The 71,024-nt window shown below is 53.9% G+C and overlaps 1 protein-coding gene across 5 annotated transcripts; it reads right to left on the bottom strand.

The window, feature by feature from the left end:
* Positions 1 to 19,956: 19,956 nt before the first annotated feature.
* LPIN1 (lipin 1) lies at positions 19,957 to 58,107 on the bottom strand. 5 transcript variants are annotated; one of them, XM_040992837.1, is made up of 21 exons: positions 57,904 to 58,095; positions 55,729 to 55,824; positions 54,900 to 55,207; positions 53,367 to 53,492; positions 51,895 to 51,972; positions 51,367 to 51,471; positions 49,596 to 49,725; positions 48,415 to 48,727; positions 47,454 to 47,547; positions 46,807 to 46,994; positions 46,019 to 46,112; positions 45,363 to 45,432; positions 42,238 to 42,330; positions 39,566 to 39,645; positions 36,750 to 36,876; positions 35,521 to 35,669; positions 34,973 to 35,059; positions 29,448 to 29,600; positions 25,940 to 26,054; positions 25,087 to 25,190; positions 19,957 to 22,213 (listed from the first exon to the last, which is right to left on the bottom strand). In XM_040992837.1, the coding sequence occupies exons 1-21, from the start codon at positions 58,093 to 58,095 to the stop codon at positions 22,054 to 22,056; spliced, it is 2,862 nt and encodes a 953-aa protein (XP_040848771.1). In that variant the 3' UTR covers positions 19,957 to 22,053. The 5 variants fall into 5 exon arrangements, with proteins under 5 accessions (XP_040848771.1, XP_040848774.1, XP_040848772.1 ...); XM_040992840.1 differs by lacking the exon at positions 51,895 to 51,972 and having other exon boundaries at positions 57,904 to 58,104; XM_040992838.1 differs by lacking the exon at positions 51,895 to 51,972 and having other exon boundaries at positions 51,367 to 51,468.
* Positions 58,108 to 71,024: the final 12,917 nt, after the last annotated feature.

Below are 71,024 nucleotides of genomic sequence, written 5' to 3'. Positions count from 1 at the left end.
AGGACATGGAGAATCAGTGCAGCTGACTGGCGCTAGAGTCATGGCTTCCAACCACAGCTCACACTCCCAAAAGCCACCTTCCAAGGCCCCTCCACCACACGTCACACCAAATCACCCCTGCTGACGTCCTGGTTGGTCTACACCTCCCACCACCTCCACCATCCATCTACAAGCTCCTAAAGGTCTGTGGCTTGTTGACTGTGTAGCCATTAGCTGGACATCAGCTTAGCACATGTTCGGTGTACGTGGCCTGCAGAAAATGTCAGACAGGCAAATGTAACAATGAAGATATTTGTCAGAGATGTTCCCGTATCGCTGGGGGGCTGCGGGCGGAGGCCGAGGAAAGAGATCTCAAACTGAACACATGCTGGGTCAGAAGGTGTATATGTCACCATCATTAATCTGCAGGACAATTAGAAATACTAGCCCTGCTTTACAGATGAAGAAACTGGATCGTGGGAACATTAAATAACACACAGAAAGCCTTTGTCCTGGTATGTCCCAGGGCTGGCAGCAGAGACTGAATGGAGCAAAAGCAGATTAAACAGAGTGACTTCTAGGGAATCCTTCCAAGCTATATGCACATTTTTGTGAAGTTTCCTTCTCTCTGAGTCGTAGAAAACTGAAGGTGATGTAATTCTTTTACATGGAAAACCAAGTGAATTTAGGTGCTTGGAGGTAAAACCAATTATTCCTTGTTGGCCATCCACTCGTTTTGTGTTTATTTACAGATTGTTCTCCATGTTTGTGTGGTCTTTGAATTCTTCACTAAGGTGAGTTTACTTATTAATTGATGTGTTAAATCATGTTCATATGTTTGAATATTAAAACTTTCTGCACCAAAATAAGCCTTCTGTTAGTCCCATATTCCCACAAAATTTTGAATGTGCAATTTTAAAAGTTCATGGAAAATCAAATTACAAGATAAGCTTACTTTGGTGCAAAATATTTTGAAATCCATGCACAATTTTCCTAACAGTGCACATTTTGAGACTAGTGCTGTGGCACAGTAGATAAAGCCGCTACCTGTGACACCGGCACCCGGTATGAGTACTAACTTGAGTCCTGGCTGCTCCACTTCCCATCCAGCTCCCTGCTAACACATCTGGGAAGGCAGTGGAAGACAGCCCAAGTACTTGGCCCCTGGACCCACCCAGGAGAAGCAGATGAAGCTCCTGGCTTCAGTCTGGCCAGCCTTGGCTGCTGTAGCCAAATGGAAGAGTAAACCAGTAGGTGGAAGATCTCTTTGTCTCTCCATCTCTAACTCTGCCTTTCATATAAATAAATCTTTTTTTCAAAATTAATGTACATTTCCACGAACATCTTAAGGTACACTTACATTTCTGTGAGCTGTGATTTTTTTTTACCTTTTATTCTAAATATCAGAATTCAAAACGAAATATGCTGGTTCTTTCTGATTGATTATACACAAACACACATCACTGTAAGTATTCTATCATCAAGCTCTCTGTCAAGGTAAAATAAACTTGGTTAAAACTTAAAAGTTGCACAAATTTTAAGGGGTGATTTACAACTCACTTTTTCAATGTCCACTAAGGACTTAGCAGGGAGGGACTGTAGTGGAACAGCCAGCAGGGACAGCACAGCAGCCCAGTCACTTCCATTCCAAATGCCTGCTGTGCTTACTGCTTGCCATCCCCAACAAATCCAAAGGACACGAGCCTCGCTCCTCAATCCGCATGGCTGAACACAGACGGGTACACAGCCAGGGCTAACTGAAATGAGCCAGCCTGAGCTGAACTGAAACAGCACTAAGCCTCTCACATCCATCCAGCGCACCTGCCCTCCCAACGCCGGACCCCATGCACGGACGTCCAGGGACACCACTCTGAGAACTCCGGGGAACTCAGTGAGGGAGTCTGCAGCTCTTCATGCAGGAGCAATGACAGGTGCAGTCAGCAGGCCCTGAACGCCCGGGGAAGTCTCAGTACCTCACACCCACTCGCCACACACAACAGCCAGAAGCATCTATTACCGGACAGGGTTCAGGTATCAGCTCTCAACTCACATCCTAGCTACCCGATAAGACACTTTTCTGAGTTTCAGCTTATCACCTGTGATGGCTCACTCTGGATGGACCTGGCTGGATGGGATGCTTAGACGTTGGTCAAACGTCAGGCTAGATGTTGCTGTGGACACACCATCAACAGTGCTGGGGCAGAGGACAGCAGGTGACCTCTATACTAGAGCCTCAGTTTTCTACTTTTTGAGGGAGCTTTCAACAAACAGACACAGCTCAGTGTGTGGCCACCCCACTTCCCATAGTCTCTGCATCTTTAGCCAAATAAATAGGATATGTAATACAACCTTCCAGTGGTTATTTGACTGAGATGATGGGGTACAAATCTGTAATCCACATGAAATGTTACACAACTGAAAAGAATTAAAGCCCATTTACTAAAATGTCAGATCTTTTGAGGACTAATTCACCAACACGGCAAAGGTCATTAGTGAGTCGGTGGCTGGACTAGCATTTGGATGTTCACCATCATGCACAGACCCTCAGGCTAGCACATCTGATTAAATGCAGACCCGTGCTGTTACCGGACCCTCGGATGCAAATTCAATTGTGCATCTGGGAGGTCAGCAGCCCAGGCGGGTAGAGTGGCAGCTATGAAACAGCTGCCTCAACTTCTATTTCATGAGTATCTCCAAAGGCCGTGACATGGGAAACAGCAGGATATTAAGTTAATTCCAAGGTCATGTTGTAGCCTATCCAGGAAATTCACCTGTAATTTATTTCCCATTATAAAAAAGTTCAGCCTTAGAGTCTAGCCCCGGAGAGATTATACCGTGAGCCCAAATATGGGAATGTACTTCAAAAACTAAATGGGAAAATACAGTTAAAATCCAAGCTTATGTTGATTTAGGGGAAAAAACACATCCTTACAAATTTTCTTAATTTTCCATAAAATTTTAGAATACCACACATATGCACAGTTTTCAAAAGTTTTGTGCCAAAATCCACCTTTTAATCCCATTTTCCATGAATTCTTGAAGTAGTTTCATAAGTGGAGAACGATCCCAAAAATGGACGCTGCTACGTTTTTCCTCCATTTTTTAAGTTCCGCATAGGAAATGAAGTCCAGAAAGAGTGAAGTCTGACGAGCCCTCTTTCCAGTCTAAGTCACTGGGGAGTTTCTTCTAAAACTGTAAATTCAACAGGAAGACACGAGCTTCCAGGAGGCTCCTGATGACACTGGGGATCAGCTCACCCCACACATCGCGCTCTTCCAACAAGCCTGAGCAACTGAGGCCTCTGTTTTTCAATTGAGGTTTCCATTTTCCTCTTAAAATTAATCTTCACATTTCTGGCTTGCTGGGCATTCCTGGCACTGCCCTGCTGAGCCAAGTGGTGGACCTGTCTACACTCCCTCCTGACAGCTGAGCAGGCCACACTTAATCTTAGCTTTTTGCTTCCTGATCATCAATACTTTTTTCTGTCTATTTTCATTTTTGTATTTAGCTGTTTATTGTATTGAAGCATAATTTTTACTGAATTTGGCAGATTTTAGGATAGTCCAAACTGGCTTTTAACTTTAACAAGGCATATGTCAACAGTTGAGGTGCAGAACAGTTTTAGGAGGGGTGTGCAGAGAAATCTTCAATACCTCCATGAGGAGTAACTAATCTTTTTTTTTTTAATCATTTTTTTATTTTGACAATTTTTACATAGTTAACTAGGGTAAGAAGGTTCAAGGGCTACAGGAAAGTGGATAATACTAGTATGTTTTCCATATTGTTATCTTCATGTTTAAAGGGGGGTATTTAAGGGAGAAGGCCCACCCAATTTCCCACCCTCCCCAGGTCCCGGATGTAGGGCATGCTCTGAGGTTCTTGCTCAAGTGGTTTTGATACTGCAACAGTTATGAATTGCTGTCAATCTTGCCACTCCAAGCACTATGAGGTCTTTGAAAAATCCACTGATTGACATAGTCCATCATAGCTGAGATGGTTGATTGACCTGTTCTGTCTTCTCTCTTTTCTTCGTTAGGGTTCTGAGTCCAGCATTTAGATTAGGAAGAACTCCAAAGAAACTTCTTGTATGTGCTAACAAGTACAGGGCCTGGCACCGTCCATTGCCCCAATCAGCTGTTGGTTGCAATTGCTGGGTTGGTTCTGTTTTCACTCCCGACTTCCACTGGAACCAATGGGTGTTGCAGTCCAGCCTGGTTCTGCCCAGCAAATACTTGGCCCTCACATAAACCAGTGGGTGCTGCAGCCTAGTTGGAGCGACCCACAATAACCCCCACCAGGCCCGCCCCCTACCCTAGTTTGCCAGTAAGTGTGGCAGTAATCCAGTCTGTCCCACACCCCATTCCACCTCAGCTGCTATCTTAGTTTTATGTCCTCCCGTGGAAGTGGTAACCCAAGAGGGATGAGCCCACTATTTCCCTCCCAGGCCTCCCCCACTCCCAGATTCCAGCTGATGCTGTGGCTAAGCCCAAACAACCCTCGCCCATTTTAATTTTGTTCGCACCAGTAGGAATAATCAGCCCAGCCCGGCTTTTCCCTGATCTAGGCCGCATGAGGCGCACAGGTGTGGTACCTCTGCCTAGTCTGGTCTGCCCCCATCCCAGCCTATGCTCTCCTGCGGAAGAAGCTGTCCAGCAAAGGAACCCTCCCTTATTCCCCTGCCGGCTCTGCCCACTTCCTTTCTTGTTCTCAGGCTGGTTGGGTGCTGCGGTCCCTTCCGGTACAGGCAACCTCATCTTGGCATTCCGTATTGTGCACGAGTCTTTGTTGCGACTGAACCTGGGTCGACCCACACTGGTGCCTGGATTTTCCAGTGGATGACGCGGACAGATCCAGCCTGGTCTTGCCCCCACGTCTGCCAATTGTATGCCAGTGTGTAACTTTCCATGGCCTTTTCTGGGCTGTTTCCTATGTTTCTTGCGCTTACCTGCCGGGTCTGTGTCCTGCTAGAGGAGTTGCCCAGGCTCCTCCATCAGAACCCCTCCCAATGCCAGGTTTCATGCTTACCAGTGGGTCCATGAGCCAACCCTACTCAGTCCACCTCCTGTCATAGCAGGAACTGTGGCTTTTCCTGACTGGCCTTCAACCCAGTCTGGTTCTTGCTGTTGGATGTTCCAGCCCAGCCATGGTTTGTCCATACCCACACATGGCTCACACATGGCTCAGTAGGGGTTTGAGACCTTACCTAGTCCATCCCACATCTGCCCTAGTCCTCCAGGATACCAGGGGGTGTTGGGGTCCGGCCCGGTTCGGTGCATCCAATCCCAGTCCACACTTGTGCCAAGGCAGACTACAACTGTTCCCAGATCAGAACGCAGCCCCCCTTCCAGGCCACGCACCTCTTGGTAGGAACCTCAGCCCAGCTTGGGTTGTCCCCTTAGCTCCCCAACCGGACCTGTTCCCAGCCATAGATCACTTGCCTGCCAGTGGATGCTCTGACTCAGCATGGCACAGCCCCTCCCCTGTCCCAAACTCTGCCTTAGACACTGTGGCTTAGCGTCCCTGGCTTCCGCAGACCAGTAGGTACAAGAGCCTAGCTCGGCATGACCTCTGCTCCCTCCTGGTTTCTAGTTTTACTTGTGGGTTAAGGTTTGCTCAGTCGTGCCTGATCTACTCTGTTCCATTATCAGGTGACACATTAGCCAGCTGTTGGAGCTACTTTTGCAGGACAAGCCCCAAGCCATAGCTTCTGCATGGACTTGTATTTGGTGGTCAGCATTATTAGTGATTACAAGTTTTACAAAGCACAATGGGTTCAACCTGAAGCTAATTAAGCAGCGACTCAAAGAACCAAATCCCCAAAGCTCCCCGGCCGGGCTGCCAGCAGGCAGAGCCTGGCACCAAATGGCGCACTGGCCGCCGGGGAACAGCTCACCATGTGCACATGGCGGCTGTCTGGGATCCAGGCATGAGACACCCCATCCTGACACCCACCAGCTGCTGGGAGGCTGCTGGAGGTTTAAATTCCCAGGCCCAAAGAGGAGTAACTAATCTTTACGTCCTACCTAGTAAGGTATATGTGAGTCCATGCCGACCATTTCCTGTCTGGTTCTGAGCTTTCCTTGTTGTTCTCTATCTATTTTAATTTTTTTGTTGTTTTGTTTTGTTTTGTTTGGGGGGGGCTCCGGGGCGACCCTGACAGTTATTGCAGGAGAGGGTGGGGATCCAAAGTTGGAACTAAGCAAGGACCAGAGAAAACTTCTCTCCCTAGTCCCGAAGGGAGTTTACTGTTCTTCTGTTTCTGCAGACCACTCAGGGCTCCTGGCTGTTGTTCCAATGACCTTGGACCTGCAAGGAGGGATTTGGACTTCTTCCATCCCACATGGGAGATTCAAATGGGAGTGGATGACCTCAGAGCTCTCGGTCTCCAAAGGCACTCCAATTCCCCGTGGTCTACTTGGTAGTTGGGATGTAGTCCTTGGTGAGGATTCGGGAGTCTCCAGGGTTGGGATACAAGCCTCCTCCTGTCCACCTGCCCTACTCTGGGATCTCCCCTGCTCTGTGCATATGACCTCCTGTTAAGAGGTTGTCAGGATCACTCTTGATTCCCCCTGTATATCTTTGTAGTTTTACTATTGCCTAATGCTGATTCGAGCCTGTTGTCTATAAGTTATCTGTTATGTTCTTGGTAGGTTATACTTCACGTCTTCCTCACACATTCTGGGGAGATGGAAGATTTCTCTGCTCTCCTGCCCCATTACGGAGAAGCATAGGGTCTTAAAAGTGCATTAGGGTTTACAGTTCTTTGGATCATCAATATTTCTTACAATTTATCCCCTACTTCCTGATTTAATTCATGGGTTCCCTCACCCAAATGCCTTCTTTATTTTCAAGTGTAACTCGAACATACTAAACACCTCCCAGACAGGCACTACAGCATGCTCACTCCAGGGACTCTCAAAACCGGCCATCAGGTGGGATAACCCGAGGGTTGTCCTGGGAGAAGTCCGCTGATGAACACAGCCCCTTGGAACAGAGAAGTGGAACAGGAGGCTGACGAAGCCATCTGTCTTCTTACTTGTTGGTTCACTTCTCTCCTCTTCACCCACCTCTACTTCTCCCCATCTTTTTTATTGATCTTTTCTTCTTTTTCCTTGTTTTGTTGGCTTGATTTTTCATCATTTTTTCATCTATTTATTCTTTTGAGTTCTTTGAGATACAGAGACAGAACTCCCATCCACCTACTGCCTTACTTCCCAAATGCCTTCGTCGGCTGGAGCTGGACCAGGCTGAAGCCACAGCCAGTAATGTGGCCCAGGTCTTCCTCTTGGGTGGCAGAAATCTAGCCAACTGACTCATCAATGCTGCCTTCCAGGGCCTGCGTTAGCAGGAAGCTGGAGTCAGAAACAAAACCAGGGGCCCAGCATGGTAGCCTAGTAGATAAAGTCCTTGCCTTGCATGCAATGGAATCCCATATCAGCACTGGTTTGTATCCCAGCGGCCACACTTCCCATCCAGTTCCCTGCTTGTGGTGTGGGAAAGCAGTCAAAAATGGCCCAAAACCTTGGGACCCTGCACCCACCTGGGAGACCCAAAAGAGGCTCCAGGATCCTGGTTTCAGATTGGCGCAGCTCTGGCTGTTGTGACCACTTAGGGAGTGAATCAACAGACAGAAGATCTTCCTCTCTGCCTCTCCTTCTCTCTATATATCTTACTTTCCAATAAAAATAAACCTTTAAAAAAAAAAAAACAAAACAAAACTAGGCTATCCAATGTGTAGTCAGGCATCGTAACCAGTGTCCTTAACACTATGCCCAATGCCTGCCCCAGACACAACTGGCCACGCACACCTTCCTGCTCCCGAGACAATCTTCTGCCACCCTCTTAGCCGCTTATTCCAATGCTCACTTTTGTAATTCCCACTAACATGTACACACTACAGCTTACTGATTGTTTACCTTTGGACAAAACCTTCAGCTTTCTGAGACACAGAAAGTCCTGGGTTTCACAGGCATGCTCTTCCCAGAACAGTACAGAAATCCGGCCGCCCCGGCCCCTCACAAGCTGCCGTCCGGGGGGTCTCTCCATCCTTCTCCGTGACTGGAGGCCCTGTTTCCAAGCCCCAATGCATTCTTCTTTTCCTCATTCTCTGTTTCTTTCTTGCTCTCCCTTCTGGTATCCATTTCTCATCTCACCAGTGCAAGACACGACACTAGTTTTCTTCTGTTTCTTGATTATCCAATCATCATCATAATAATATTAATCCCCCAGATTGCATTTGCTTGCTTCCACTTCCACTGGAGACTTCCCTCCAGTGCATGGTACCACTCAAGGTCTACTCGGATGTGAGAGACACATTGAGTAGTCTGGGAAAAATGGGAGGGGCACATGTTTGAATGTAAAGGAGTGCTTGCACTTGTGTCTGGGGAGATGTGGGACTAGGTTTGTCTTTGCCCCTGAAATCCCTATTTATATACCCAGTGGTCCACCATCACCACCTGAGCCCCGACCACACCTGCCTACAGCAACCCTGTCAGATCGCCACTGTGTTATTTGTTAATCATATGGAATATAAACTCCTGGGGACAGGGATTTTGTTTTATTGACTGCTTTTTTCACTAATCTCAAATTCCAGAACTGTTCTTGGCAAGCAGAAACTACCTAGATACTTACTAAGCAGGTGACTGAAAGTGATGCAATACTTTTACTGCACTTGTGACTTTTCACAGCTTAAGTTAGACAGGCAAGAGACTGGACGGCAAGAAGCACAGGCCATACTTTTAGTGTCCCACATCCTAGCACACGCGCATACCCACGGCCCACCCTCCGTCCCTGTCTATCAAGGGTAAGATGATTCCACTAGTTGACAGCCTGTTTCCTGCAGCTCGGGGCTGCACCCCTCTTACACCCTGGCTTCTGCTCACAAGAGATCACAATGTGTTGCCTGACTCCACCCTAACATGAAGCTGTGAGCCCCACAGGGACAGACACCTCAGACTCACTCCACTGCCTCAACCACGCTTTGCACAAAGTTCCCACAGAGCATATATTCTGTCTGTACAGTCAAATGGAAACCTCCCAGTCAACTGACACAATTCCACTAACTGAAAAATGCAGACTTCAGAGTGGTGGTGGGACAGGCATCTCAGACAAGCAGCAGAGCTGGGAGCTGGAGTGGAAGAGAAAGAGCAGCCAGATTGGAGACTGGAGACCTACTCAGTCCCTGCTCACATCATTGGCTGGCTCAGCCAACCTCTTCTCCCAGGCTCTCAGAAGTGACAGATTTGAGTAAGCTACTGAAAGTCTCTCCAGCGAGTGGGCATTTGAGGCAGTAGTTAAACCCTGCTCAGAAGGCCCACAACCATGCCAGAGTAGATGCTTCAAGTCCCAGCTTCTCTGCTTCCAACCCAGCTTCCTGCAAAGGCAAACCCTGGGAAGAGGGGAACAATGGCTGAAATACTGCTGTCCCTTCCGGCCACACGGAGACCTGGATGGTGTCGTAGGCTCCCAACTCGAGCCTAGCCCGGGCCTGCCTGTCACAGGCATTTTGGAAATCAACCCACAGATGAAACAGCTCTGTTTCTCTGTCTGCCTTTCAAATGAAAATTTTTCAAAGATTCTTCAGATTCTAGACAACTAGTAAACCTCATTAAGAAATAATTTCCTGACACAACTGAAATTTAGTAGAGAATCAGTATGATCACGTGCTTTTTACATCAAAGAAAATGTAAGGCTTTGTTTCAGGGTTCTTTTGACGCTAAACCCACGTGAGCAGCAGCAAACAGAATCCGAGCCCACTGACACGTTTCCCAAGCACTGCATCCATACAACCTGTCTCAGGACAGCGGTGCGCCAGTGCCTTCCCCACACTGACAGCCTGTTAGCACAGCGGTGGCACATCCCAGTGGCTGACATGTCCCCCGACGGAACCCTGCTGCCCAGGAGCAATTCTGCTGATCACCTCCAGCCCCAGCTCCTGCAGACCGCTCCGCTCCCTCAGGCTGCTATACCCCAAGCAGGGCCCAGCTCCTCTGTGCCACTCCAAACTCTGACGCATGCAGGATATGGGATGAGGTGGATAACAAAAAGTGCACATAGAAGAGCATCTAAAACTGAGGTGACACTCCCCTTGACCCTCAGGGCTGCTGGCTCGCTCTCGGGGAGGCCTGGGTCCTCCTGCCTTCCTCTCCCACCTGAAGTGCACCTGTTGTCTGTGCCGCCACTGCCTGGAGGAGCCAGGTAACCCCAGCCGCTGACCCAGAAATCCCTGAGATCTCGGTTCACCACCCAGAACCTCCTCACTGATACAGTCTATTTTGCGAGAAGCAGGCTTCCTTCCACACGTGGCTCTGCCTTTAGAGACGGTCACCTCTAGTTGACAGGCAGGGAGTGTGAAAAAGGCATACCTGGTTTTTTTAACCACTTTAGCCCAGAAATGAGAAGACATGGAAGAACACAGAATTGTTTAGGTGACAGCCAACACCCCAGCCACATCCTGTCCCTGTCCCTCTGGCTATCCCCAACCATCATCTCCCCGACCCCAGATGTTAAATATCAGGAGTGTCACTGCTGACTGTGAGCCATAGTTTTGTGCTGTTACTCTACTGGAGTCCATCAGCGACACCCAAGGGATGGATGGTAGAGAAGGAGCACAGCGTCCTCAGTGCTGCTCCAGCAGCTCACGTCCTGGGGTGGCCAGTCGGTGCCCCGCACCCACACAGCTGGCATCTCACGCTGGAGTGGCCAGTCAATGTCACGCACCCAGCACAGCTGCCAGCTCACGCTCTGGGGTGGCCAGTCGGTGCCACGCACCCAGAACAGCTGCCAGCTTACACTCTGGGGTGGCCAGTCGGTGCCACGCACCCACACAGCTGGCATCTCACGCTCTGGGGTGGCCAATCAGTGCCATGCACCCAGCACAGCTGCCAGCTCACTCTCTGGGGTGGCCAGTCGGTGCCACGCACCCAGCACAGCTGCCAGCTCATGCCCTAGCGAGGCCAGTCAGTGTCACGCACCTGGCAAAGCTGCCAGCTCACGCTCTGGGGTGGCCAGTGGGTGCCCCGCACCCAGCAAAGCTGCCAGCTCATGCCCTAGCGAGGCCAGTCGGTGCCACACACCCGGTAAAGCTGCCAGTTCATGCCCTAGGGTGGCCAGTGGGTGCCCTGCACCCGGTAAAGCTGCCATCTCATACTCTGGGGGGGCCAGCCGGTGCCCCACGTGGCACAGCTGCCAGCTCACCAGAAGCAGGTGTCTGCATCCTGGAGTTCTCAGGACACAGGCTTCAATCTCCCAGCCAAGCACAGCTGGGCCCTGACAAGCCATTTCTGGGTCGAGAGGCCAAGCTCTGCAGGGTGATAGCAGCAGGGCCTGGTTTGCATTTGCTCCTGGTCAAAACAGGAAGTGCTTACCCCTTGTTTTTAAAACATGTGAGTTTTTTTAAAAAGCCAATGCACTGTGAAGCCCACAGTGACTCAACCCTGAGTAATACATAGAGTCTCCCTGTGGCCGGTTCCCGCTCCATGTCCCCACCCTATCACCAGCCCAGCCAGGACAGCTCGTGCACGCAGCTCTGCAGGCTGGCTCATGTAGTGAGCTGGCACACTACGTGGTACTGCCCCACAGTACCTCCACTGCCCTGATGGCCTCCCATATGACTGTCCCTATAGGTGTGGACAGTGACCACCTTTGGAAACAGCGGGACAGTGTCTGACGACTCTGTGACCTGGCTGGATTTGGAGGCCTGCATACTGGCTCTGCCTTCATCAGAATGGCCTTGGCAAGTCTCTGCACTCTGCATTTTCAGAAGATTCCTCCATGAAATGGAGTTACTCATCATCAAAAGTGACTTGATAACAACCTCAATACTGCAACTTCCCTCTGGGTCATGGCTTACAGTTTCTGATGCAGAGAGAGCTTTGTGTGGGCCAGTGTGGAGGACACAGCGGCTGTGCTCTCAGAGAGCGCTGAGGCTTACGCCAGGGAGAGGAAGTGACAGGTGGCAACCATAGACAAGCAAGGATATTCAGGGTGCATCCCTGCAGAATCCACCTACAGGCCAGGGCAGAGAAGTCCCCAGAAGCCTTGCTTTAAGGAGCAGATCAGCTGTAGTGCCCAACAGTTAGAACCAGAAAGGGTGCAGGCCAGTCAGGAAAGGCCATTGTTCCTGCTAGGATAAGAGGTGCACTAAGTCAGGCTGGGCCAGGGACCCAGAGGTGTGCGTCAGGAGAGGTTTTGATGGAGGAGATTGGGGAACTCCTCGATTGGGATGCAGTTCCTTCAGGTGAGCACAAGAACCAAGATAGGGGGCCCAGTGCAGTAACCCAGCAACTAAAGTCCTTGCCTTGCACATATCAGGATCCCATATGGACGTCAGTTCCAATCCCAGAGGCCCCACTTCCCATCCAGCTCCCTGCCTGTGGTATGGGAAAGCAGTAGAGGACAGCCCAGTCTTGGAACCCTGCACCAGCACAGGAGACCTAGAAGGGGCTCCTGGCTCCTGGCTCCTGGCTTCAGACTGGTTCAGTGCCAGCCATTATGGTCACATGGGGAGTGAATCAGTTGACGGAAGATCTCTCTCTCTCTCTGACTCTCCTCTTCTCTGTATATCTGATTTTCCAACAAAAATAAATCTTTAAAAAATTAAAGAGCCAAGACAGGGAGGAGCTTGGTCTTAAGCAGTTCAGCCCAGGGTGCATCACTGTAGGATCCACCAACAGGATGGTTACCGCACCCAGCGGCACACATATAGCTCAGGTCTGGGGTGGGGGGGGCAAGACAGGCAGGCCAGTTCATATCACCTGCTGGCAGATCTGAGAACCAGAAAGGAGTATGGGATAAGCCAAGTCGTGACACAACACCAACCAGTTAACATTAGGGCCGGACTAGGGGCTGACCAGCTGGGCTAGGCTGTAACCCCCACCAGCACGAGCTGGAACTGAGGGTGGCCCGGGCCGGGCCAAGCTACAGCACTCATTGGCAAATGCCAAGGTGAGGCAGGCCATGTCAGACTGGACTGTAGCGCCCAACCAGCACATGTGAAACCCAGGAAGGGAGGGAGTGAACCCAGCAGGGGAGCTGCGTGTGGCTCCCTTCTGGGCCACTACTCCCACTGGTGAGCCTGAGAGCTGGGACAGGGGGTAGACCAGGCTAAGTAGGGCTACAACACCCGTTGGCCTGCATGTGAGCTGGGTGAGGGGGAAAGCCAGGCTGGGTTGACTGTACCCACTGGTGCATGCATAAGCCAGGGTGGGTGCAAGATGGCTGGGCTTTGCCATAGCATCAGCTGGCAGATGCTGGCACTGGGGGAAAATTCTTGTCGAACTAAACTGCAGAACTACCTGAACAGTGCAAGATCTGGGAGTGCGACAGGAAACTGAGGACACCTCCCTCTTGGGTTATCACTCCCAATGGTGAACATGAGAACCAGGGCTGGGGTAGGCAAGGCTAGACAGAGAGTGGCACCTGCCAGCACCGGTGGACTGGATAGTGAGGTTGGTTGGGTTGAACTAGGCTTCCATGCCCATTGACATGTATCAGAGCTGAAAGGGATGTGGGTCAGTCTGGACCAGTCTGCTGTATGAGCAAGCATTGGAACCAGGGTGGGGGTAGACCTGGTAGGGGTGATTGCTGGTCACTCTGACTAGGCCACAGCTCCCACTGGTGTTCACAGCCGAGTGTGTGGTGGGCAGAATCGGGCTGGGCTGTAGCACCCATTGGTTTGCATGAGAAGGGGCTGGAGACAGAACTTACCTAGTAATTTTAACTATAACAGTGTGTGCATAGGCTTATGTGGGTGACGGACTGAGCCAGACCCTGTGCTGGCAAGCACGCACAAGAATCAGGTCTGGGATCACCTCAGATGAAGTTTCTTTGGGGATTTCCCCAACTGAATTGCTGGACTCAGAACCCCAACCATGAAGACAAGTGCAGGTTCCTTGGTCTGATCATGGAGTGCATGTGTCAGAGCTGGGCCTCCCCAGTGGCTTAGAGGAAGAGGTGGACAGCATATGGAGGACATGGCAGCACATCAGAGCCTGCAGAGGACACTTGGTACCACAACAGAGGAAAGAACAAATTAACTACCCAGTCAAACTTTGGCGATAAAAATATATAGGCAGAGACTCTAAGGTGGACTATGTCAGCCAGCAGATCCTGGAGGGATTCCATCATGCTTGTGGTGGCAAGATCAACAGCAATTCAGAACTACAGAACTACTGAACTATCAAAACCACTTGAGCAGGACCCTTGGATGGCACTGGGTGACAGTCCTCCATTCCAGGGTACAAAGATGGCTGGGAGTGCTCGCTTCGGCAGCACATATAGTACAAAAGGTGGTTGGGAGGGCGGTGTGGCTTCTCCCCTTGTCTCCCTCCTTCTCCCAGTTATAGGAAGACAAAAAAAGAATGTGGTAACAATGGTCCCACTCACTTTCCTCTAACCCTTGACCCCTGACATCTTAATCAACTATGTAAAAATCATCAAAAATATTTAAAAAAAAAAAAAGGAGCAGGTCAACAAACTCAGCAGCCAGTTATAAGCAAGGTGCCTGCGGGAAGGTGCGCTTTATCCACAGCATGGCGAGTACCTCCCACAGATGCATAAAAGCACCTGTTACGCGGCTCACCCTTCCCTACATTGTATTTTGACACCCCTTATATTACCCTCTATAACTTAATTCAATTTCCATACATTAGCTGATGGTTCCATACACCCAAAAACATTGGTGACTACGAAATGCTGCTTCCTCTGAGGCCAAGGCCATGGTCCTTTCTTCCTCCTCCTCCTTGCCAGCGATGTCCAGGGTATGTCAGAACTCCCTACTCCACAGCCTGGTGTCACAGGGTTGGGGAGTGAGTGTGCAGGTGAGCCAGAAGCCACCCAAAGTCGCCCTCATCTCACAGTGTTACACTAAGACTCCTTCCCCACCTGTTCTCCAGGGAACTCCATGATGCAGTACGCACCTTACGGATATGGATGCTGCTCGGCTACCCAACCCCCATTCCTGAACAGAAGCTGCCTGTATGGATATAAAGGGTGCAGAACACTTCCCCAGTCCTTAGAGAAGGCTGTCTCCCATCCCAGGGTCCCCCGGATCCATGCATGGCTTCCCACCTGACCATCCCCCACTTGCTCTCAAACCAAGCAACTCCATATGAGAAAACATTCTTCGGAAACAGCGCCACCCTCGTCCTTGGCAAGACCTACGTTAGGGGAGAGTTGTCAGCACCTGCACAGGTGTGGGAGCCACTCCTGCCTCCCCAAGGAAGGGGGGTTGCTGTGTCCTGGGCAGCATTGGTCGTCCTCACACGGCATCAACCTGCAGGACCCTCGTGCACCAGCAGCCTGCCCTGCTGAAACTACTCAGCAGCCTATACAACCAGAGGGAAGGAATTCGCCAGCTGTGGAGACATGGAGGCATCTGACCTCAGATCGCAGCCACTTCCAATACACTATGCCAGGGGGCCTGTGACTTTGAGAATTTGAGCTGGCCCACTGGTGCCCACTTGGCTCAGTGAAAGCTCCCATCACAGGAGAGGAATGGTGATAAGCCTCCCAAACCAAGCCCCAAGGCAAGGGATGGCTCAAGCAACCAAAAGGTCCTTTAGCATCCAAACCAGGGCGCCACGGCACACAGAGCAGAGCTGACGGAGGCCAGAACAATGCAGCCTGGGCAGCAGGCACAACTCACCAATGCCCTGGCCAGCCATGCTTCTGTCCTCCAAGACCAGTGACAAGCAGGGACCCATTCCTGCTGTGACAATCTCTAACAGTACCTCAGCAATCAAACATAAATGCAGAACAGGAAGTTTCCTATATTGTACTTTGTCACTGAAAACAAGAATGATGAGCTTAACGGTCAGGCTTAATGCTCACAAGTTGGAAGAATTAAGGTAAATGAAACAGGAAGCACCAATCCATCTGCCCTGAACTCAGCACCTGCAGCGTTCCACAGCCACAGTATATCAACGCTGCCCAGCGTTCCACAGCCACAGTATATCAATGCTGCCCAGCGTTCCAGAGCCACGGTGTATCGATGCTGCCTGAACTCAGCACCTGCAGCGTTCCACAGCCACAACATATCAGCGGCTTTCACCAGGCATAACCCAAAACTCCTTCAATGCTGTCTTTATCTGCACTCACTATTAAATGCAGCTGGTAGTATGTGGTCATTTCAATATTACTTTCGGTTTCATACTATGTAAGACTACTATTTGAAGATTGTACGTTCTTAAGGATATATAAAAGTAAGTGAATCTAACACCAATGTTTTTTTTTCTTTTTTTTTTTATAAGATTTATTTTTTTATTTTTTCTTCATTGGAAAGGCGGATATACAGAGAGGAGAGACAGAGAGGAAGATCTTCCGTCCGATGATTCACTCCCCAAGTGAGCCGCAACGGGCCGATACTATGCCGATCCGAAGCCAGGAGCCTCTTCCGGGTCTCCCACGCGGGTGCAGGTTCCCAAAGCTTTGGGCCATCCTCGACTGCTTTCCCAGGCCACAAGCAGGGAGCTGGAAGGGAAGCGGGGCTGCCGGGATTAGAACCGGCGCCCATATGGGATCCCGGGCATGCAAGGCGAGGACCTTTAACCACTTGCGCCACCGTGCCGGGCCCAACACCAATGTTTTAAAGATAACCGAACGTATTTGAATTTGTAGAGAAATGCAACATAGTGCATGCTCCTATTTGTCCATGTAACACGTGCTCATTAATCCTAAGAAAGATATCAATAATTGGGTCCCCTGAGCTGACTGCTGCAGGAAGGTCAGTGCAAACCATTTTACTGTGCCAGAAGTTAACCCGATCGCCAGCACCCTGCGTGCCTTTGTGTGCCACGTGAAAGGAGAACCCCAAGTGTGACCTAAAATCCAGTCTTTCTGCCAAAGAGGGGCCATCAGCCTAACTCAACCTGCAAGCCCGGTTTATTCTTGGGATCTCCTGAAATATGAATCAAGAAGACAAAGAACAAAAGTGACACTGCGGAGCCCCGGGGAGAGGAACAGGCAGAGTGCTTCTCCCCAGTCTGGCTCCGTTGAGCCTCGCGGAAAAGGATGTTTTAACCATCAGAGCAGAAAGAGGACTAGCTGCCCCTCCATCCACACTGCCTTGTTGCACACTGAATGCGACTTGTTCGGATTCCAGGCGGAGAAAGCTGCAGAAGCCACGGTTCCTTTCCAGAGTGAAACTCAAAACCACAACCTCCGGTGCACAAAAGACAGAATGAGTCACAGGAAGAGGCCACTTGCTTGCAAAACTCATTAAAGGCAACGTCGGGCTGAATGGACTTCCTGCACCAATGAAAAGATGGCTGGCACGAGGACAGGCACCTCGAGGCGCTGGGGTTGGAGAGGGAAGCAGCCATCAGCAACGTGGGCACAGCTCAAGTCAGCGCCGCCTCGCACACACCGCCCGGGCCGGCTGCCCCGCCTGGAGTGCCCTCTGGCCTGCTCAGGCTCCCAGGACCCAGCAGCTCTGCATCAAAGGATCACGGCGCACCTGATGACTCAGGCAGGAGGCAGGCAGTCGTCCTGGGTCCCCAAGCTCCTTTGCAGGAGGGTGACTGAAGCCAGAGGATCCACCATGGCTTCCCGAGGGCTCAGTCTGAGGCAAGCAGACCTGTCCACACGTGAGCAGAACCCAGGGCTTACACCACATCCAAGGTCGGTGTCTGACCACAAACAAGCCTGAAACCCCCCACTATCTCACACACACACACACACACACACATACACACACACCACCTACTGCCCAGTCTAATTCTGTAGGTGAGGATCCAAGAACATTTTTTTATTTATGTTTGAGAGACACACAGAGCAAGCTCCCTTGTGCTGGCTCACTTCCACATGTCCACAGCAGGCAGGTGGCTAGCCAGGTACAAGCTGGCAGCTGGGAACTCCATTGAGATCTCCCATGTGGGTTGCAGAGACCCAACTCCATGAACCATCACCTGCCTGCTGCCACCCAGGGCCCAAGGGTGGGAAGCTGCTTCAGGATGAGGTAGGAGAAACGGGTGTCTCAGCCACCAGGCTATTCACTCACTCCAGCAATCTGTTTTTTCCACCAGCACCCTGAGGCTGGAGCTGCCAGGCCGGGAGGCTCCATGTGCTTTTCAGATCTGAACAACAAGAGCCACATTCTGTTCCTTTCTCCAAGCCAGCAATTTCGAAATTTGGGTTGTACCAACTGGAGACTCTTTGGTGCCAAAAACAGGCCCCTGTAAGAATTCCCTCCTCTCTCCCCAAGTCCAAACTAACTGCACCTGATGGCTCTCCAAGTCCAGGACTGCCCAGAAAGAGAGGCCTTTGTCAGAGCAGTCTTGTTTTTTTTTAAAAAAAAAAAAAAAAAAGCTGTGCTGTCAAACCAAAAGCAATGGTGCCCTCCAGTGGTCATCGGGCCCATAGCTGCACCCGTCGGGTTTTCTGGTTTCCTCTGGGCCCATGCTTGGCTTGCGAAGTGACATGGCCTCCTGTCAAGGTTGTAGACAATGGAAAGGGCCAGAAGCAACAAGCAGAAATCCTAGAGGCTTTCCCCTGACCTCCTAAGAGAGGGAACACAGTGCCGTTCTCACCATCTGGAGACAGAACACACACAACTGGGAAGGCCACTGAGTGAGGGTCCAGGGGATGCTGGAACCACTGGATGGGACTGAGTACTTGCTCCAGGCAGGACTCTGAGATGCTGTAAGCTGGCCTGACCGTGTCACTACTCTGGTCCTGCTGTGGTCCAAGGGCCACATGCATTCTCAGGCCCAAAGCCAACACGATAATCCCAGCTGTCCCTTGGCCTCCGATGCAAGGATGAAGGGCACTGCTATTTCAACTCTGTTCAAACGGGTTATAAAGCATCTTTGGTACTCAGGAATCACAGCGAGGTGTGGGGAGACACGCGCTATTGAACCAGTGACAGCTCACACAGCAGCCCAGGAAAGACCAGGAGACCCCTGGGCGGTCAGGGGGCCTGGCCATCGACAGCTGCTGGCAGGAGTTTGCACTTTTTCATCTCACTGTACTCATGAAAGCACCTGCACACTGATTTCGAGAGGCTAATGTCCTTCCATCCATTCCCAAAGCCCAGGCAGACACAGGCAGGTGAACAGAAGTCTCCTGCAATGTGAATGGCACACAGAACAAGAATTATGCCATGTTAAGCTTCCAAGCCTCCGTCAGTCAAGAATTTTGAAATTAAAATCAACGCATTTTCATACTCCACAGTCTAAGAACTTCAGGGTGGCAGCTGTGAGGTGCGGGACCCTGCAAGAGTTAAACCCACCTGTGCTGGGCCCAAAGGCGTTTCCTGAACCCTTATCTGCTCCTCACCTCCTCCTCCTCACACCTCCATCCCTCCCACTTACACACAGTGCTGGCACCTGAACCTACAACAACCCGCTGGATCCAAAGAGCGACAGCTCACACACCAGGGCAGATGCTGGCGAAGCGGTTAGAACACCAGCAAAGGAGACGGCAGTGTGCTTCTGCTTTCAACGTGGGCGTCACCTAACCAGCACTGCTCTGAGTCCCAGCAGCTCCGCTTCCGATCCAGCTCCCTACGAGTGCACCTGGGAAAGCACTGGAATGTCCTGGGGACTTGGGTCCCTGCCACCCACTTGGCATACCCAGAGTTCCTGACCTCTGGCCCCACCCTAGCCCATCCCAGGTCACTGCAACCATCTGGGCAGTAAACCAGTACAGGGGAACCTGGTTTTCTAGCCCTCCTTTTTCTGTCACTCTGCCTTCCAACTAAAAAAAATTTTTTTAAAACAAAACAGACACCGATTAGGACACCTGCATCCCCATCCATCCCAGCTCTGTCTTGCCAACGTGGACCCTGCAAGACAGCTTCTGATGGTTCCTGTCTCCCACGTGGGAGACCTGGTTTGCATTCCCAGCTCCCAGCTTCAGCCCCGGCGCAGCCCCGCCACCGCAGGCACGTGGAAAGTGACTCCCAACACTGGAGCTTACTTTTCTCTCTCTCTCTCAAGACAATAACATTTAAAAAGTTTGCATACCCAAATTTCAGTGAAGTCTTTCATCATTTTCATTTATTATAATATTTCCTAGCTTTGAATCCAGCACAACATAATGAAATTACTACAGTGATTTATCATTGCACCAGCACATACAAACACAGCCCAGACCCTGGAAATAAAATCTATTCAAAGCAGTGAACTGAACCTTACAAATTGAAAAAAGGAATTTACTTTAAACGTGTCATCATTTCTTCCCCCAATGTACTTAGTATATTTTTTTCAATATACCAGATACATAGATTTTTTTTCTATCACACGTGATAAGCATTTAATGACCTGTCACAATGGAGTGACCCACTTCCACAGGGTACCCCTGACATGAGTGTCCAAACACAGCATTCCTGCACACAATTTTGGGGAGGTGGTCACTGGGTGGCAGTCACGCACAGAAAGGCAAACCAGCTTGGCCCTGGGTTGGTGTGGCCCCCAAACAAGCCCTGCTGGAAGCGCAAGGCAGGTGTTAATACTGTAGAGCGGCAGGGCTCCCACTGACCTTCACACACAGATCCGCCACTGTGACTTTCCGGAAGGCGTGCTCTGTCTGGGTACAGTGATGTAGAAGTTCAAGATTCAGCATACCTGGGGATGAACCGTGTGAGGAGCGGGCGGGCACCCACCCCTCCCCTGCACCAGCAGAACCTTCACAGGCCTGAGAGCTTAGATTTGGATCCCAGCAGTTAAGAAGTACTCAAAAATAATTACTGTGGCTTCTGTGCACCGCTGGGAGCAGGCCCATAGAAACGAGCTAAGATGGGACTCTCTCTAGTTCTTGTTAATATGTCCGTGAGAAATCTGCCTGTGCAAGTCTCTGCTTCCATGTACATCCACGACCCCGGCCCAGGTGCCTGCCACTGCCAGCGCCCGCCCCGGCCCGGGGACCTGCCACTGCCAATGCCCGCCCCGGCACGGGTGCCTGCCACTGCCAGCGCCCGCCCCGGCACTGGTGCCTGCCACTGGCAGCGCCCACCCCGGCCCAGGTGCCTGCCACTGCCAGTGCCACCGGCTGCCGCAAGGCAACAAGGCCACGTTTACTTTCACAGTAAGGTTTCCTTCAGTGGCTCTGATTCTGCTTCCTGTGCGTCTCACCAAGGAACTGCAGATAGGAAAGCATTTCAACCATCGGCATAAAACACTCTTTAAAAAAATAATACTTCAAAAAGTAAAGCAAAATCTGTTACCAAAATAATTCTCTTGCTTTTCACATTGTTCTTTGCTACAACAAATTTCAACAGCCAAGTAAGAGGCTCTCCTTCCATCAGCTTCAAGAACACCACTCAGATTAAATACTTTCTCACCTGCGCTTAATTTGAGTGGAAGAGGCTGATTGATTTACAAATCAATTGCTCATAAATTCCAGTGCCTGAGATGCGCAGAAATAAGCCTCCTGGGACAGTCCGACACAGCCTTTGAATAGCCTGAGGACAGCTGTAACTGAAAGACCGTGAGCAAAACCCTGGCTCGGTAGCCCAAAAGTAATAAATAATACCAGCCAAGAACACAGCCCGAGTCCTTCCCGCCGCTAGCACTCCGGGCAAGTCCCAGCCCAGCGGCCGAGGACACGTGGTCAGCAACGAGTCGGGAGCTGGCGACGCCCACCGGCCTCAGCGGTATTCACCGTCCTTTCGGTTTAAGGCATTGGAGCTAGACACAGCGCATTCTAAATAACATCTGCCGCAGCTGCATTAAGGCATAAATATCCCGGCTTCGGGTCACGCAACACGGAGCGACGGGGATGAGGGGGCGGGGGATGCGCCAACGCCACCGGCCATCTTGGACCAGAGGCCTGGCTCCGGCAGAGGCGGCCGGGATCCCCCCACCGCCCTTCCTACCAAGGACCGTCCTCCCCGTCCCGCCTTCCTCACACGGTCCGGTCTTCAGCCATGGGAGGCGGCGCCGGGCAGGCCGGAAGCAGCGCCCAGCCGGCCGGAAGCAGCGCCCAGCCGCGCAGGCGTCCCAGGCGGCCGTGCCGGGGCGCCGGGCGGAAGTGTCCATCAATCAGGCTCCCGGCGCCACGTGCCCTAAGCTAGCCTTTAATGGCGACAGCCAGGCGGAGGCGAGGCGGAGCAGGGGCACAAGCCGCGGCTCGGCCTCATGCCGAGGCCGAGTGGACGTCCTGGTTCTCAAAGGGCGGCGGCGGCTCCCGCCAGAAGGTGAAGTTGCTGAAGGTGTCGGAGCAGGGGAAGTCTGAAGAATGGCTTCTTTTCAGCAGAGGGAAGACGTGGTCGACCACCTCACAGAGCCGCACGTACCTGCGGGAAGAGAGGCGTGGTCAGCGCCCGGTGCCAGGGCAGGGAGGCCACGGCCTCCTTCACGGGACCTCGGGCCTCCCCGCACGGTTACATGCACAGGCCAGGGCACGGAGGCGGGCCTCCCCGCACGGTTACACGCACGGGCCAGGGCCAGTCACGCACAGGCCAGGGCACAGAGGCGGGCATCCCCGCACGGTCACCGCAGTCACGCACAGACCAGGGCACAAAGGCGGGCCTCCCCGCACGGTCACCGCTGTCAGAGTCGCTCACGCACAGGCCAGGGCACAGAGGAAGGCTGCCGGTGCACGCACAGGTGACAGGGCCGGCCACACAGGCCCCGGCGGGGGCTCACAGCCAGCCCGAGGCTGCGTCCATCCTGGGCACACAGCTCTCCGAGCCACCACCTCCCCCGCTGAAAGGGAGGAAGATGAAGGTAGCCAGGCCCTAACAGGAGAATTAAGAGTGCCCCGAGCGACCCTGTAAGGTGGGGTGGGCACTCTGTGGCCCCCCACACTGCCGGGCCCACCGCTGCCTCCCTGCCCGGATCCTGCCCCCGCGGGCCTCAGGCCAGACTGGAGCAGCTTTCTCCATGCTCCGGCCAGTGGCCCTCCCCCTGCAGCCTCTGCAGTCAGGCAGGCCCCTGCGGGAGGGTCAGAGGCCTGTAACGCCCACTAGGCCTCCCCAGACCACCAGGCACCTCAAGCAGAGTGGTTGGGCCTCCTAGGCCTCCCACTTGTCCCCAGACTCCACCGTGACAGTCACTGGGCCCCTCTCCAGTTCCAATTTGCTAAGAACCCAAAGGCATTTCGAAATCCAGACTCCAAGAATCAGTGTGTTCTGAGGCATAAAACAGCTCATGAAACGAGGACAAGTGTGTGTGTTTAATAAAGGGCCTTCGAATGGCTTAGGAGGGGTGGCGTGCCTGCACGGAATGGGGGAAATCTCTCAATAGAAAACCAAGAATTATGCCTTTCCTGGGGATTAAAACAAACAAATTTTTAAAAGGCCTCCTGGTTATAAGGCCTATTTGTTTGTGGTTTTGTGGCTATGGGAGGCACTGGTCCCCAGGGGCATGGTTCCCTGCCACACTGCGGTAGGCACTGGATCCGGACCCCCTCTGCTCTTGGGCTCTCAAGGGCGGGGCTGAGCTCAGCCTGGGGGCTGGGCAGAGCTCACGCACAAGATGCTTTGACCCAGAGTGGGCCCATCCAGCACAAGACATTTCAGAGAATGGTTCCTGGCTCCAAAGATGAGGCATCAGCTCATGTTAGAAGGCCTGTGCCCAGGCGCTGGCCTTGTGGTACAGCAACTTAAACTGTCACGTAACACACCAGGGTACCATGTGAGTACCAGTTGGAATCCCAATAGCTCCACTTCCAATCTAGCTTCTTACTAACACACCCAGGAAAATAATGAAAGATGGCCCAAGTCTTGGGCTCCAGCCATCCACGTGGGAGACCTGGATGGAGTTCCTGGCTCCTGGCTTCAGCTTGGCCCAGTTCCCATCATGGAGACCATTTTGAGAAGTGATCAGCAGACAGAAGATCTGTTTCTCCCTTTGCCTGTCACTCTGCCTTTAAATAAACAAATCTTAGCGATAAAAGAAGAAAGGTTATACCCAGTTCAGTGCCAGGGAGATGTACACTCAAGGGGGGCGGGGAGGTGGCAGGGTTAGAATTCGTTTCTCATAGGAAGAGCCCCAGCCAGAATCCAGAGCTCCTGCCGTGGACAGGCCCACCCCAGGCCAGCCCAGGCCAGACCATCCTAACCCGAGTCTCAGGGGACAGAATGACCTCATGGGCCCCTGGGACAGGTTCTCAAAGAGGTAGGAATCCAATCCAAGGACCTCACAGCCACACCTGCCACTTTCCCATTCCTGGCCAGAATTAGTCAAGGTTCTCCTTGACCCTAAACCAAAGCCCCACTGGACTCTCTGCAGACTAAGGCTCTCAAAACTTGCCGTGTGAGAATGCCCTGCACAGAGAGAACAAGGAGAGGGCATGCTGTCGGGGTCAGCCACCTGGAGCGAAGGAATGGGTCAGGGACAGGAAAGCCAGTTCCTGCCGGGTGCTGCCAGCCACGGCGTCTGTGGCCCGACACCGGCTCCTAGCACAGAGGAGCAGGGTCCTGCCTCCAGCATCTTACCACACCACACTCAGAGGACTCCATGGGTTCCAGCTGGACATTGGGTATGGGACCTATAGGGGAGCCCCAGAACTTCATCTAGCCTAGAACCACTGTGCTATATAAAACCCCCAGTAGTGGGATCACCTTGAGAGTAAAAGTGTACCCCAAGGGGGCTCAGATCTCCAATTTACCCAAAATCACTGGGCAGTGCTTGCAGGGCCCCATCCATGGAAACCTGTCTGAACTGAACACCCCTAGTCAGGAACCTCTGGCTGCAAAGCATCATCAGGCACCTGGGGGGCCACTCAGGCCACAGGTTCGTTCTCAGACCCAAAGAAGCAGTCTAACATGGATGAGGCTGGGTGACAGCCATCAGCCTGGGCTGATTCCACCCAGACACCAAGGCTCCCATCCTCCAGGAAGTCAGGAGACCAAACCAGCACATAAAAACAGTATGTGAAGACACACAGGGTTTCTCATCTTTAAAATATGGTCCCATTTGGCAAATCTAAACTACTGGTTCTCAAATTCATTCCATTCCATTCTGGTGGCGGAATCCAACCAGTAAGCTTAAATTGCAGACCCAGAAGCCTAAAAGTTTAAGTTTCTCTGCAAAAGGCAAGGAGTCAATATCTGCTTGTGCTTGTGGGATGAGAGCTGGAGACGAAGACGGTGTAGCGCCCAAAGGCGCCCTGGGAACGGGAGGGAGCAGGGCTCAGGAGCACGGAGGAGGGGACCATACTCACGACGAGATGTTGGTCTTGGCATGCTCCTGCACCAGCTCTCCTTTGGGGTTGACAGTGAATATTCTGTTCAGAGACACTCCTACTTGTTTATACGAATACACATCCTAGATTTAGGAAAGGAGATTTAAAATGGCCATTAGGAAAAAAGAGGTCACTGTGGCAATGAGTAAAGAATGTTTCTGCCTGGGTGTATTGTTATCAACTCCCCACGAACCAGAGCTAGGCAACGAAGAATATTCCCCCGTGGGACACAACTCGAAGAGTTTTCCTCCCTGGGTCTCGAGTCCTTCAGCTGTTCAGGAGCAGAGTTAAAAAGCAGGCACCCTCCCTCACCACCTTCAAGGCCAAGTTTCCTGGAGGCTGTTCTCTGGCCTATTTTCCCATTTCAAGAAAATCTGCTGTGACTGCTCAAAGGAAGAGAATTTCTGGCCAAGCATGATACTCACCTATGTTCTCAAGAATACCGAGATATCCAGGAGACATGGGCAGCACCCCAAAATCTCCAAGCACCCTCCCACTAACTGCGATGATGCTGGATTCTAACCAGCTGACCCACTGAGCACCCCTTTCTAGTTGGCACTGGATTGAGGTACCTTCTAATCCCATCACATGCTCCAGCTTTATTTATTCCAGTCCTACATCCCAAGCCTCAAACCCACTCGTTAACCTTCAAAGAAACCTAGAGATCAAAAATGACTTTTCATTTCCTTGCCTTTAGAGATATAAGCAAGTAACTATTTACCAGCTTATTTCCTACAGGATAGGAATCTGGCTACACACATCGATCTAGACTTTCAGGTGACTGGGCTCACAAAAGAACAAATCCCAGAACTTTCCAAAACACAGTACTTACCGCAGGTCGGTTTCCAAAAGCAGCATAAAATGGCTCTGTATTTGGGAAAAACAGGTTCTTAATGTCTGTCAAACACTGGACTTTAAACTTTTCTGGTTTCTTTTCAATCACTTCTCTGTTGAAACAAACAACAATTGATCAGCAAAGAGTCATTAGCATCAAACTGATTTTTAAGTCAAAACTGCCTGAGGGGCTGGCATGGTGGCCCAACAGGCTAATCATCCATGCAAGCGCCAGCATCCCATACAAGTACAGTTTTGTGTCCCAGCTAGCTGCTCCACTCCCCATCCATCCCCCTGCTTGTGACCTGGGAAAGCAATAGAGAAGGGCCCATGTCCCTTGGCCCCTGCATCACATGGGAGACCTGGAAGAAACCCCTGGCTCCTGGCTTCAGATTGGCTCAGCCCCGGCCTCAGTCAATACAACTATTTGGGAGGTGAATCAGCAGATGCAAGACCCTCCAACCCCCACCCCACTGAACCAGCCTTTCAAATAAATAAATCTTTAAAAAGCACCCTTTCACCAACAGACAAGACAGTCCAGAAACAAAGCCACGTGTCATTAGACATTTGAGCTGTGGGAAGAGGACAGAGGAAAATCTGTGTAAGAAAAACAAAACCTTTTCATACCCCTACTTCATTCTATCTAAATAAACCAATTCCTGGTAGATTATTGCCCTAAATGTGAACAAAAATACCTTTAGATAAGACACAGGAGATTGTCACTGTGCCCTAAGGAAGACTATGATGTAACATACAAAAAGCACAGACCACAGTAGAAATGTTCCACACACAGGAACTGGCATCCTTCAAAAGCTGCAAAGCAGGAAAAGATATTTGCAGCATTCACACTGTGTATACAGAATATGTAGTATACTCTTCCAAATAAGAAAGAGAACAAAAGACTTGGCACAGGTGCTCACAGAAAAGGGGACCCATGGGGCCAATACACACGTGAGAAGAGGCACTTCACACCCAGAAGTCCAAGAACATGTCGGCAAGAAAGTAGCACCAATGGAACACCTTTCATCTGTGCTTGGATGCTAACCTAGCTCTCCCACTGTGGGAAGCAAGTTGGAATAACCCAATAAAGCCAGGTACGTGTGGACTTCATGGCCCAGCAATTCCACTCTTTTATATAACGCCTGGAGCAACGATGGTATATGGAACACACAGAAGAAAAAATCTAGAAAGGTCTCCAGCATCCATCAAGAATGGAGCTGATAAATCACGGTGGCAGGGTAGAAAACCACACAACAGAGGAGTAAAACCAAACTGCAGTTGTACTCAACCTTATCTTGGGAACAGCACATTGGAAAAAAAAATCCAAAAGAACTGAAGAACTCAGGACTTTCTTTTCTATAAAGTTGAGACACAGTGGTGATAAAACTATTAAGAAAAATAAGGAATGAAGAGAATGAAATTCAGGAAAATAGCAGCTCCCACCACCAAGGACAGCAGTGGGAACTTGGGGTGTAAGGTCAGCTTTCTTTCACTCGGCGACAGGCACCCTGGTGGCCACTGCAATTATCGTTCAGGATATTCTCATGTACCTAATCATTTCAATGATACTGTCCATGATGAGGAAGATGGAACACAACTGAACTGTGGCCTCAGCATCCTCCTTTACCACTAAAACGTGGGCTATGCATTCTACAGCTCAGGACTCTGACGGATAACATGAGTGACTTATAATGATAAGTCTCAAACCACAGTCCACCAAGGCACTTCACCCAAATTCCACTGCCTGTTGCAGCCTCTCCCTGCCCACCTCTGTCACACATGCACACATGATGCCTCCTGTGGAATGGGGACACCCAGGGAGGAAGTGGCAGAGGTTGCCTGAAGCATCCACTGAGAATGGTACCCACTGCTCCCTGGTGGATCCTGTCCGCCTGGTGATCTTCAGTTGCTGATCTCCCGCCTCCCTTCACCCCCAAGGTGATTTTTCCAAGTCTTCAGGAACCAACCAAGCTGCTTCAGGAAGATTTTCTTCTTCCCAGAGATAGAGGCGCCACATTGGCCCCAGCCCTGTCCCTGAGCCTGGAAGCCTACAGCTGTCAAGGCTGCCCTGACCTGCTGCCTATGGGCTCCAGTCGGCCCTACCCTCCTGAGCCAGGTGGACGGCTTGCTGCGGCTGACCATGCTGTCCACTGTGTCACCAGAGTCCCTCTCTTTGCAACTCATAGCAAGGTTGAGGGCCTGGGGCAGCTAAGGTGTGCCTTGCTAAGGAAGATCGTTGGTGCTGATGGCCAAGGTGCCCAGCGGTTTTGGACAAACCACAGGACAGCCACCAGGGACACCTCTGACCCCTAAGGGGATGTCCAAATGGTGGCATTTCATTGCTCTGAGTTAATTTTTCACTAGGAACAAGTAACACATTGTGGACAATGATATACAAATGTCTAAATAAAATGGATCACGTTTGATTTACTTTTTAGAGTAGGGATGTCAGAGTGACGCTAACCACCTCTGCCCAAGCCTGGCCAAGCCTGGCCTTCACTCATGCTGCAGAGTGAGGTGTGGCCGACGGTGAGAAGGCCTCGCGACACATCTCCAGTGCAGTCGAGATTTCTGACAACTCCGAGAACTTGAGATATAGCAGGCGTCATCTACATTTCACCCCAAAACACGCCAAGTCTCCACATGAGAACACTAACCCTAGGGGATTAGTGCCGGGCGCGAGGGGAGGGAGACCTTTCGCTCACACAGAACAAGGCAGGAGTATAAAGGTTTCTCTAGCTCTAAAGACAGCTTAATAATCCACATGGCTCTTCAGGACCACCGAGACTTTCCCACCACTTGCACGGTTGGCAGCAGCAAGTGGCATCTTGGGTCCTCAAATTCAGGTCAACTCATGCCAAGGCCTTGCCCAAGGTCTTACAAAGACTCACCATCTACCTTCGGCAGGGATCCAGACCCTGAAGTTGCTCATGAAAAACCTTGCACTAAGAGGAGTCAGCCCCGGGAAAGCCCAGTGTTTTCCACCCCGCCCCCATGGGGGTTGCCTGTCCGTAGGGATGGCAGGAAGGCACTCTGTCAGCAGGAGGTCCACAGGGGGACCTGTCCAGCAAGGCCAGGTTGAGGTAGTAGTTGGTGGATTCTCTGAGACATGAGGCAGGAGTGGACTCTCCAAGAGCCATGAAGACTGAGGAAGATGGGAAAAGGTACCCCAAAGAGGAGGAGAGCAAGTGCACAGGCATCTAGGAGGGAAGACCAGCTGCAAAGTGCAGACAGCTCGGAAAGGCAGCTCCCTGGCTTGGACTGTAACCACACAGCCTTGCTGAGCCATGAACGGTGGTGCTAGGGCCAGGCCTGTAACCACACAGCCTTGCTGAGCCATGAGCGGTGTGCTGGGGCCAGGCCTGTGCTTCCCACGGTGTTACTGTTTTTTCCCTCTGGTGACCACTAGGAAATGGGTTGGAGACCAGGTCAGCAGCCATTTCTTGCAAACACTGCGATGGGGATGATGGAGGGGGCCAAGCAGCCCCCAGATACGGGCACAGTACCTGTGCAGAGCAGAGAAGAGGCTGCTGGGGCTGAGCAGCAGCGGCCCCTGTGGCAGCACAGTGCCACGCTCGTTGACCCAGTGCAGGTAGCCCCGCGTCATGTCTGCCATCCCGATGGCACGTGCTGAGCAGTAGAGGAACTTGTATCCATTCCTGAAAGACAGACAGACACCTCTGGTCAGCAGCCATGCTGAGCCCTCATCTCCCTCTGTTCCTCAACAGACTGAAGCTGTGTCTGAAAAGTCACCCTTCTGACTGCCCACACCATTCTCCCAGTGAGAAACGAGGCAACGTCTGCATGCAGCGTCGCTCCACATATCTTAGCAAACAGCAGCACGGCAAGCCCAGGTAGGAGGCACAGGCCCCGGCCTCCTGGGCTCCCGTGACACCTGGTCCCAGCACCACGGAGCTGCATCCCACTACTCCCAACAGCCCTGAACACCCTTCCCTACTTCCAAGAGGGTGCCTCGCAGCCACCCAAAAGCACCAAAAAGCACAAGTGCACAGAGTCAAACCCTCCCAGGGCTGGCTCTGCCTCCCAGAGTCTCAGCTCTTGCATAGGCAGGAACCCTGGGCCTCCCATGCCGGGCAGCGTCTGCTACTGCTCTCTGCTGGCCGACCTCACGGGGTGCTCTCCACTCCTCCTGCCGGTCCTGCAGTGTCCTTCTCCAGGCTTGGACACTCCCTTCCCTTCTCTAGGTCTGCACTCAAATCTCTCTTCTGAAACACACAGGCTCCTTCCTCAGCCAGGCGCTGGCTTTGGACTCCGTTTCAGTGTCCCTCATAGCATCGTCCATGAACTCCATGACAGCGGGACCCTGTCACGTGTCTGGCCACAGTCCGAGCTCAGGGACACCTGTCAGGTGAATGAATGTCAGCCACCTGCTTCCCATCCCACTGAGTGGGTCTGTCCACTCCACAGCCCATTGAGTGTCCCGCCCTGAAGATGTGGCCAGAGGGTTAGTCTTCATCACCACTGAACACTGTGGACAGGAAAGCATCTAGAAATACCAACTTATTTAAAATCATGATTTGCTTCTGCAAATCAAGTAACCTTTTGAATTAAACATCTCTGTATTTTAGCTAATTAATGCAATCTCTGAAACAAAAATCAGTATTTCTGAGTACAGCTCTTTACATCAAAGTCCTAAAAGCTGCCACCTGCATGGGCCTGAATGCTAATTCTGCTCAAAATTTGATTTTGAAACACATGTTCATCACTGGAGCTTGGCACAGAGCTGCTGCCACCATGCAAGCTTTCTGCTTCAAAGGCCACCAGGCATTAAGAATCACTCCCAAGATGCCCTTGGAGGCAGAAAACACTTGTTGGTGGCATCAGAAATGACCCTCACAGAACCTCACCCGATCAACAGACACTTCCTGCAACACCCACACTGGCCACACCCCATACTCGGGGGTGCCCCTTGCAGAAAGATCCTGTCAGAAGGACAGCCAGTGGCAGGACACACCCCAAGGGCCACACCCTCTGAGGCTTCTTCAGCTACTCTCACCAAACACTCCTATATCCAGCCCTGCACTGGCGGGGTGTGGGAGGTGCCCACAGGAGCAGAGCGCCCTGTGGGGAAAACTGGCCACCCAGACTCAGAACAGGAGACAGAGCAGGCGTGGGATGTGGGACAGTACGGGCCTAGGGAAAGGTGCTGCCAACATGTGTGGGTCTGCTCTTGGTCCTCCACGACCCTTGGCAACTGGCCCAGAGCACACAGGGAGGAGCAGTGCGTGTCCCTGCTCAGCTCAGCTTCACCTCTGGTCCTAAATCCCTCCCCGTATCTGGACACACAGGCCCAGCAAGGTGCAAAGGTGACCCTTGCAAGTACATTCCACGGTCAACTTCTGGGCTGGGGTTTCTTAATACCAACATGGGAGACCAGCACCTTAAGGTCCAGCAAGGCCATAGCATGGCAGGCAGGGCACACCCCAGTCAATGATGACCTAAACAGCTCCAGTCACTGCCATGTCCATCCTGGGGAGGGCTTCTGCTGGAAAGAAAAGTGACCCCGGGTCCCTTCTGTGGTCCCAGAAGGAAAACAGCACCTCCCACGCTCAAGGGAGGCCCTCTCAGCCTGGCCTCCGGGCCCTCTGCCATCCTGGTCCTCACGGGAGGCCCTTTCAGCCTGGCCTCCAGGCCCTCTGCCATCCTGGTCCTCACGGGAGGCCCTTTCAGCCTGGCCTCCGGGCCCTCTGCCATCCAGCTCACTCCTGTCCTGCTTTCACTTTCTTTCTCTCCTCCTTCTGTAAGGACCTCCCCCTTCCAAGACCTTCCCCCTGCACACTTCAACTCCCAGCCTCTCCTCTGCTTCCTGCTCCCCCCAATGATGAGCTCTCCTCCTTTCAAACTCTACCCTTCCATAGGATTCTGCCCCAATGTCAGCATTTCATCCAAACCCTTTTAAGATGAGCAACTTCTCACTGTCCTGGTCTGCCACCGCCAGGGTCTGCTCCCTCGCAATCACAGCTCCTTGAATGAACCAGCCACTCAGCATTACTGGATGCTTGCCGACCTCCATGCCCGCACAGTGCCTGCAGCAGCCCCTGAGCGTGGCAAGGGCACACCCTGGATCCTGGCTAAGTCCTCTGAGCCCTGAGATACAGCAGCAGTACATACACTTGCACAATTCAGCCACACGGTTGGCAGATAGTGAAGCTAGCGGTGACCTAAGGGATCATCTCGTCTCTCACTGCAGAGGAGAGGAATCCGCAGCTTAGGGTGGGGAGCAGACTTGGCCCAAAGGCATTGCTTCCAGAATGCACGCCCAGATCCTGATCAGATTCCATGTACCACATCACCCCAGCTTCCACTGACAGAGAGCACTGACTTCAAGCAACCCACAAGACTTCAGGGGAAGGTGCAAGACACCAGCTGTGGGCAGGAGAATGGACAGAGCCCAGACGATCTGATGGCTCCTCCCCTGTTGCACATCAAGCCCGAGGTGTCACTCGGCTCAGGCCAAGTCTGTGTAAAGACACTAAGTAGTCCTGCTCACTGTGTCATAGAGGCACTGATGCCTGATCAAATGACCACAAAAGTCAACGTCACATGGAGGTGGACAAGCAGAGTGATGCAGAGGAGACGACAAGAGTTAGCTCAAGGCATGGGTTCTGACCCAGAGCAGCTTGCTGGGGACTGCAGCGTTTGGGCCAAGCCTCCAAGGTTGCACAAACACCAACAGTGAAGACCAGGCCCAATGGCCCAGGAAGTCAAGGTCATCACACCAGCCAAGGCAGGGAGACAGACAGGGAGCCAGAGCAGGCACAGAGTCAGGCAGAGCAGCAGGTCATCAGCCAGCACGAGCATGTATTTCTCTTCCTGTCAAGTGATACGTACGGAGGCCCTGAAGGCCATGGCCAAGCTGTATCTGAGGGAGGCTGCTAAGGAACCACCTCTGCAGGCCACCGCACCAAATCTCAGTCTCCATGTCAAATTACACCACATCACCCAAGAACTACCTACCAAAGGATGAGGCGGCGTGCGCACATCCTGGCCGATGGCTGTTACGTGTTCTCTACCAGCCAATCGGGTAGGGATGATCAGGGTTACCTGGGAGATTACACTTCTTTATTTTCCAGGAGGATCTCCCTTCTGGGAAAATTCTACACACACACAAGCAACCAGGTTTTTTTCAGTGTGACAGTAAGGACGAGAAGAAAGACTGATGTCGCCACGATGACTGCGGGCTGTGATCCGCTCGGCATCCTGACCCAGAAGGGCTTAACTTCTTTCAACTAAAAATAAATGCACTTTCCAGGGTCAGGCAAGTTGCAGCAGCCCCTGAGTCCATTCATCTTGCTAAAAGAAAGGGCGGCTGAGGGCCCCCAGGGGCAGGCCTGCACACTTGCTGCCTGCAGCAGTAACGCTGGGAGAAGCTTTCCCGGGTGAGTCAGCAATATTGATTCCATCTTCCCACCTGCCCGTTCTATGGCTGGCAGGCCTACTGGTGAGTATCAATTTCTCAGCAGCACCTCCCTGGGTATGTGTGTGTGGCCACCCTATGTCCACACGCAGCAGTATATGCCATAGATACTGAGTGTCTACATGGGTTCCATCATGGCGGGAGACAGCACACGGTGGGGAAGTAACCTCCCTGGAGCTGCCCGCAGCAGGACTGATGAAGTACAGCATAGCCACAAGTGACAACTCTGAACAGCAGCTATAAATACAGTAAATCTGACCCAGAACAAGACAAGAAAATGGGATCCACAACTGCGTGATGTGAGAGCTGAGTTTTTGAAGCATAGGAAGACAGAGCCAGACTGTGCAGGGACCTCCGCCTGGACAGAGTGGACTAGCTTGGCAGCAGGGCAGAGACCTTCGCACTTGCAGTGACCTTGGCCTCTTCTATTCTTTCTCCCCGTGAAGCAGGCACAACTTCCCTGACACTGTTAAAGGTGAGCCCTAGAAGAGTCAAAGCCACGAGCCAGACACCGATGAAGAAACCAAGGCCCACAGTCCCACCGGCATGTCAGGTCTACTCTGCACATCCCTGCTCCCAGCTGGCCACTGTGTCCAGTTCATAAGGACCCCGAGCTCCTGCCCCAGGTTGGCTAGCCTACAGGCAGCCAACACAGCTCATCTACTTCATTCACCTGTGGTAGAGAGTTTCCCAAACAGCTTCGGCCATTCACCCACTCCATACTCCCCACCACCCGTAGTGTGGGCCAGCAGAGAATACGGCAGGTTGGGCATCAGGGCCTAGGCATCCTTTAATGACATTCACCCTGAGTGTAACTCCCTCCCCACATCGTTGCTGCCCTGAGTGACACCAGCACCACCCAGCTCTAAATGCACACTGATCCCAGAGGGAGGCTTGCACCCCATGAGCCAGTGTGAAGGATGGAGAGCCCCTGGAGCCAAAGCCAAGCAGGAGCCGTGACCTGGGAGCGCAGTCAGAACGCACTCTGCCTTTGCAGCTCTGAAATCCTGCCACTCTCATGTTCACGCCACTCATAGTGCCATGCACTGCTTCTCGGTGCTGCTCGGAGATCTCAGTGAGGGTGCACAGGAGGGGCCTGACCCACCGCAGCAAGCTGAAGTCCCCGCTGTGGGCCTCACGGTGGCTGCTGCCCTACTTCAGGCTGCCGCTAGTGCATGCCATGAAGCCAGGACTCAGGTGCACACCACATCGGCTGGCTCGCAGGCCTGACACCACCACTTTTCAGAATCAGCAACCTTCACAATATGCTTTCTGGCTCAGCACATACAAATTTCCATTTCTTTGCCTGCTCACCTGATGTGCCTGGCTACCCTAAATCCCTCCTAAGAAGACCACCTCCTTCCCCCTCAGCATTTCCTTCGCTTCTTGGTACTGAATTCATATTTCCAGGTGTCTGGACGCACCATGCACCCAGGATTTGCCACAATAGCCCGCCCACTCCCACTGCAGCCCCTCAGTATAGCCACAGCCATCTTAGCAAGCCCTGAAGTGCCTGACAGGAAAGAGTGTGGCGTGCACCAAGCAGGTGTGGAGATGGCAGCCAGGAGCTGGGAGTCAGAACTCTATACTTACTGGCTTACTTTATGGTATAGCTTCGCAATACCCTGATGGGTCCAATCCTTCCCAAGTGTGGGCAGAATGTGGCCCAGAGTATCCGATCTAAATAAAGATAAAAACAAAAGAAATCAAACAAAAAGATCGCCACATCGGGGGGGAAAGTCCGTTAAGATTCGTGGTGTCACGAGTGATGGTAAATAAGACTCTGAGGACAGCCTCCGCAGGTGGAAAGAGCTCAGGTCATCAAATAAGGATGTGCACAGACAGGCAATGCCCCCAGAAGAGAGAAGGGCACCTCCCACCTGGTCCCAGTGCCCGAGGTCCTTGTCATGGACAACCAGGGCAGAAGACCACGCGCTATACAAAAATTCACCGAGCCCTGAATCCAACCACTGACATGAAAGAACTCAAACCACAGGAGCAGCTCTGACAATACCAGACACGGAGCCTGAAGAACCCCACTGCTGCTACCCTGCAGAAGTGTGGAGGGGGCCAGCTCCAGGCCCGAGGGCCCCACCTGGAGGGAAAGAAGGCTGCCAGGGCGCCGGGTGGGCTGGACCCACCTTGTGATGGTCCCGTCGATGTCCGAGATGATGACTTTGTCGTCCCAGTCCCACAGGTAGATGGTGCCCTCACAGCGGCAGGTGCCTTGGTACTGCGTGGTGACACTGAAAACCACGTCGTTGGGGCCATTCTTCAGCTTGAGGCTTTTCTGAAACATGAACAGTTATCAACACCCCCAAGAGCAGGGCCCGGACCGGCGGCTGACTGAAGCCGGAAGTACAAAAGCTATCCTATGCAGCGTTTCAGCCCAGTCACACACTTGTCTCCAGGAATGCACAGGCCAAGCCTAGGAAGTCACACTGAGTGCCACCACCAGGATCATCCGCCTCTGGAGTGTCTGCGACATTCACAGGCCACATAAACTCCTCAACTGAAACATCAGATCTCCCCAAGCTCCCATGCTGCCCGAGTTGCCTCGGCAGGGCCAGAGCCAAACTCACGGGCCTTCCCCATCACTGTGGGCACAAGTGGCCCACATGTCCGTGAGCTGCTGTCCCCCATGAAACACCATCACAGCCGTGCCAGCTCTCGCTGCCTCTTAGCACGCATACCTAAGACTTCATTCTTCAGGCATATTTGCTCATGCGCTAACAACGGCTTGAAACAGGCACCAGGGACAGAAAGGAACTCTATAAAAAAGTCTTCCCACACCTGAGGGGCCTTCACAAAATTCACGAAAAATACAGATCATGAAAAGCAAAAATTACGTCTGGATTTCAAGCAATTTTATGCCGAAATAAATATTATCTTTTAGTTCCATCTTCCATGAACTTTTCTCAGCACTCTTCCGCACACTCAGACAACGACGCTGTGGCCCGACAATTCCCCTGTCCATCCCAACCACTGGCTCCCCAGCAACTGAGGGGTGTAACAGCCTTAACAAACATCTCTCTTGATGCAAAACCACCTCGGAGAGTCCCTGTGGTCATTACTCTCACATCTCGAGACAAACCCACTCAACCAGGGTCATCCCCCGCATGACTGAAAACGCAGTGAGAGAAAGGCTGCCCCTGGAGGCCAGCCTGAGCAGGTGCTGAAGTCATGGGGTCAGAGGTCATCGAAAGATAACAGGTGCACTGTGATGGGAAAGGTGGCAGGATGTAGAAGCGGGAAACACATGAGGACCCTCAGGCCAGCCTCAGAGACAGCACGCTGTGACCACAGGGTGACCACAGGGTGACCACAGGGTGGCGAGGAGCCGGCCATGGCCACGGTGAGGCCCACTCACCAACTGCTCTGATGTAAGCCTCAGCGTCTTCTTGTAACTGACGTTGGACAACAGCGGGAGGTGGCTCATGTTGGACAGCTTGGCGGCTGCATGCTCTTCATCGCTGGAGGATGACTCGTGCTTTATTCTAGAACACACAGTGATGTCATTGCCCATGAGGAGACATATCCAGGTAGCCATTAAGAAGGAATCAGCCACAAAGCTCAATGACCAAGCTGGCTGGGCCCGCCCCTGCACTGTCTCTGGGATGGTTACTGCCCAGTGCACCACCAGCACCCCGTGAGCCCCCGACACACCCACCACCTGACTCACACGAGGGCAGCCTCTCCGTGCTGCCTGTGCACCAGCACGCTGCTCTTCATGGAAACGAGTGACTCGCCATAGGCCCGAGACACTGCTGACACACTCTTTCTCTTCTTCTCTTCTCTCCCAATTGGGGGCCACAACCAAGCATCAGGAGTCTACACTTCTACAAGGCCAAACTCCTCAGCTCCCTGCCTGTGCGTGTACTCTGCCAAGCACCATGCCTGTCCACCTGCCCAACCCACAGGCGATGCCCCTAGTCATGCTGGGGGGCCCAAGGCACGTGCAGCATCTGCCCGTCTTCTACAGGCAGTGCACAGAAGGCAAATGCAGGGCTAGTTGTTCCCTAGATGGAAACTCTGCTGGGGCTCACCCCCTGAGCAGCACTGGCACTGTCTCCCAAGGCCACTGTCCCAGGCAATGCCTTACACATGCTTGACACCGAAGTCAAAGGCTACAGCTGCCAAGCAGGCAAGGCCTCACCCTTCGCAGCACTGCCCCATCCCTGCAAGGGCTCATGGGACACTGCATGCCTTGCGCCATCTATGGAAAACACCAAAACACCTGGGCGGGTACTTGACCAGCAGCCGTGAGCAACAGCAAGTCAGCACTTGTCACGTGCATGCTTCCAAATGCCACCTTAACTCCCTGCTCGGTGACAAGCTGTCTGCTCAATGCCGGCACTTCCGAGGCCATCCCGACAGTCGGGCCTGTCAAGGAGAACATTCCACAGCTTTCTTCTACTTCTCAGTCAACTGCTTTAACTAATGAGGAGAACCCAACCACATCTACTTGACAGGGAAAAGCTTCCTCCATCAGCTGTTGAGATGACTGCCTCGCCAGCCACCCATGGGCAAACCACACACACACAGACACACAGACACACACACACACACACACACACACACACACACACACACACACGCGCGCGCGCGCACGCACGCACACACACGCACACATGCAGACAATGGGTTTGGGATCAGCCTAGTGTCCTGCGGGCCCCGTGCTCCCCTGCCTTACCCCTACCACTGCCTGGGAGAGTGCAGGAAGCACAGTGACCGTGCCCTTGTCAGCACCAGGCCTATGTGCCTGACCTCAGCAGCAGCTGCCATGTACCTTCACACACACACCTGCAGCCTCAGGTCCATCCGGCCCTAGGTCCACAACCAGCCTGTCCCAGGATGGAACAGGCAGATCCCCCGCCTTTGGCCCTCAGAGTATATTTCAAACAGTACCTACTGGTCAGGGCTGAACCCACAATTGCAGGGAGCACCAAGGCTCCTGCAGCACTGGCACCTATGTGGTCTGACTGTGCACAGCAGGTCACCTCCTTCCCAAGACCCTCACGAAAGGGTAAGGATGGGGAGAGAGGAGTCTATGGCCCCAGCCCGCTCTCAGCTTCACCTCACAAGTGCAGACAGCCAGCCAAAGATCCCACAGAAGGCCACGGGATGGCGCCGCTGCTCCCCACCCTGCTCTGCACTCCCTCTCCTGTTTGCACTCAGAAGGTTCAGAGAGGAAGGCCATCTCCAGTGCAGTGCAGCCCCAGCTTAGCAAGAGTTAACCTTCTAGAGTGAGGGCAGGGAACTTAGTTCCACAGCACGGTCGGCGCCATCACCTGTGGGCCCCCGTCTGTCCATGAAGGGCCACCACAAGGTCACAGGCCAAGATCAGGAGGAACACTGCCCATGCGCCATCGAAGCATCACATCTCCCCTGCAGGTCAGCAACCTACATGAGCCAGATTCCTCTCCTCTTCACTTATCTGAGAGTCAAAGAGACAGAGCTCCCAGCAGCTGGCTCATTCCCCAGATGCCCAGAGCTGCCAGGGCTGGGCCGGGGAGCCAAGGCTGGACCCGGATCTCCCGAGTGGGTGGCAGCAGCTCAGGTACCAGAGCTGTTGCTGGCTGTCTGCCAGGGCAGTTGGAGTCAGGAGCAGAGGCGAGAGCCACACGCAGGGTTCTGAGATGTAGGGCATGGTTGTCTTAATCTACCTCTTTTTTCTTTATAATTTACTTACTTTTGTGTTCTTCAAAAAGCACAGACATAGAAATAGATTGAGAAAGAGATCTTTCATCCACTGTGGCACACCCCAAATATCCCACAACAACCACGGAGGCCAGAACTCAGCCTGGGTCTTCCGTACGGGCTACAAGATCCAAACACCTGCGCCACCACCTGCCGGCCCAGGCTGTGCGTTAGCAGGAAGGCAGAGTCAGACACAGAGCTGGGACTCAAGGCCAGGCACCGTGACATGGGCGGCAGGCAACCCAAGCGTGCCTTACAATGCTCATCCCCTTAGCTAAGCTCTCCAGACCAAGCACCCCACCACCACCCCCAGTCTCCACTGTATAAACCAAACAACACAGACTGCTCCAGGTCACTGAGTTAAGGCAAAGCCAGGGCTGCGACTCGGGCTGACCTGGGACCCCGGCCCGGGACCGCTGGTGACCCCACACGCCTCCCTGGGACCCGCACCTCCCTGGGACCCACACCCTGCTCCCCACGCTGTACCTGGGGGCCATGCCGAGCGGCGATGCCTGCTCTCCTGTACTGTGGCCCTTCCCCACCAAGCACTGCTCCGGCTTACTCTCCTGCAGAGGAAGGAAAAGGAAAAGTGATGCCAACAGGCAAGAGAAAGCAGCTGCAGCAGGCACTGCGACCTGAGTTGGAGAGGCCCCCTGCCCAGGGCAGCACCAGGAAGGTGGACCCAGCCCCGGGGGCGGCCTCCCCGTGGAACAGCCCAGGAGGCTCCAGGCATGTCGCTGCCGCCGCTTTGCCCAGAAGCATACATGGAGATGCTGAGAATTCTGTTTGACAGAAATGAGTCTGTTTTCCCTCAGTGTTTGTGGCACCAAACCAAGCTCCTCGTCTCTGCAGCTTACACAAATGCTTATCAAGGGGTCGTGGGATCCCCAACCCAGCCATAATGTTGTCTTCTAACTGCTAATAGAAATGCTTGAAAATATCTCACACCACATTTCTTTGGGGAGAAGCAGCCATCTCATCTTCAAGTCTACGCACTCTAGGTAGGAAAACGCTCCCTGGATCTATGGGCAACCGAGCCGGCCCTCTTCCCGAGTCAAAGCAACTTGGCCAAGCCACGTCACCGCTCGGCCTCGCTCCCTCCTCTGGGACAGCAGCCCGATGCTGCTCCCAGCACTGAAGGAGATGTGTCTGAACACGAAGCCCAGGGCTCAGAGTGAGCAGGTGACAAAAGAAACAGGCACCAGTTCCCACACTTCCGTCCCCGTCTCAAGGCACCAGATGGGAGAGCCAAGGAACCAGTGGTTTCCAGGGAAAGCTCCTGGAGGTCACGGGGTCGGGAGAGTTTTCCGAGTTCCACTGGCCTACTTCAAAGGTGGCACTGAGTAATATCAACAACGTGCAACCTGGTGACCCTCTTCACACACACTCACTGCAGACTCGCTTCTAATAGTTTTAATTTTTTATAGGCACACAAATGACCAATGTTATATCCAGTGTTAATGTATTTATGTATTGAGACTTGTAACTGAGACATTTCAGCAACTAACAATCCTTTATCATGGTAGTTCACAAACATTTACCTGAAATAAAATCTTTTTAAGCTTAAAAATAAATATTTAATTTTGTAAGCATCCCTTTCGGCATACTGGTACCTGCTCAATGTCGAATGATAACAACCCCATGAAGTCTTTGCAATTTATTTCTATCATAAATTCTGGAATATTCTGCTCTCCAGAAAGAGAACCGAAAGCCCTTTAACTCCTCTATGGGAGAGCATAAATGCTGCTCTGACTGGCTCATACACCTTGGAGGTGCATGGCAATCCACAGAACTCAAGCTATCAGGAAGTGTCAAAACACACTCCTAACTGGAGAGCACCTCCCTGCCATAGCCTGCTCTGAACCAACAGCACACGGGGGTCACGTGAGTTTATGAGTTTCATCAGCAACTTGACTGTGGTCCTGGAGCTTCTTCAGACCACATTCCAAAAGCAAACGGTGTCCTCCCAGGCAAGACTGCCACACCCTGCCCCAGCTCCAGCAAGGCCACCGGGGACAGCCAGAGGTCAGAGCCCTACGTGGCTTCCGCCTTCACAGAATTTAGGGTCTGTAAGGGAAAAGATGTCAATCAAACGATGAGACAGGTGAGTGTATAAAGACAGATAAAAGTTATGAAGGGACAGCTCACAGGCAGAGCTAGCAGAGGCAAGAACAGGGGACCAGACTAAGCGTTCGGAAAAGGCCACGTGAGCCGCGGGTGCATTAAGTGAAGGGTTCTCGGGTGGAACAGGCTGTTAGGCAGAATCACAGAGGGCGGCAAGGAAACGGGCGACCCTGAGGCTGGGCAGGGAGGCAGGGGCCGGCCCAGACAAGCCCCACGGAGCCCAGGAAGGGCGCTGGGTGCACAGTGAGACCCTGCGGGACCACTGAGCGGTTTCACCTGGTCTGGCTGCAATCTGAAGGATGAGAAGGGAACCAGGCAGAGTGGAAACAACGGGAAGAAGCTACCAGAGCTACCAGAGCTACCAGAGCTAACAGAGTGGAAGCTACCGGGGTGGACAAGGCCACAACTGCCGGAGTGCAGCGAGCGAGCCCAGGGCAGACTGCAGACGGGGAAAGCTGCTCCACCACCAGGATGGCAAGTAGAGTGGGGACGCCAACCCTGCGTTCTGTGGTCAGGGAAGCAGCTGTTGAAGGAAGCCACGCGCTGGGAAACAACGGCGTGAGACGCACAGAGCACCCACCCTCAGTACCAGCGATGTGGCCACGGGTTCCACAGAAACTGTGGCTCAGAGATAAAGATGGGCTCATGTGCGTAGCGGTGAAATCAGGGCAAAAGCAGGAGACCTGGGGTGGGGGCAGGGAGCCGAGGGACCAGGGGCCCAACACCAAGGGACCAGCAGCCCGAGGCCAAGCACAGACAGAGGTCAAGAAGCAGGCTGAGGAGCTGCCCAAGACCTAAACGGGACGAAGACATTCACAGAGATGGAACCAAGGCCATGTGTGTCAGACCAAGGAGAGCTGATCTACAGCCCAAGTGCCCTCCCCCCACGCCTGCATGGGCCCCGCCTCCGGAGGGCACCACTAGCAGGTGATGGCTCCAGCTCGGGGCTTCTGCTCATATCTGCATCCCGGCCCACAAGCAGCCTGACCTCAGGAAGTGTGCCGCCCACGCACTGCTCCGCGTCCCAGACTTACCTCCTTAATCGTGGTATTTCTTCCCCTCCAGGAGAACCACCACCTTCCTCCCTTTTTAGGCATCTTATCTCGCATGATGGACTCCACTGTGGCCTGTTTTAAATGGATGGTAACATAAATAATGGAACCAAAAAAAAAAGAAAAGAAAATCCAACTCGGCACATCGGAACCAAACACACACATGGGCAAATCAAAGATCAAAAAAACAAATCACAGAAATCAACAACATACTATTTGTGGATTAAAAATTTTAGAGAAGCAAAACCTAATGGCATCCAAAATGACATGAAGGTAACTTAGGCATGGAGACTTCAGGAGATGCGCAAAGAACAGACAGACAACAGATAAAATACAACACAATGACAACAACAAAAAAAGAAAGCATTAAAAACCATTAGTGATTCATAAGATCAGAAGCTTTCAAATTAAAGTGGCTAACTGGTTGGGATATTAGCCCCTCAGTAGGATGACAAGAAAATAAAATAGATCATGGTTGATATGGGACGCAGGGTAACATGGTTTCAAACAAAAATAGGATATACTGGAGAAGTTATTTTTTAATACATGTAAATTTCCAAATTTTGTCAAACTGAACACTTAACAGATGCATCTGATTTAGAATGTCAAGTATCAATGTGAAAATTCATGCTCCAAACACACGAGAGGCTGAGAGGCCCGACCATACGAAGCAACAATTACCCACGCGTTTCCAAAGCACGAAACCTGTTTGCCAACCCTCCCTTGGCCAACTGCAAGCAGCAAAGCCCTCAGCTACTTACGAAAACAAAAAAGCTGTGCTTTTCAATCTAACACGGTGTGGCTGACACCATAATTCGCCTATATCACCTCAAGGATGCTTCCTTTTTATCTTTCCGTCTTTTTAAAGTTTTATTCATCATTTAAAACAAGGGTAGAGAACAAGTTTTCCCACAAAGGGTCATTTAGATATAAACGTATAACACATCATTCACAGGACATTACAAAATTGCCAGCTTAGAAATCTACCCATTGTGGGCTTGGTGCAACAGCTCAATAGCTAAATCCTCGCCTTGCAAGGGCCGGGATCCTCAAATACCCAGCTAGTTCGTGTCCTGGCTGCTCCACTTCCCACCCAGCTCCCTGTTTATGGCCTGAGAAGGCAGTAGAGGATTGTCTAAAGCCTTGGGACCCTATACCCGCAAGGGAGACCCAGAACACGTTCCTGGCTCCTGACTTCCAATCAACTCAGCTGCAGCCATTGCAGCTACTTGGGGAGTGCACCAACAGATGGAAAATCTATCTAATCTTTCTCTATGTAAAATCTCATCAATAAAAATAAAGTTTAAAAAATAAGGAAAGAAAAAAAGGAATCCATCCACTGTGGATTTATGGAATTTCAAGTCTCACCTACAGCCACCTTGGCATGGTCAGACCAAGCGGTTTCGCAGGCCACACCCTCACCCCGATGTGAAAGATCCCTATGTGACCCCAAAACAAAGTGGGATATACTAAGAGGGAAGACCCTTCTTTGCCCACATCAACTCATAAACTTAACAAACGCCACTTTTCAAAACCAAAAGCTACCATGATCACATCCAGACCTAAAATAAAGATCCTACTGAACATCTGAAAACGCAACAAACACACACAAAAAAGGCCAAGGAAACTCTAGGCAATGCCCTAGGTAGACGCACGCCCCAAGGGGCGTTTAAGTACACTCAGAGACTCTGCTGATTAAAGGGAGACAAGGTTGATCCATAGGTAAAACCCATTACCAGAACAGAATAATCTGGAAACCAGCTAAGTCCAGCAGAAACCCAACACACAACAAATCGCTAGTGATTGTCAGTGGGAAAGCTGCCCTGTCTCGAGCCCTGTCCGCCTCACCCAGGGACCCCAAATTGCATTCAGGAGCCAGGCTGCCATGTGCGCAGACCCCGGACATGGTCCCACGCCAGTCACAGGCCGCCAAGGGGCTGGCCAGCAGACAGCGTCAAGGTCATCGGGCTCTGGCCAATGAGCGCCGAGACACAAGCCCCCTTCCTCTCATTCTGGGTGTGGCTGGAGCAGGTGACCGTGCGTGCAGCTGCCACCCTGCCACTACAAAGGGGAAGCCGGGCAAATCGCAGAGGCCGGCCCAGCATCCATCAAGCCGAAACTGCCGGCTTCCAGACGCTCCATCCATAGCATCAGGGTCCCCGTCAGTCTTTCTGTTTCCTGCCACCCTTCAGGGACCCAACCAGCTGCAGAGGACCCTCGACTGTTCTCCAAATCAGGGTGAGGGAAGAGGAAGGCAAAAGACAAAAGACCAAAGTCCAGGGCACGCTGCCCTCAGTGTCAGGGAGGGGAAGGTGCAGCCCACCACGGGACCATCGCGGTTGCAAGTCCTTGGCCAAACCTGCTAAAAGACTGGCATAGCCAAGGGCTGACACACCGTGCCTCCATCCTGTGAACTAAACCCTCCAGCTGTCTCCACCACACTTGTCTTTTCCTGTCTGATCTACAAGAACCAAGACACAGAAAATGAACATTGGTACCAGGCTGCGAGCACCATGAGCAACCTGGGGGAGACAGAAAGTGAGTCGCCTGGGAAAACACGACCTCGGCCCCGTCCACAAAGAAGAGAAAGGGAGAAAGCCCCATGGACACAAGAGGAGGCTACCAGCCGCCATCCTAGTACAGACACCCAACGGTCACACCCGGCACTTCAGGGGGCTTGGCACCTGCTGCAGATGGCACCCAGCCCTGGCCCAGGATGCAGAGGGAGGCCCTGCCAGCACAGAGAACCGAGGATACACAAGAAAACAGCCAGCAAGGCCAGGCTGAGGGTGCAACACGCTACACCGAAAAGATGCCTGCCCAGTCGGCGGGCTGCCAGGAGGTGCACTGGCGGCCACTAGTGGTCACAGGCAGTGGCACGGCCCCACGCGGCTCTGGCTCCCGCCTCCATGAATCAGGTGCAGGGCTAACGTCTGTCCAGATCCACACCAGTGCCGACCTTTCCACAGTGACAGCCCCACCCTCGGCTGCCCTGTCCACCGGGTCCCCACTGCCAGCACTGGGAGGCTTCAAGCTAGGGAGGAGAGAGGGAACAAGCCCAGTTGATCTGCCCAGCATCCCCGCTGCCTTCTCCTGCCAACCCTCACCTTTGGTAAAGGTTTCTGGAAGGCCTGCATCGCCAGCAGCAGGGGCGCTGCTGTCGTCCAGTTATAGTACCTGCCAAAAGACAGGGCGGGATGTCAGAAGGCCCACGTGACGTCATGGAAAAACCCCAGACCTCAGGGAGAGCCCCCCACCCAGCACGGCCCTTCCACGCAGCGGCTCCCCTCCTCTGTCTACTCCGACAACTACAAGCGAGGGGCCAGCAGTGTTCAATAGGATGGGGACACACACCCGTGCCAGGTGGGCAGCGGCTCAACACCACAGTACAGCAAACTGCTCACCACGCACCACATTTCAAGGAAGTTCTGAAAATATGCCTGCCTCGCACTAGCAGCCTGCAAAGGTGCCTGTGTGGCCTTGACCGCAGAGAATGGAGTTCTACTAAAAGGGTGGGCATACGGGCTACTCTGCTATAGCCACACACAGCTCGGGGTCTAATTCTCTAAGTAAAACAAGACCTTATTCGGTCAACAGAGCCGGACATTAAGACCCACGGGCCAAGACAGCTGCCCCCAGCGCGGGAACTGTCAGGGGGAAGAGTCGGTGACCAAGCTTAACGAGGACTTCCAGTGTGAGATCTTGCAACCTCTCCCCACACCTGCGTGAGCGGCAATGCTGCAGCCCCTCAAGTGCAACTTACTTATTGCCGATCTTGACCACGAGATTGGGGTCGTCGATGATGGCGGGGTTGTCCACAAACTGCTGATAGGACACGGCTTGTTCCAAAAACGCATCTGCCACGGCAATCAGAGGGGATGAGACACAGACAAAAAGGAAACGGACTAAAAGCAGGCATACTGTGTCCCGCTGAGCCAGGGTCTGCACAGTTCTCACTCGGGGACCCCAGTTCTGGCGAGGCACGAAGCCCTGGGCTCTGATGTATATTCAAAACCATAGCAAAGAGAAAGAAATGGGGCGGGAAGCAAGGAGCTGAGAGTGGGAGGGCAGAAGGAGGAACCAAATCTATGAACTATATTCATAAAGTATACTGATTTTTTTTCATTTCTACTAATACCACATTAACATGAAACAATTAGGTATGTGAAGTTAGGTATCTGTGTTTTCTCTACTGGCTCGGGAGCGTTTTCCACTCATGAGTTCCACCTGAGGACGCCCTTGGCGATGGCCAGTGTCAAGGCTGAGGAAGCAGCAGTGTGGACAACACCTGTTGCCTTTGACTTCCTCTAAGCCCCTAAACATTCTCCACCCTGGCAATAATGTGTCATTGGCTCCTGAAGGGCCAGCGCTGCTGAGCTGGCCGGGGATAGGGCACCTGACTGCGAACAGGGATGGGTCCTGACGACCCGGCTGGCGTCACCACGCCCACCTTAACACAGCCCAGGGAGGCGCGGCTCTGGACCCGAACCAGCCCTGCAAGCCCGAGCGTCTGGCCTTGTGCACGGCGGCCACTAGAGGGCGGGCTTGTACCTTTGGTGATCTCTCGGTGGTCGCTGAGGCCCCCGCAGAGGGAGATGGCGATGGACGGCAGGTCCCGCAGGCTGTCCGAGGTGCTCTCCACGCCGCTGTCCACGCCCGAGCTGCCCACGGACTGCGGGGACTGGCTGGCGGATCGGGTGCCGCTGTCAGCGGGTTTGCCCAGCCCCGAGGGGTCTCCGCTGAAAGTGGAAGGAGCTGTTCTGAGCATTGCCCACTCCAGGGCAGAGAAACGACCAGGTGGTACAGCGGTCCCTCCCAGAGGGTGGAGAGAGGGTCGTTCAGGACCACCATCTTCCATCTGCTAATCACTCCCCACATGCCTGGGCCAAGCCAAAGCCTGGACTCGCCACTCAACCCAGGTCTCCCATGCAGGCGGCTTGGACTCAACTGCTTGAGCTAGCCCGGGCTCCTCCCACAGCATGCACCAGCAGGAGACTGGGGTCAGAAGCAGAGCCAAGCCCTGTGACGAGGGGCGTGGGCACCCCACGCAGTGACAGCAGCTGCACCCAGCACCCAGCCTGGCTGGCTGGCTTCCCGCAGCCTAACCTGCCGCATTCCTCCCCCCACTTCCTCACGAAATCCGATGCACGCGGACTCACACACTGAGTATAGAACCCAAGAATGCCAGGAAAGTTTACTTTTTGGGGAAATACAGGGCCGCCACTTCTGGATCCATGTCTGTGAGCTCATCCAAGTAGACGCCGTCGGCCCCCAGATGTCTACTGCGCTTGTCTGCAAGAACAAACAAGAGTCACCCTTCCGGAAGCCAACTCCAGGCTGCTTTCTCCAGGAAACACATTCCTGCCCAAGCAGCGCGGGGACACAGGCCGACGGGACTGGCTCCCTGAACCGCCCACAGGCTGCCCAGCCAGGGACCTGGCAGCCGGGCACCACACACCCACGATGGAAGCTGTGGCCTCTCTGTTACTATCGCCATGATGACTGTGAACTGCGAACACTGCCAAAAGACATGTCCCCATCGGGACTGAGGCAGCCACAGCGCCCCTTGCTGTGCGGCCACCACGCAGCGCGAGGACTTCAGACTTCCTCTTAGCGCCCAGCAGGAAGCAACGTCATCAACCCGCAAGAACCTAGAAAGTTGCAGAGGGGGCCACACCCTCGCTGCCGCCAGTGGGCCGTGCATCACAGTGCAGGCACCTGTTAGGTGCCCACTCAGAACCCTGAAGACCAACAGGGCAAAGTGGGCAGCAATGCCTCTGGACCTCAGAGCAAATACGGCAGCAGACTGGACTGGGTCAAAATCAATCCATCAATATAAATTAATAATCGATTGGTCCATCAATAAACTGACGCTAACTTGAAATCGTGATAGAGGATGCAATTAAAATGGAGCTGGGGATGACGACTTGGGGCTGGGGTGAGGAGGAGGAAGCCCAGATTATCTGAAACACGCACTTCCTGGCAGTCCCTGGGATTGAGCAGGGGCAGCCCGGCACAGCACCACCCCAGGCTGCCATCCGTGCACCAGCGGGTCAGGCATGAGACCGCAGGCTGACCCTGACTTTCTGGGCTGCGCCCGAGGGTGGGGGAGAAGCACCACCTGGGCACAGTGCGTGCGGGAAGGCCCCGGCCCCGCACCTTTCCTCCTGGAGGGAGACTCGGGCTTGTCCGCCCTGGGCACGCCCCCGGCAGCGGGCGGCTTGAGCTCCCGGGGCCCAGACAAGGGCAGGGGTGAGGCCGCCGCGCCCAGGGCCTCCAAGTCTTCCTCGCTCACAAAGTGCACTTCGGCCCGGGGCCTGCGCGGCTCGGCCAGCGGCCCGCGGCCCAGCGTCGGCGACTGGTCACTGAAGCCATCCGAGGACTCGCTGTGGATGGCCTGGAAGTGGATTTTGTCACAAAGCTTCCGGCTAATCAGAGGGCTGGATTCTTTCATTTTGTGTGGAGAGGATGACTGGAACAGAGAGAGAGAGAATGTGAAACCTCAGGCAACCGTAACAAGTCGGCGAAGGAAAGCAACACAGTCGGTCCACAGCTGTGGCAGACATCTAAGCCCCCAAAACCACCAGGTGACCTGGTGACCGCTGCACCTGCTGGAAGGGCCAGAAGCCGAGACGACGAGTCCCCAAGGAAACCGGCTTCCCTCCATCTGCCATGGGAGGTGAGTTCAATAATGGCACGCATGTGGGAGCAACCCAACCACTTCCCAGGTCACTGTGCCTGAATGTGCAGGAGTCGGGATTCAAATCGGGGTCAGCTTGTCTTCAGGCCCTCTGACCCCACACTCTCCCCAGGCGCTCCTGCCTTCTGGAGACCCCTCCCCTGCACCGCCTCAAATCCAGAATCACCGGCCCTGCTGACAACACGGTGACAAGAACAACTTCCTCCAAGGCGACACACAGCCATGCCATTGCCTTCTGACCGTCCAGCCCACACCTCGCACCTCCACAAGCTGCTCCCTGTCCCCGGGCCCCCCAGGAGCTGCGTCTGGAAGGTGTGCCTTTCGGCTCTCAGAGCACCCAGGTCCTGCTTTCCCAGCCCTGACTTCGCCCCAGTGAGCGCCAAGAGGCCCTTTGGTTTAGGGTTTCCAGGCACCCAATCTGACCACAAATTGCGTTTTGTCTGATCCACATTTGGTTGGCATGGACAACATAGATCCCAGGCACAGCACTCGAGTTTGCAAGGCACCAACATGTTACCATGCAGACCCCTGGGCCGGGCTGGCCATGCCAGGCCCCTGGCATTGAGGCCTGACTGTGCATGGCCCAGGCCGGGGCAGAAGGCCCCAGCATGGTGTGTGGCAGAGCCAGAGAAGGACTCACCTTTGCGGCCTGGGGCAGCTCTCCCCAGAGCCAAAGCATCTCCAGGTTGCTCTTCTGCAGCGTCCTGTCCACAGACTTGCTGACCAGCTCTGAGTCGCTTTTGGGTGTTGAAGGCCGGGAACTTGATGGGCTTTGGGAAACACAAACCCACAATTTAGGTGGGAAAATAAGCTGCCAAGCTTTGGGCCCTCCCAGACAAGGCAACCCGGCCATCATACCCCCACCAGCAGTTTCCTGACATTTCCCTCCTCTGGCCACCAGGGGTCCTCGCAAGCCACAGCCAGGGGGACAATGCTCCCCAAAGTGAGCCCACCAGCAGGTGGCTTGTGGCCAAGTTCAAAGTAGAGAAGATGGGGAGGGGGTCGGGGATGGAAAGCAAGCAGCAGCCTAGAAAAGGGGAGATCTCACCTGACCCCAGAGCCATCTCACGCCAAGCTAACCTCACTTGCACACTCCACTGCCAGGTCAGTGTCAGCCTCATGGCCACACTCAGAGCCTACCATTCTGACACGCCCCGTTTTACGTTCTGTACCTACAGTATTTCTAAAGCTGCCCTGGCCAACATGGGGGCCACGAGCCCCGGGGACCACACATACACTACGGCCGGGATCCAACACCCATTGTGCGGCTTACTCCCAGGCAGCTTCCACAGGGTACCACCAAGGACTCAACTCTGTGTCTTGTCACTTTATGCTCAGGATCCGCCCAGCCCAGGGAACTGGCCAAGAGGAAGCCACACTTCTCCAAGACGCCACAGTCCCATGAGAAGGCAGCAGCCTTGCCCGTGGGTGGCTCGTGGCCTCGACCCCTCTAATCCCAGCATGGCTGCAGGAACTGAAAGACCTGCTACCCCCGGAAGACCAGCCTAAGGGCCCTACACTCAACCACTGGCCTGTACTCAGGCCACAGGGTCCTGGCAACCACTCCACCTTACAGATCAGGGGTTGCCCAGCCCAGTAGACAGACAAGGTCATTGCAGGCCTGCGGATAGCATTCACTAGGCTCCAGAGAGCTTCTCACTTCCTGGTTAAGCCTGGGCTGGGCAAATGAGCTGCACCTGCTCACCCTGCTGTCAGACGGCCTTCCTTCTGCACGGATAACTGGCAAACTGCAGCCTGAAGCCTGGGTCTTTCATCCAAAAGACTAAAAACCACACTATCCTCACAGTGATAATCACCACTTCATGGGCTAAAAAACTTTGCTACACCTAAGCCCCCCAAGTGGGCAGCTCCAAGCATGGACAAACCTGAAGGGCATGGAGGGAAGACCCTCTCAGACTTCCCCAAACTAAGGGCCCAAGCTGCTGACCCCAAACCAGGCCCTCCTCTGTGGCAGAAGAGCTGTGGGCAGCGCCCAAGTCCATTATTCGACAGCCGACGGCCGGATGGGCTAGCCAAACATTCATAAGCACTCCAGCTTCCTCCAGCGCAGCATCGTGAAAGTGCCTGGCACAAACAGCCTAGACACGAGGGACCCTCTCCCTCACCTGTGCCTCATTCTTCCATTTCTTAAACCCCTACACAGAATTCAGTAGGACTGTATATTAACCATCACGTCCAGAGATCCAAACCTAGAATTTTCCACCCCAATCTACAGATGGTTACATGAAAAGGAAAAACCATCTTTCTTCCTTAGGCAGCTGGTTAGTTAGCAAAGGAGAGTGGTTAAGAAGAGTTAGAGCATGATTCTGAAGGTGGTTAGTGGCAAATAAGTCTGCGCGTGTTAGACAACATGACTGAACACACCCCGGTGCGGAAGAGAACTGGTCTACCTTTCAGGAGCATGGCCGTGGGAAGACTGTGCAGGGCAGGATGTAGACAGGCCTCCCTCGGCCGCCACTGCCAGGTGAGGGGGCGTCCTGCAAGCCACCGGGCTACTGCAAGCCACCGCGCCACAGCCAGGGAAAGAAGGGAGAGAAACCGCAGGTCAACGAAGCGAAGTGGAGCTGCTTCCCACAGACATAAATGATGGCGTTCACCAGGACAGCTACGAAATGCAAGTGCTTGGGTATCCCACAGCAGCTGGCAGCATGACATCACCATCCATGGCCTAGGCCAGAGTGGCCGGGGAACCGACCTCCCTCCCACCAGAGACGGACCGAGGTCAAGGTTTGGAGCTTCACCCAACTACACAACTTGTTCATTTGCAAGACAATTGTTTTCTTTAAAAGGAACACAGAATTCTAAATATGCAAATGTAATGCCAGCCAAGTAAAAGACAGAGAGGTGCTGGCGGGGAGGGGCTAGGCCTAAACTCCTCTAAAGCCTCACAATTAGAGTATTGGAATAAACTTTTCGACCTGTTAGTGGTTTCTAAATACTCCATACTATCTTCTTCCTTAACTGCTGCTTTTCCCTCTAAGAGTTTATCCACAGACCTGGGAAAAGAACAAAAGACGTTCTGGAATGATCTTACATTGGCATTGTCTACTACAGCAAGCTGGCTATGGTACATGGCTCTTGAGCACACGAAACGTGGCCAAACTGACATGATCTTTGCATACAAACCACAGCGCAGATTTTAAACCGTGTGAAAACAAATGGGAACCACCTGAGCAATCCTCAAAATTTGATTACATTATTGAAATGATCATATTTTGAATATAATGGGGGGGTCAAATAAAATGGGTCTGTAAAATTTTCATCTATTCCTTTTCATTTCATAAACACAGCTTCTAGGAAATACCCGTTAGGCTTCAGGGCTGGTCCCTGAGGCGCCACACCTCAGAGAGGGGCCCTCCTTGTGGCCCCAAGCCTCACCCTGGCCGAGTGACCTCCAGCTTGTGCTTGGGGGACCGTCTCCGACTTCTCTAACTTCAGCTCCAGCAGACAGCTGCTCCTGCCTCGAGCAGGCGGCTCCCCCGGTCCAACCTCAGCCAGAAGTGCTGTCTGCATGACTGGCCTTGGATGGGGGCTCCAGGCAGCCTGCACAGGGCCATCCGGGGACTCCCACACTCCCCACTTTAAACCAGAAGCCAACCCGAGACGTCAGACGTAGGACAACCCGAACATGCCCAGCAGCCAATGACAAACGCCCACCCATCACGAAGCTAACGCTTTGGCCCCGAGTGGCTGGGGGCATCCTCTCACTACCTAAGCGCCAGCTTGCTTCCCACCAGGGGCTAGAGGCTGCTGTCGAGAAAGCAGGCTTGAGACCTGTCCCCCTCTCAGCCCTCACACACAGGAACTTCCAGAAGCTCCTGGCAAATACCTCCTGTAGGAAACTGTGCAGGGATTCCTGAACATGCTGGTACCAATCACAGAATCCCATTTTCCCACAAGCTTATCAAAGCACCCCCATGTTCCCTTCAAAGCCCCAGGGGTCCCAGGCTGGCTGCTCCAGGTGGGCACGCTCTCATCAGAGCACCCAAGCTCATTTCAGGGAAACTGGCACTGTTGATTCAATAGCCGGGGCACAAGGCAGAAGGGAGCAGTTGTCGCTGAGCTATCCCGGAGCCAGACACAACCCATGTGTTTGCACGGTACTCGAGGGCTAAGGCTCAGGACAGGACCCGCCCTGCCGTCCTCCCGTTAGCACTCAGCAGTATGTAACCCAGCAGCTCCTCCTCTCAGTGTCACCCCCAAAGAGCCCCAAGTCAGGCTCCTGTTGGGAGGTACGTTCTGGTACCAGATGCAGCCCCTGCTCTGTGCCCCATTGATTCTGCTTCTTGTTAACTTTCACGTTATTTCCATCCCACGCGCTTCCTAGGACTGACTTCTAACCTCCTAGACCAGGACAGCTGAACCCCAGACACACACACGTAGCACTCACCTGGGGTGGGGTGACCACACTCTGTCTGAATTAGGGTACGACGCGGACTGTGGGTAAGGAGAGGCCGAGGTGCGCTTTGTCTCTGGAATATCATCTTGGAATGGAGGCATGTCATGAGGAAGTGACCTGGGGAGGAAGCGTGCAGGATATGATGGCTAGGGACAGGCACGTGGGAAAGTCACGCTGTGCCTCCTCCCTGATTTTCTAGGCACTTTGTAGATCAACACCATCTCCTCTTAAACACTCAAGCGTTTTCCGGGCCGCAGGGAAGAGGAAGTGTGAGACACGGAGACGTGCTTGCATGCTAAGTGTTCTAACTGCATCAAAATTTCTTTGTTTCTGGACTTCCATGCAAGCAGAGGAGCCTGCTCCTGACTCCGCTAAAGCAACTCCCCGTCACCTTCGACCCTTCCAAAGCTGCAGAGACCTGACTGGGGGCGGGGGGCAAGGGAAGGTGTGGGGAAATGGAAATGGACAGGCAATGGCCATGCCTGTGCGGCACAAGGAACAGTGGGATCAACCAACAGCACCTCGAGACGAGGTGGCTGCAGAATTACCCAACTGTAGACGCAGGTGGAGAGTCGCTGTGTCCCTCACAGCGTACAGGGTACTGTCACCCGTAGCAGCCGCCACTAAGTCCTGGGTGGAAGGGCCAGGCAGGCGAGGCCCAGCACAAAGCTGCCCCCCACCCCTCCCTAGCTTCTGAGTCCAAGCAGGGCACAGGCCATGGTCAGGAAATGCAGGCAGCCGGTTCACCTTGACTTTTAGCCAAAACACATGTTCTGTTGTGAAGGCCGTCACCCCCTCTGTATACGGAGACACAGCGAACACACAGGCATCCGCAGCCCATTCTTTAAAACGCAGTCTCTTGTTTAAAAACTGGCATTTTCCACCAAAATCATAAAACCACACCACATTGGGAGGTGCGAAGGAAAACAGAACAAGATAACCATGACAGTGGCCTAATCCAATGTTAAAGAGCTTCCAGAGAGGCATCTGAGCATGCTCTCATGAGGTTCAACCCCAAGGCGGCCACACACCAGCCCCTCGGGACGTCCGTAAGACCAAGCACTGCTGGTACTCAACCGGGTGTCCCCTTGCCAGCCGCTCGTCTGCTCGTGCCCTGCTTCGTGAGGAAGCTCTGGCCTTACCAGTGGTCTGGTGGCCACAAGCCATGCCAGATCGCTCATCACGCTGAGAAAAGGGGCATGTGGGTCCAAACCACAACCTAATACAGACAGCAGAACAACTTCTGGAGGGGCCAACTGCCACCGTCCTCCTAAGACACCAGTGCAGCCCATGCCAGTGCCACCCTGAGACACCAGCGCAGTCCATGCCAGCGCCACCCTGGAGACACCAGCACAGCCCGTGCTGGCGCCACCCTAGACACACCAGTGCAGCCCATGCCAGTGCCACCCTAGAGACACCAGCACAGCCCGTGCCAGTGCCACCCTGGAGACACCAGCGCAGCCCGTGCCAGCGCCACCCTGGAGACACCAGCGCAGCCCATGCCAGCGCCACCCCGGAGCTCACCGGCTGCCGTCCAGCAGCTCCTCATCCTCGTCAGAGCTCATCTCTATGGGAAACATGTCCTCGTCCTCCGATGTGTTGGCGGCGTCCTCCCGTTTCAGGCTGTCCAGCTGGGACTTGCGCCTCCGCTTTCTCCTCTTCTTTCCTAACGAGCCACTCGAGGGGGTATCACTGGGAACTAAGGCCGGGGCTGGCACATTCGAGTCCAGGCCTCTCATTCTGTCCGGGGGGCTCCTCTTGAGCTGACATTCCATTCTTGAGGCTCCTTCCGACAGGATGGGAGAGGTGGCCAAGTGCATGGGGATCACCTCCTGGAGGGAGAAGTTTGCCCAGCTGGGCTCAAACGCCAAGACCATGCCCAAGGTCTTCCCAGGGTCCCTCAGGAGCCCAGCACTACTGGGCAGTCCCAGGGGCAGTCCTGGCTGAAACTGGGAGCAAGAACTCCTTGGGATCCCCCAAGCACCTGGCACACCGTCCACCGCTTTCCCAAGCACATTAGCAGGAAGAAGCAATAGAAACGAAGCACCTGGGATTTGAACAGGTGCACATAAAGCAGGCAGGCATCACAAGCAGTGGCTTAAGGTGCTGCACCACAACACAGGCCCTTGCACGCTGTGGACAACGGGAGGGCCCCGTGTGTACCACAGCCCCACCTCTGTCCCGCAGGAAGCAGCCACCCCACTGTGCCCTGCGTACCCACAGCTGTCTGGCTCCGTTCCTGGCAGCTGGCTCTCACACAGCCACGTTCCTGCACACACACACGCTGCAGCTGGAGATAAGCACTGCTCAAAGCTCAAAACCAGGAAGCAGCCTTGACCCCGGCCCTCGTTACCTGATCATTATCGGCCTCTTGAACAAAAAACGCTTCTCCATTATCTCCCAATTTCATGTGCAAGTCCACAGACTCCCCATTGATTTCTATGTCAACCTGAAGGGAAACCGCGAAGAAACGTTAAGAAGGTAGGAAGGTATGGGGAGCCGTGCAGTTGGGTCGGATGGCATGGGTGTGTGAGCACCGCTCCTCGGTTAGCAAGGCTGCGAGGAGTTTCTGGCTGCGTGACAAGGCCCAGCAGAATGTCTCTGGTCACCTCATTGTTGCCTCACCCCATTGTGTGGACACTCAATCACCTCTCTGATGTTTCATAGAATTCTCCTGAGGGTGTTGTTGCTGTTTCTCTGCCAATGTGAAGTGATTCCTGTAACTGGTATGACACTTCAAATTGATAATCATGTTATGATAAAAACATCTTTAGCAACATAAGGCAATGACACACAGCTAAAAGTATACAATAGTACAATTGGGCCCACAATGTCTCCAAATATCCTGTTATGTGCCCACCTTTGTCCTAAGCTTGCCCTAATATAAGTAATGTTTTCCTTAAGAAATGGCTTGATTATATCTTGGAACAGATGGCAATCATGGAGGCACAAAGAATTTATTTACCACGCACCTCAAACTGTTACAACATATGATTTGACGCATTTTAGTTTCTCACCACAGAAAGCAAAAGTATATGGAGCATCTTCCAAAGGGAAACAAATGTGAACCCCCCCAAAATGGCTTAAAATCTCAACCTTATACTGGCACTTATATTTAGGGAAAGAAAACAGTTTATACAAACTTCTATCTTATATTGGCACTCATATTTAGGGAAAGAAAACAGTGTATAAAGATAAAAGGAAGTTTCCTGTAAAGGCCCTCTGTTTGTAGATTGGCTGAGTTGCCCTGATCCCTTTCACTGCCCTTTAACAAAAGAATGAAAAACAATTAAATCAACATTAAGAACAAAAAACAATTGAATCAGCACTAGGTGAAGGTGACAGTACATGCTGGATTTGATTATAAGATTTAGCCAAGAATCTATGTTCTGTGCTTTTATAAAATCCTTTCATTTATGATCTTTTAATTCTGTATTCTTAATATTTTAAGCAATATTAGTTAGTTTGTGTTCAGTAAAAATTGATTTTGAGTATAAGTAAACCACTTGTCACTATGTAACCATATGCGCTGCCAACCGTGGAGTTCCTGGTTTCAGCCAGGTGACTGCAGGTTTCAATGAGTAATGATTTGTTGAAAATGTTTTCTTTGAAGTAAAATAATATTTTTTTAGGGTTGTTTTGTATTCTCTTAACCATGAAGTAAAAATGAAACAATTGGATGTTGTGCAAAAGCTTGTAATGATTTGTGTATAAATAAAGAAGGCAACTTTTCTGAGTTGTCCATTATGAGCATCATGCTGTAATGGTCCATGCCTCCTCTGCCTCTCCATCTTATCTCTTCTTCATATCGTCTCGCTAATCCACACACTCTTTGCAAGCTCTTGGGTCAGCCAGAGCAGGTCTCCGGCAGGGAGGGAACACCCGGCAGGCCTCAGATCCTCCTGAAGCATCAACACCCCCCAGGGCAGCCGCTCCCCAGCATTGGGGGACAGGGGACAGCTCTCAGCTCAGGGCCACGACGCTGAAGACAGAACCCAGAGCCACGGAGGCCACCCTGTCCAGACAAGGGAGTGCCAGGCCCAGGGTCACACCTTGGGTCAGTGATGGGGCTCCCACTGCAACCAGCCCAGTCTGTAAAGATTTCACCCCAGGAAAGTGTGTCAGTTCAGGCTGGGAGCCCCAAAATGCTACAGCTAAGAGCTTTCCACTTGAACACAACTCAGTCAGGATCCATCATTCCCGTGGGCACAGAAGCAAAGGCACAAGGCGGGCGATGAAATCAAACGCCAGCCGCAGTGAGAGTGTGTTCAGACAGCCCTGATGCCCAAGGCTTCCTGCCGAGGCCCCGATGCCAGGCAGCAGACACCAACCAGCCCAGGGGCATCCCTGTAAGAGCTCACAACCCACAGATGCCAGGAGCTGGATATGCACACCACTTCAGGCTACAGAGAGCCACTTGGGTTCAGGATGTGGTGGCCACAGACTCCCGGGGATGCTGTCTCAGAGAGAGAGGGGGTGAGTACAGAGGTCTCGGGGTCCATCACCCACCCCCAACCCCCATTCTTACCACTTTCTCGCGAGAGCGCAGGACCCCCATCTTCCCAAAGCGGACGTGGAAGGGCGAGCACTGGAGGCTGCCATTGGGCTGGCGGATAACAATGATGTCGATGCAGCCCGACAGCGTGGCTGGGTTCAGCCCCTTGTAGAGCTCCTTGACCGTGACGAACACCTGGCCGGCCAGCTGCCCCACGTAATTCATGGTCTGAGCCTGGGGGATGAGAAGACACACACACACACATGAGTCAATGTGGGGAGCTAAAGCAAGTGCCTCCCCAGTTGAGAGACAGAGCCCATGTCAGCCCACTGGGCTCAGATCTCTGCTGCACTGGAGGCACCCCCCAAGCCTACCCCCATCCCGCTCTACTCCCCCAGCCTGGCAAACTCTGCCACAGCTGGGTCCAGCCAAGAAAGCCCTATCACAAGCTGCCTGACATCCCATGACACCTGCTCACATGGCCCTGGCAGCTGGAAGCCACTTGTGCCTGTCCTGTTCTGTCCTTGTGTACGGGCTGGCACGCTTAAGACTCAAGACAAGGAGACTCTATGTCATATAGCAAACGCCCCCTCCTGCTAAACAGTGTGGGTGCCTAATGACATTAATTGCAAATATCACCACTGTGCTCACCTACAAAGAGGAAACAAGTGCTGTGTGTGTGTGCGACAGTCCCCATCCCGGTCCCCGCCTGCCACTGAGCACTGGCACCACACTGGGCTTCAGTGCTGTGCTGCTGGGCACTTGCCCCAGCTAGTCACGCGCCATCCACTGGGCAGACACGCAGGGCGTGTATCCCACAGGGCCTGGTGCTGCCACTCACAAGTGACACACAGGCCCTGTCCCCTGCAGGACAGAGCAGCGCCACACCAGAGACTGTGGGCATCGGGGCTACTGTGTATCAGGACTAAGGAGAGAGAAGTATGCCTCTGTGGGAGGGAGGTAGCCCTCAAGGTGGGCTTTGGAGGGGACTGCCTATCAGCCCAGTACAGGGTACCTGTCCACACGTCCAGGGCACAACAAGGACCAGCACTCTTCAATCAATCAAGACAGAGTGGCCCCATGCTCCAGAAGAGTTCTCAAAACCACATCAGCATGCCTGCACAGAACTGTTCCCAGCAGCCAAAAGGAGGAGCCACCCATGGCCACACGGCCACAGACACACAGACACACGGCCACATGGACGCACAGTCACATGGATACACAGACACACGGACAGAATGTGTTGTGCCTCGGATGACTGGCTCCTTGGAACCTCTGCAAGGAGGGTGGCTCAGACGCAGCTGCCAGGTGGACAGACCCTGAAGCCAGGACACCAAGTTAAGAGGACACCCACCACGTGGTTCCCCTGACGCGAGCTCCTCAGGACAGACCGACTCAGACACACACAGTGGAAAGCAGTGACTACCAGGGCTGGGGAGAAGTGAGAAATGGGGGCTGGGATTAAGGCCTGGGGCCTCAGCTCCCCAAGACCAAGAGCTCTTGTGGCTGGCAGCGACACCCGGATGTGGCACCAGGACACCAATGGGCTTACCGCCATGTGCCAGGAGCTCCTCAGTCTGCCCCATGCCCAGGCTCTCCTCTGAGGACACACTTGGCACTTACAGGCCACCAGAACCAACCCCCTGGGCACAGATCCCCATATGCCACTTCCTCCTAACATTCAAAGCAAAGCTCAAGCCAGCAGCCAGGCAAAAGCAGTCCCGGTCAGCTTCCTGCCCGGCCACACCTGCTCAGCTCAGGCACCTGGGGCCGTTTGTTCTGGAAAAGAAAGCCTGTCTACTGCTCAAAGTAACAGAAGATGCGAAAACTTCACAAACAAGACCGGCCTAACGGAGCAGCTCTCCCACACCTGCTGCACAGGCACCACGTGACCCCTCAGTCTAACCTCAACATTAGGCAGAAAACAGCTGCTGTACCTGACAGGTGTCCACGCCCCCAGGTCACAGGTCAGGCTGGATCTCTCAGGGACCACACTCCCACCTGTGCGCCAGGCGACCAGGAGCCCGTCTCCTGGCTGCACTGCTCCTCTGAGTCTGTCCCGTCCTCGGGAGACACACGCATCCAGACGGGCTCCTCTCAGTCCCCAGCAGGTGACTCACAGGACCCAGGACTGGGCATCCACTCACAGCCCTGACAACACACAGCACGCTCACCCTGAACTGCTCAATTCTTAAAATGATTACATTTTAAAGTGTTTTATCATTCAAAAATAATCATTTACATTAAAAATGTAATAAATCTAGATTTTTAAATAATTATTATGGAGATAATTAGACCTAACCCCAGGGGAAGAGACTATGCCAGGTCAAGCCCTTCATTGTCAATCCAGGGATTAGCTGTTCCACTCATTTATGAAGCGAGCAAACAGAAGTGACTTGGCGTCCCTGTCCAAGGGCAAGATTACACCAATTTCATCCAGGGGCCTTACCTGGCATTTTTCATAGCTCATACGTAGAACATACGTGTTGCAAGGAACAGAGCAGAGGGCTGCAGACAGAAAGGGTTGAAGAAGGCCAACCAAAGTCAACTGCAAGGCAGCTCACTTCTAAGTTCCCCTGGCCTGCAGGGCAGGGAGGCTGAGCAGACAAGGACACAGCAGCTAAGTGCTCATACCACACACCTTCAGGTGAGCTCCTCAGGGTTAGGGCACCACGAACATGATGACCGACACGCCTAGCGGCATGCATCTCTCTGTCTCTGCCTCTGTCTCTCTCCTCCTCAGAAGGCTGGCATGGTAACCACAATGGTGGTGTGAGTGGCTCTGTTTAGATCCGGAGCCTGATGGGCTGCACCCAGTGCAGCCTCCCATGATGTCCACTCCCCAGCCTCCTCTAGCGCCCCCAGCAGAGCAATACTGGGGGCCCAAAGGTCAGAGTGCAGGTCCCGCCACCCAAGGCAGTGCTCGCCCCGCTGGCAGTGCAGATGAAGGTGACGCTTTCTCGGGAAGCACCCACTAAGCCAGGTTCTGTCCAATCTTTATCCCCCTCATTTTCCCTCCGTTAGCCCTTTCTACTCCTGATGCATCAAGTGTGGCCTGGTCTTCATTGCGTCCTCCATTTCCTCACCCATGAGCCTAGGACACGACTCGTCCACCGACACCCCCAATGACTCCATGACTTGCAGCTGAGCCTCTGATCCATCCGGAACAGTACCCTACATCCGGGGCAGGGTCCCATCAGCCTGGCTGGCATGGGTCAGGGAGCTGAGCACACAGCTGCCCACCCCAACACATCTGCTCTCTGGAGGACATGGGTGCTCCTGGCGGAGTCCCCAGCACCAGGCCCACCCCACGGGCCCAGGAACCCTCTGCAGCATACATGGCTGTTCCACCACTCACCATGTTTTCTTTGATCGTATTTCTGCAACGTTTCCCAGGAGAGCTAATCTTCTGGGCACTGTCTCTTAAGCTAGTAACTTCCACAGAATTAACTGGATTAATCTAGATGCTGATGAACTTCTGAAAGTGACAGTGCTTTATTGGTGCAGCGTACTTTTCCTGGGTCTTGAACTCCGGCTTTGTTGGGCATTTGGGAAGTGAACCAGTACACAGTTTACTTGCTCTCTCAAATAAGCAAAAAAAATAAAGGAAAAAGGGAAGAATCAAGACCTCAAGCTAAGGCTACTGACCACTGGTGACCATTCTCCCAAACCAGTAACAGAGGGGAATTGAGTAGAGAGATTAGGTAGGAAGCAGTGGGCAGGAGGATTCCTGGTCACTGGAGTGGACGCCACAGATAGGCAGTTTCCAACGCACAGTGGCAGGTGCCACCTCACCTGCGGGGGAACTTCCAAGGGCAGGTCATCTGATGAGAGGCAGTGAGCTCCCTGTCACTGGGAGCACAAGGAGTCAGAAGCCCTGCCTGGCTCTCACTCTCAGGCCATCCCGTGATCTGGTAGCAGCCCCAGGAGGCCGAGTCCATCCCCAGCAAGCAAAGGGACTCGAATTTGATCCCAGCACAAGATTCCAGAAGTGCTGTGTGTTTGGGGCAGAGCGGGGCAGAAATAATAGAACTTAAAAGAAATTAAGGGAACAGGAGGTGTTTTCTCTCCCAGGAGTGTCAAGTTCACAAGACAATGCCTCCCACACAAAGCCTACCAGTTCAGTTATCAGGCCTCTGGCACAGAACAGTCTGGAAAACAGGAAACCTGGGAGTGCCTGTGCTCTCCCATTCCCTACTAACAGGCATAAAACAAACTGCCACCAGCATGCTGACAAGGTGTGCACAGCAGCCAGACCCCAGAAAAACACCTGTAAAACCTTCCTTATTGCCGCCTCCTCCTCCCCAGCAGGTGACTGCCCACACCCTCACAGCTCTCCCTCCTCAGGGTCTCCACGGAGGCAAAGAAAGAGCCACCATTCGGAGCTCTGTCCCACAGCCCTCCAGGGCCAAGACAGGAGTCCGTCCACCAATGCCTTCGGGACTCGGGGACTTTCTTGGCACCCCAAGGCTCTGGAAGGAAGAGCTGGAGATGAGTTTTTTAAAAAGACATATACTTAAAAGATAGATTTACAGAGACAAATTTTCCATCCACTTGCTCACTTCCAAATGGCTGCAATGACCAGGGCTACCTGGGCGGAAGCCAGGAGCCAGAAGCTTCATCCAGGTCTCCCACAGGGGTGGCAGTGACCCCAGGACTTGAACCATCTCCTCGCGCCTTTCCCAGATGTCTTAGCAAGGAGCTGGATGACAAGTAGAGCAGCCAGGATTTGAACCGGTGTCCATATGGGATGCCAGCATAGCAGGCAGTGCCCTGAGCTGCACTGCCTCAGCACGACCCATTGGAGATGCTTTTAAAACCGTCCACTTCCAACCAACAAACCCTGATGAAAATGACAACAGCAGGGGGCCAGCACTGTGGCACGGCAGGTTTGAGTCCTGGCTGTCCACTGTCGATCCAGCTTCCTGCTAACGCACCTGAGAAAGTAGCAGAAGATGGCCCGAATACTTGAGTCCCAGTGCCCATGTGGGAGTTTGGATGAAGCGCCTGGCTCCTAGTTCCACGTTGGCCCAGCTTTGGCCATTGTGTGGAGTGTGGGAGAGTACAAGTGCTCACTCACTCTTCATAAAAATACTTTTAAAAAGAGAAGGAGAGTTTGCTTCATAAATAAGAATGTAGGAAGTAATATAATAAGGGAAAAGTCACTTCAAATCCTCCCTTTGAATTCAGTTAGATATATTCTGACAAGCTACCACAACTTCTAGAATGCGTCACCTACGCAACAGGTTGTTAGGACCACCCTTGGGGACCAGGCCCAGGGAATGACAAGACGAGACCCTCATCTTCCACCACAAATACTCCTATTTCCATAGTGTGGGCTCCCTGCCTTCGTGTGTAGGAAAAAGGACACTTCAAAAATTCATGAAAAAGGAATTAAAAGATGAGGCCTCTGGGTGCCAAAAAGTATGTGAAACTCACGTACAGTTTTTGGAGAAGATGGACTTTCCATCATAGTTCTGTAGACTCCTCACCCTCGGACAACACATTCTAATGATCTCAGAGAAGCGGGGCTGTGGCCTACACGGTGACCACTGAGTGGAGGTGCGGGGCTCCCTTGGGGTCAGAAGGTTAGACCGGTCACAGCCCCACTCCTCCAAGGCAGAGGCTTCGCAACACTTGGCCATCAGAATTTCAGTGTTTTTAAGTTCCCACCATGGGACACAAGTGGGATGGAGCCACCAGATGTGACCACCGTGCTGGGCTGCCTCACTCAGTACCCACAGACATGTCCCCCAGGTCCCACGCTGGGGCCTGCTCACGCTGGCCAGGGCCCCGCATACACACCTCCCTCACGGCCAGCTCTCCCAAGCTCTCCTCCACGAAGATGCCCCCAGCAAGCACAGAGGAGCCAGGGACATCTACAAGGACACCACACGTCTCGGGAGGGCCATGCTGGGCTTTAAATCCCCGCTCATCTCCCACCAAGCTCGCCCATGGGTTCTCAGCCTCTGGCACCTCCGCATCACAGCGGGAGAGTGGATGGCACAACCATACCCAGCCAGGACCACTGAGAGTCCGGCCACACAGAGCCCTTCTCCACATACCCGCCGGGTTCCTGTCCCCTGCCTGAGAACTTTGCATGCATTTAAGCTTAAGGAATTTAAACTGTGCCTACACAAACAGAGGCAAAGAGTAGCAGGGGTTCAAGTTAACACTGGAGCACTACAAGGCTAGATTGATATCCCATCTTGTAATCTGTCCAAAATCCGAGTCCAGGGAAGCCACCTCAAAAGCAGGCAGCATTTGCAGGCTGGGCAGTGTCTACGTACCGGAAAGCTCTGCCAGCCAGCCACTGCCCTCTGACCCTTCACTGCTTGTACCCAGTCTTTTGGAAACCAAAGACACCCAGCCAGACATGTGCCAGCACAGGAGGTTGCCCGAAGGCAGAGGCAGGGGCAGCAGAGCCTACAGGGTGCCTGGGGCAGGCTGACCCCAAGCTGCAGTCAGCAAGCGGACATCTCATTTCAGGGTGTGCAGCGGTTCTGTGAAGATTCGCAGAAACCAGGGTGGGTGACACTGTTGAAGAGGCGCAGCCATGCCCACCAACAATACAAGCTCCCTCACATCCTGTGCATCCTACATGGTCAGAGCAAAGGAGGCCAGGTACCCCTGGGGCACATGCAATAGAGGAAACCAGGTCCTGGGCCAGGTCCCCAGCAGCAACCCCCACCGGACCCCCAGCTCTGGTCCCCACCTCCAGGCTCTGCTCAGCAAGTGGGCACCTGCTCCAGTGCAGCGGTCAGGGGTCAGGACGACACGACGAAGGGCAGAGGCCCCTGGGGTCCACACACCTGTTGTCCTGCTCCAGGCCTACCAAGGCTCCTGCATCTTCAGGACTCCCAAGACCCCCAGGCCTAGGGACAAGTCCCTTGCAAGCTGCGGTCACCATAGAGCACAACAAGGTGTGCTGTCTGTGCCGCCATCATACCGAGCGGTTTGTACACAGACACAGAGCCCCAAAACCCTGGGACGGAAATACCGTGATCCCAACTCGTGGGTGAAGAAGCCCCTGGCCAGGCCGGGCTAGGATGAGAGCTGCAAGGCTACAAGGCAGACGCCAGTAGGGCAGGAGGACCCCTGGTGAACCCCAAGTCCTGCGGAGGGCCACGGGAAGGAAGCTGCCTCCTAGCTGGCCCATGCATGACCTGCACAGGGAGCAGCTCCCCCCATAACCTGGTCTGAGCCCCCTGCCTCCCTGCAGGGGCCTCCACCAGGATGAAAGGATGAGCAAGAGTTGCCTCGTTCCCTTCATCACTTCCACCTGCCTCGAATTAAGGAAACCGACGTCTCTCCCACCGTACCTCCCCCGGCGCACCTCCCCCAGCGCAGGCTATGCCTGGCCAGCAGGAAGGAAGGACGGGCCTGCATCTGCCTCACACCACGTCCCCATGTCAGAAAGGCAAGAGCAGAAAACACGCGGCCTAACAGAACTGCTAGGTCTCCCACCCCGCGCCAACAAACAGCCACCTGGCCAAGTTCACTGCTTCAAGCTTTTCCTGGCGAGGCTCATATGCCAAGCCTGCTCATGTGCCTGCCCAGGACAGCCCAGAAAGGAGGCACCAGCGAGCTCCAGCCAGATCTGCATGCTCAGATCACCGCTGTGGGCCCTGCATGCACACACAGGTACTCATATCACACAACTTGGCGAAAAGAACATCTCACACCAGAGACTGGTAAACTACCTCCTCTTGTGGTCTCTCTCACTGCACACTCATGACCTACTGAGCTGATCTGTAAGACTGGTGGGTCACAAGCCACTTGGGCAATGATGCTGCCTGGACCTAAACCCAGAGGCCTCTCCAGGCCCAAAGCTGGTCCTGGTCCCATGTGCTGGTCCCCTACAACTGCTAGTTGTGCACAAGCCAGCCACCCAGGCCCAGCCCAGGCTCCCACAGCTGTTTGCCAAGCAGAAGACATACAGACAGCAGAAAGAAGTAGGAAGAGGAAGAGAGGGTACTCATTCCTTAACCCTCAGCCCTAGGGACAAGCCGGGTGGTCACCAAGGGGGAACAGACACCCCCAGGCTCAGGGAGCTGCAAGGCAGGTGTAGGGGGGCCTTGCACCCCAGACCCTCACTCAGAGCTGGCTAAGCTGACATGTTCCTTACACAGCAAACGGGCACTTGGGGTCTCCTCCAAGTCTGGGGCTCATGGGGTCTCTGCCGACTTTTTGGTGTTCCCACAAGCCAGTTTGCCACATCACCAGCTGGACAGAAGTGCACAATGTGTGAGCCCATGGGTAACCAACAGCTCCTTGCCCCACACCTGGCAAATCAGGGAAGAAGGCCAGATGTGCATATCTACCAACCGCAGGGCCTGGCAGGGACCCCAGACCCCACCAGAGCACACCATGCTCCTGGGGCCTCCGGAACAAGATGCCCATACCTAACCATGCCCACCCTGTCAATAATTTAGGTCCCCTTCAGGCTTGGAACCTTGAAGGCAGGAGACAAAGTCAGGGGGTGGCAGGAGCGGGCAGGGGGTAGCCTGTGCTCCATGAGGGGGCAGAGTACCAGCCAGGACTGTCCCAACCGGCCAAGCAGCACCTGGGCTCTTCCCTCCCAGGCCCGTGTTATACCCAGGTGCTCCATCCAGCTCAGCCATCTCACACAACAATCTTGTGAATGGGTGTGATTAGCTGCTTCACATAGAACACAGGGGCCTGTGGGCAGCCCAGGCCAGCACAGAGCCCCCATTCCCCGCCCAGCCTCAGCACCTCCCGGGCCACGTCCACGGGAAGGCAATTTCCAACTCCTGAACTGACCCTCCCCGTGGCCCAGGACCCTGGGAGCAGCTGGTCAGGCAAGCTGCAGAGCCTCCCACCTGCCCAAGGGTGGATGCCCCAACCCAAGCCATCCCTCCCCCCTCTCCCCTCTCGAGCCCCCAAGTCCTCTGGGGTGGAAATAAGATGAGCAGGTACCCTGGGCAGTCCGTTCTTCTTAAGCTGGGGAGATTGCAGAACCCACTGGGGACAACAAAGCAGCTTAGCCAGAACCAGGACTAAGAGTCTGGGGGGGGGGGGGGACGGGACAGGCCAGGCCACCAACACTACTGGACACACACACACACACACACACACACACACACGCAGTGATGAAATGCACAGAAACATACGCCCACACTCACACCCGCCTGGTCATAAATGCTGGTAAACATAAACATCCAAACACGGAACTCCAAGTCCAATTCTGATCTTCTAACATTACTGGAGCGGGAAATTGGGGATGGGGTCGGGGATGCCACGCAGGGGAGGCCACACAGGAACCCCCAGGCAAATGGCACCAACAGGTAATTTCCCCAGGATGCCTCTGCCCTCCAAGCTCCCAGCAGCCCCCAGGTAAACGCTGCCAGCTGTTCAGGTCCCAGTTTCTTCCTCAGGGGTCAAAGCCAGGGTGGGCACCACGGAGGACCGGCCAGGTACCCAGGCTCCAAGTCTTGGGCCTGGGTCCCGCTGGCCTTCCCCAGGGTTAAAGCTCCCGGCTAAGCCGCCTAAGAAAGGGGCGGAGAGAGGGGCCGGGAGGGTCAGACTGGGGTCCCAGCACCAAGCTCCGCCCGCCAGCTGCTGCGTGACCTTGGCCACGAGGACAACCTGCCGCAGCTGCAGATCCCTCCGCTGTCGGGGGATGGACGGCCATCCCCGTCCCCGGCACCTAAAGGGTCTCACTCACCCGCGCTGCCCCGAGAGGGGCCGGGCCGGGGCGCTGGTGGGCTCCGCGCGCGCCCCGGCCGCGCTCCCGACGCAGGCCGGGCCTCTGGGACACTTGCGTGGCTGGCCGGGGCCTGCCTCTCCGCCTGACCTTCCGGTGAGCCTCCCGGAGATCGTGCGTCGGCCAGGGCACCCCGGCCGGGCCCGGGTCCGCACTCACGGCCGCCCCGCGTGCGCCGCAGCCTTTGTACGCGCGCACCGGCGGGCGGGCGGCGGAGCGCACGGGTCCGCCTCCTCCGGGGGCGGGGATCGAGGGCGGGGACGGCGGGGCGCCGCCAGGGGAGCTGCCGCCGTCGGTCGGTCCTGCAGCCCGTCCGCCCACCTGCCCGCTGCAGCTTTCCCCGGGGGTGGAGACCCCTTAAGGCCACGTGTCTGATCCTCCTTGCCATAGGCAAAGTCAGATTTTCAACAGCCTGGATTGACAGAGTCGAAGCCTCCCATCAGAGTGGGCGCAGAAGGTCGACGTGGAGAGGGGCTTGGGTGCACCCCAGGCCAGGTGGGGACCCACGCCGCCCTGCTTCCTCCTATCTCTAGGCAGTTGCTCAGCTCAGGGACACCACGACCCTTCATCCTAGGGGACTAATAGACACTATGTGTGTGATGGAGAGCAGAGCAGGTCCAGAAGTCCTAGGGAAGGAGCCGCGGGAGGGGAGGGGTTCTGGGGGCGGCAGGTCCAGCGTGTTTACTGAGAAGTCCAGCAGCGCCCAGCGGGGAAGCCAGGCCCGTGGCCACTCCCAGCTCAGCGGGATGAAGAATCAGCCCAGGCGCTGCTGTTGCCGCAGCTGCTGCACCGTCCGGAGTCCCCCAGGGCGGGCCCTGTCAGCTCAGCCGTCTGCAACCCAGGGGCGGGGTGAGCTGTGACTCAGCCCCGGAGCTGAGGTGATCCCCCAGGCCAATCCCAGGACCTGCTGTGTTCAGCCCAACTCGGAAGAGGAGAACAGGAGCCCGGGAAGAGGGAACTGGCTCCTCCAGCCACCTGGAGCAGGAGGGCGGGGCCGAGTGATGTGCTGGGACAGGCCGAGGCCGGCAACCCAGCATCCTGAGCCCCGGAAAATGGGGGTGCACCTGGAGGGTGAAACGGCCACCACGTAAAGCAGCTGGTGTAGCTGCTGGCTTGGGAGGATTCCAAGGTCTAACACAGGATGCCTCAGAGAAAGGAGCCCACAGGCAGAACAGGGGGAACCCTAAGACGGGGCTTCACTCTCCTTGGGGGCACCTCTGGGACCAGGGGCCAGAGAAGCCCGGATGATACCCAGGGCCTCTTTCCCCATCCCAAGCAGAATGGGGTCCCTGGAGACTGCGGCAGGCTGGCTGCCCAGGGTGGACAAGGCCTAGTTTCCAGAGAGAGATGAGGACACGCAGAACGGGGGCCCTGGACGCCACCCAGACGTGGTCACGCCATCCAGACACAGGGGTGGGGTTCGTAGATTAGAGCCCTGCGGTCCAGAACAGAAACAGTGACCAGAGATAAGGGGAAGAGGCTGGGCAGGGGGCGGGGCCTCGCTGGAAGCCACGCCCCCGACTCATGCCCACAGGGCCCTTCACTTAGCAGTTTAGCAGTTTCCTAGGCCCGAGCTGTGTGTGGTGTGGCCACAGGGCAAAGAAACCAACCCAGCAAATCAGACTGGGAGAAGGACAGGCCAGAGCTCAGGCCCATCCTGGTCCCTGCCCTGTCCCCGTGCCCTGTGGGCCATGTGACACACTGCCTGTCCATGGAATAGCCACTGCCCCTGCCTCACGGGCACACGGAGCCCCATGCCAAGCACTGCTGCCACCCCAAGCAGCGTGTCGGCCTGTCCTTGGGGTGTGCCCCATCAGGGATCAGGTTCCCCCTAAGAACTGTCTCAGTTGTCTCTGTCACAGTGCTCAGCCTGTTGTGAGCAAAGGGTTGGACCTGCAGGGGACCAGAGCAGAACCTGGTGACCTGAGTGGGTAGCCGTCCAGGCCAGTGGAGGGCAGGTGCCAGTTACTTAGCGGTAAGTGCAGGGCAGCTTACTGGGCAGCCCAGGAACTGCCAAGGATGCTGGCTGAGACCAGTCCCATGCCTGTCTCCCCTGTGTTCAAACAAGAGGGGCTGGGACACCCTTTCTCCTCTGGCTTCCTCCATCGTCCTCCCAGCTTCCTCCAGCCTCCTGGGCACGGTGATGTCCTGTGTGTCCATCCCAGCAATGACTCTCAAACCACTCTGTTGGCATGGGCATCAGCCCGTCAGAATAGACATCAATGAAAGGCGTCAATCTACATGATGACAGGAGATGGCAGGGGCGGGGCCAACTGGGGTCTCAGGACAGCAACTGTGACAGCTGGCTGGAAGTTTCTAATGTGCACGTGGCTGCCACAGCCTGATTGGCACATGTGAGATGAATCTACTGAGAACTGCTTTCAGGCTTCCGTGGGACAATGTACCTGCTATGGACTGCACACGTCTCCCCAGATTCGCTCGTAGAAGCCCTAACCCCAGGTGGCCCTCCCAGCATGCAGCTGCACGTGGATGAGGCCATGTGCCCTGACAAGAGGACAGCCCAGAATGCTCCGCTGCACAGCAAGGTGGTGAGCAGAAAAGGGCCCTTGCCGTAGCTCAGCCATGCTGGCCTCAGGCTACATCCTCCAGAACCCATAGAAATCAGCTTGTGTTGTTTCTAAACCCCTATTAGGGGCCAGCATTGTGACCCAACAGAGGTAACAGCGGCATCATCGTGTATCAGAGCTCCAGTCTGAGTCCCCGCAGCTCCACTTGCCATGCAGCTCCCTGCTGCTGCGTCTGGGAAAGTGGCAGATGACGGCCCAGCACCTTGGGTCTCTGCCACCCCACGTGGGAGACCTCGAATGAGTTGCTGGTCCCTGGGAAGTGAAGCAGCAGATGGAAGGTCCCTTTCTCTCTTTTCCCTCTCAAATTCTGCCTTTCAAATAAAATAAAAAATCCTTTCACATGCACCCCACTTAGTGGTATGTGTCAGGGCAGGCTGAGCAAAAAACAGATGCTGAAAAAGACCTGAAGAGAAGCTGCACCCTCAAGGATGTACAGGGAACATCAGATCCACAAGTGAGCCTGCGCAGAAGGCACGGCTGCCGCTCAGTCCCCACCTTCCCGCCCAGGCCACGCCACAGAGCTAGCCCACAGGCACAGAGCCCTGAACCAACTAGCTCCAGGATCAGGCCGCTGTGGGCTGCAGCTTCAGTCCCCGAGAGGCTGCTCAACTGCCAGAGAACACTGCCAATTCCCCTTTGTCCCAGTTAAGACAAGCTCTGCAATGACCCGAGCACTTGTCAGCTCCAAAGAAAAAAACTCCGGGAATCAAAAAGGGGCTGGACTGGCCAGGCCAGCCAGGAAGACCCAATGGCATCCGCCTGAGGCCCTTCACGTCAGCCTCTGCTTCCTGCCTGGGCCTCTCGGCTTGCAGACCTGGGATCCTGCACCCCCAAGGACC

Source organism: Ochotona curzoniae, unplaced genomic scaffold (genome assembly GCF_017591425.1).
Source record: "Ochotona curzoniae isolate NIBS_2020 unplaced genomic scaffold, NIBS_Ocur_1.0 contig_883, whole genome shotgun sequence".
In the NCBI taxonomy this organism is placed as follows: Eukaryota; Metazoa; Chordata; class Mammalia; order Lagomorpha; family Ochotonidae; genus Ochotona; species Ochotona curzoniae.
This window is presented reverse-complemented; position numbering and strand designations above follow the sequence as displayed.

Bases quoted from the DNA above. Each gene is read 5' to 3' on its own strand.
- LPIN1 (XM_040992837.1), bottom strand. From the start codon at position 58,095: ATGAATTACGTGGGGCAGCTGGCCGGCCAGGTGTTCGTCACGGTCAAG. The intron at 46,995-47,453 runs GTAAACTTTCCT...TTCCACTTTCAG, and splicing joins GCCCTGTATTTCCCCAAAAA to CGGAGACCCCTCGGGGCTGG. The intron at 35,060-35,520 runs GTGGGTCCAGCC...ATCTTTATTTAG, and splicing joins ATCGACGGGACCATCACAAG to ATCGGATACTCTGGGCCACA.